General features: G+C 42.4%; 1 protein-coding gene across 1 annotated transcript; it reads right to left on the bottom strand.

Moving 5' to 3' along the window:
• Positions 1-2,494: 2,494 nt before the first annotated feature.
• On the bottom strand, positions 2,495-57,390 carry rfwd3 (ring finger and WD repeat domain 3). Its single transcript, XM_072279380.1, has 13 exons — positions 57,304-57,390; positions 55,957-56,308; positions 49,861-50,063; positions 33,680-33,765; positions 31,888-32,100; positions 31,507-31,598; positions 29,429-29,543; positions 19,777-19,999; positions 18,546-18,696; positions 15,738-15,914; positions 14,928-15,142; positions 12,377-12,594; positions 2,495-3,600 (listed from the first exon to the last, which is right to left on the bottom strand). Exons 2-13 carry the CDS (start codon positions 56,304-56,306, stop codon positions 3,457-3,459), a joined length of 2,187 nt encoding a protein of 728 aa, XP_072135481.1. The 5' UTR covers positions 56,307-56,308; positions 57,304-57,390; the 3' UTR covers positions 2,495-3,456.
• Positions 57,391-60,948: the final 3,558 nt, after the last annotated feature.

The following is a 60,948-nucleotide window of genomic DNA, read 5'->3' as shown; positions in this document are numbered from 1 at the left end:
ATTATTATGAAACTTAGGAAAGCTCCATTTGATAAGATTAGGGTAGATTGGGAACAGGAATTGGGGTTTATCATTTCCGTGGATGACTGGGGGCAGATTTTACAATTAGTCAATACTTCCTCTATTTGTGTTAAACATTCCCTAATTCAATTTAAAGTTGTTCATAGAGCACATATGTCCAAAGATAAATTAGCTCGCTTTTATTCTCATATTAATCCTTTTTGTGATAGATGTCCAGGGCAGATAGCCTCTTTAACTCATATGTTTTGGTCTTGTCCTACTCTGGAAACTTCTTGGAGAGACATTTTTTAATATTATCTCCAAGGTATTGAATATAGATATCTCTCCTCACCCTATTACTGCTATCTTTGGACTACCTAAAATTTCCAGTAATCTTTCTCCTTCAGCCCGTAGAATGATTGCATTTCTTACTTTAATGGCAAAAAGATGTATCTTACAACATTGGAAAGAGCTTAATGCTCCAACTACCTTTTTTTTGGTTTTCTCAGATGATATTATGCTTGAATTTGGAGAAAATTAGAAGCAATCTTTATGATTCCTCACTTAAATTTGAACAGACCTGGAGATCTTTTATTCAATATTTTCATTTAATGTAATTTTTTTCTCCTCTTTTTTTGCTCCATATTTATATACCCTTCTTGTTTTTTTACTGTTTTTAATGGAGGTCAGGATTGAGGACGTGATTTTAAGTTTTTTAACTCTGCTTGGTTCCAAGTTAGCCCATTGCTTTGCTTTGCTTTTAGTTAGTTGCACGGTGGGTTTTTTTTCCTTTTCTCTATTGATATATAAAAATTAGTATACTATTATGTTACCTTAGTATGTTTAAATTACATTGTTTGTATCATTTTTTTGGTATTAATATCTCCTGTAATTTTATTATATTCTAACAGTGTATTAGTGCCTTTATGGCTTACCTTTTTGTGTACTTATTCAATAAAAAAATTTAAAAAGAAAAGAAAGATTATTTTCATTGGTAAGGTTTACACACACAGTAAAAGTGTACAGTTCAGACATTCACTTCATCAAAAACAATAAACATGCAATGGACAAGGTACAGAAAAGACCTATAATCATGATAATAGGTTATAACAATCAGGAAAGATAGAGCAAACTGGATATTTCATTGCAAGGCTGAGGGAAGACCCAATGGAGGCCTATAACATGAAGTATGATGGAATACATTACAGAACCTGGGCCTCTGTACCTCCTTCCACAATTGGATCCTCAACTTCCTAACCGGAAGACCACAATCTGTGCGGATTGGTGATAACATCTCCTCGCTGACGATCAACACTGGTGCACCTCAGGGGTGTGTGCTTAGCCCACTGCTCTACTCTTTATATACACATGACTGTGTGGCTAGGCATAACTCAAATACCATCTATAAATTTACTGACGATTGTTGGTAGAACCTTAGATGGTGATGAGAAGGCGAATAGGAGGGAGATATGCCAACCAGTGGAGTGGTGTTGAAGCAACAACCTTGCACTCAATGTTAGTAAGACTGATTGTGGATTTCAGGAAGGGCAAGACAAAGGAACACATACCAATCCTCAGAGGGATCAGAAGTGGGGAGAGTGAGCAGCTTCAAGTTCCTGGGTGTCAAGATCTCTGAGGATCTAACCTGGTCCCAACGTATCGATGCAGTGAAAAAGGCAGCAAGACTTCATTAGGAGTTTGAAGAGATTTTATATGTCACCAAATACACTCAAAAACTTCTATAGATGTACCATGGAGAGCATTCTGACAGGCTGCCTCACTGTCAGGCTACTGCACAGGATTGAAAGAAGCTGCAGAGGGTTGTAAATTTAGTCAGTGCCATCTTGGGTACTAGCCTACGAAGTACCCAGGACATCAAGGAGCAGTGTCTCAGAAATGCAGCATCCATTATTAAGGACCTCCAGCACCCAGGGCATGCCCTTTTCTCACTGTTACCATCAGGTAGGAGGTATAGAAGCCTGAAGGTGTGTGTACATACACACACGTATACACACACACAGTGATTCTGGAACAGCTTCTTCCCCTCTTCCATCCGATTCGTAATGGATATTGAACCCCTGAACACTACCTCACTTTCTTAATGCATATTATTTGTTGTTTTACATGATTTTTAATCAATTCAGTAGCAGTAAAAATCTTAACCAAAGCGTTACATGTACCTTTGTGCAAGTGAGCAATAGTTACACAAACTTCAAACTGGACCCCCAGATTGATCAAGAAAAATCAAAATCAAATGCAATGCAGATGAGCTTACTTAAATGAAGCAAGTTCACAAAAGGAAAAAGTTAAACAAGTCTGGAATGCAGAGGTGGAGTTGACATCAAGTGGATAGTTATAATTATTTAAAAAAAACAGCCGGCAACTGCAACATTATCATGGATTTTGCTTGCAATGCAAGTTCTGATGGAACATGGGAATTATCCAGTTATCACTTAATCAGCAATTGGAGGGCTGGAGAATAAAGAACCAAAAATTTCACATGCAGATAATTTTTTTAATTTCAATGTAATAGTATTAAAATGACACATATACATACTGAAAATTTTGATTGCAAATGAGCATATTCCCAGTCAAGTGCAGATCCACTAGCATCCACTGCCTTCACCGTGGACCCCAACAGGAAATTTCCTGCATCAAATTAGACTATCAGACTCTTGTAACACATCCTGTCATGGTCCCTTTCTCTCGATCATTATGTTATCAGAGTCAACACTCTGGTCCTCTCTAGTATCTAATCAAATCAACAGATGCAAATTCTTTTTCTCGTCAAATCAGGAGATGCAGCATCACACCAAATTGTACAAGATCCCAATATTCTGAAGGTTCTCCAATGGTAGAGGGAACCATTTCCACATGTCTAAATGGGAGGGATTTTGAAAAGGTTGGATTTAAAAGGGCAATGCTGTGGATTAGCCTTCATGTTATTAATAGTCCCCCTCCCAACATGTACTCAAATTACTTTTCTGTTGGCCTACTGCATGTCAGTTAAATGTAGAAATCCTCATTGGAATTAGACAAAGGCGAAGGGATACAGAGTGGGTGGGAGGAGTTGCTGCAGGTCTCTTGGGGACTCCTGGTGATTTATATCATTTATACATTAATAAAGGCAAAGTACATTGCAAATGCCAAGAGAGGTAAAATAACGAATAGGAAAAACAGTACTAAAAAAAGCTTTTATTTTTACCCAGAGTCTTGTCGGAAATGTCACCACTCTCATTAGTTGCATTTGTCAACAATGGAAGCAATTAAACAAAGGCCATGGCTTACAGCACAGGAACACTTTGATGATTAGATGGAGAGGATACATCTGTCACACATGGCCCACATATGAGCAAAGTTTTATAAAGTGCCATGATTCATCCCATCATCAGATTTGGGCCTTTGATTTCCATCCTTGGCAAGTCAGTGAACACAAAGCTATAAATATAGATTCCATCAGGTCCACTTGTAGATCTTCACCATTTTTTCAGTCAGTGTTCCAAGGAAATTGGTTTGATTCACCTCGAATGGACAGATATCCAGTATGGGTTGGTCAGCTTGAAGCTTCTGGACGAGAGAGCCTGTCCCTGCATTCCACAACTGTGATAGAAAGAGAATGAACACAGTTACCGAGCCTCAAAACTGGAGATGAAAGTTCAAAATTAAAGCTGGTGAATAAACAGTAGCAAGTATCAAAGTAATAAAAAGAAGGAAAAAGTATGCAATTAAATATTTATTGCACAAAGCTCATCAAATATAGTAAAGAAATAAACAGAAAATCTGAAGACAGTAAGGAACTAAGGTAGGTCTCATGTACTCAACTTGGAGCAGGGCTGTAGAAAATCCTGCTTCAGTTATATGGAGCACTGGCAAGACCACACCTGAAAGACAGTGGAACGACAGACGTAACAGAGGGAGTATAGCAAAAGGTTTACTAGACCAATCCAAAACAGAGGGAGTGTCTCAAGAAGAGAGCCTTGCCAAAATGATGAGCAATCTCATTTGAAAGACAAAGCTGACATGGAACTTTTTTTTTTCTTGACTATATCCATGTTTTGGAGTCTCACAATAAAGGATCTGCCACTCAAGTCAGGGATGGTGATTTTTTTTTCTAAATATAAATATAGATTAATTGCATGATCTCCTGAGGCGGGAGGAGAGACAGCAGAGCGCCGCACGTGCACAGCCCTCTGGTGAAAAATGATATCGTATCCATTAAATAGGGGCCGTGGACAATTCTGATTTGATGGAGACAGACGTGAAAGCACAGAGGAACATCTAGAGAAATTTCTGAAGTGCCAGTTCGCTGCTGTTGTTACTGCGCAGTCAGGAATCTTCCGGAGGGAAGGCCTCAAAATCCCCGGCTTTGCCTGCTGTTGGCAACCGAGATTGAGGTTGAATCGTTCGGACAGATATGGTGCTCAGTACTCAGTGTCGGAGAGCTGATCAGAGGCTTGAAGTTTTTGGATGACTCAGAGTCGGACTGTGGTCAGGCACGGCAGAGAGTTTTTCTTCCTTCTCCCGTCTGCGTGAGATGTGGGACATTTGAGAGACTTTGAACTTTTTACTGTGCTCATGGACTTCTTCATTAAGTTATGGTATTGTTGCAAGGTTGTAACTGTATGTTATAATTATGTGGTTTTGTTAGTTTTTTCAGTCTTGGTCTGTCCTGTGTTTTGTGATATCACACCGGAGGAAATATTGTATCATTCCTTAGTGCATGCATTACTAAATGACAGAGAATCCAGGATGGTTTGTTGCCTCCCAGGTGCCAGGGTCAAGGATGTCTCTGATCGATTGCATGACATTCTGAAGTGGGAGGGTGACCAGCCAGATGTCGTGGTGCACATCGGTACCAATGACATAGCAAGGAAGAGTGAAGAGGTCCTGGACAGTGAGTATAGAGAGCTTGGTAGGAAGTTGAAAAGCAGGACCTCAAGGGTGGTAACCTCAGGATTGCTACCTGTGCTAGGTGCCAGTGAGGGTAGGAATAGGATGCTCTGGAGGAGGAACAAGTGGCTGAGGAACTGGTGTAGGGGGCAGGGTTTCAGATTTCAGGATCATTGGGACCTCTTCTGGGGCAGGTGGGACCTGTACAAGAGAGATGGGTTACACTTGAACAACAGGGGGACCAATATCCTTTCAGGGAGGTTTGTTAGTGCTACTGGGGAGGCTTTAAACTAGATTTGCAGGGGGATGGGAACCAGAGTGCCAGAGCTGACAGTGTGGCTGGGGTGAAAATAAATGATGTTAAAAGTTTAAGCAAATCCGCTGATAGAAAGGTTGTGAGTGGTGGTAAAAATCTTCTGAGGTGTATATATTTCAATGCTAGGAGTATTGCGGGGAAGGCGGATAAGTTGAGGGCGTGGATTGACACGTGGAATTATGATGTTGTAGCAATTAGTGAAACTTGGCTACAGGAGGGGCAGGACTGGCAGCTTAATATTCCAGGGTTCCGATGTTTCAGATGTGATCGAGGCAGAGGAATAAAAGGTGGGGGAGTAGCATTGCTTGTTAGGGAAAATATCACAGCAGTGCTCAGGCAGGACAGATTAGAGGGCTTGTCTACTGAGTCCTTATGGGTGGAGCTGAGAAACAGGAAAGGTATGGCCACATTAGTGGGATTGTATTACAGACCACCCAATAGTCAACGAGACTTGGAAGAGCAAATCTGCAGAGAGATAGCAGGCAACTGCAGGAAACATAAAGTTGTGGTGGTAGGGGATTTTAATTTTCCATACATTGATTGGGACTCCCATACTGTTAGGGGTCTAGATGGTTTTGAGTTTGTAAAATGTGTTCAGGAAAGTTTTCTAAATCAATATATAGAGGGACCAACTAGAGGGGATGCAATATTGGATCTCCTGTTGGGTAACAAATTAGCGCAAGTGATAGAAGTCTGTGTAGGGCAGCACTTTGGTTCCAGTGATCATAACACCATTAGTTTCAATTTGATCATGGACAAGGATAGATCTGGTCCTAGGGTTGAGGTTCTGAACTGGAAGAAGGCCAAATTTGAAGAAATGAGAAAGGATCTAAAAAGTGTGGATTGGGACAGGTTGTTCTCTGGCAAAGATGTGATTGGTAGGTGGGAAGCCTTCAAAGGGGAAATTTTGAGAGTGCAGAGTTTGTATGTTCCTGTCAGGATTAAAGGCAAATTGAATAGGAATAAGGAACCTTGGTTCTCAAGGGATATTGCAACTCTGATAAAGAAGAAGAGGGAGTTGTATGAAACGTATAGGAAACGGGGTAAATCAGGTGCTTGAGGAGTATAAGAAGTGCAAGAAAATACTTAAGAAAGAGATCAGGAGGGCTAAAAGAAGACATGAGGTTGCCTTGGCAGTCAAAGTGAAGGATAATCCAAAGAGCTTTTACAAGTATATTAAGAGCAAAAGGATTGTAAGGGATAAAATTAGTCCTCTTGAAGATCAGAGTGGTCGGCTTTGTGCGGAACCAAAGGAAATGGAGGAGATCTTAAATAGGTTTTTTGCGTCTGTATTTACTAAGGAAGCTGGCATGAAATCTATGGAATTGAGGGAATCAAGTAGTGAGACCATGGAAACTGTACAGATTGAAAAGGAGGAGGTGCTTGCTGTCTTGAGGAAAATTAAAGTGGATAAATCCTCGGGACCTGACAGAGTGTTCCCTCGGACCTTGAAGGAGACTAGTGTTGAAATTGCGGGGGCCCTGGCAGAAATATTTAAAATGTCGCTGTCTACGGGTGAAGTGCCAGAGGATTCGAGAGTGGCTCATGTTGTTCCGTTGTTTAAAAAAGGATCAAAAAGTAAGCTGGGAAATTATAGGCCGGTGAGTTTAACGTCAGTAGTAGGTAAGTTATTGGAGGGAGTACTAAGAGACAGAATCTACAAGCATTTGGATAGACAGGGGCTTATTAGGGAGAGTCAACATGGCCTTGTGCGCGGTAGGTCATGTTTGACCAATCTGTTGGAGTTTTTCGAGGAGGTTACCAGGAAAGTGGATGAAGGGAAGGCAGTGGATATTGTCTACATGGACTTCAGTAAGGCCTTTGACAAGGTCCCGCATGGGAGGTTAGTTAGGAAAATTCAGTCGCTAGGTATACATGGAGAGGTGGTAAATTGGATTAGACATTGGCTCGATGGAAGCCGCCAGAGAGTGGTGGTAGAGAATTGCTTCTCTGAGTGGAGGCCTGTGACTAGTGGTGTGCCACAGGGATCAGTGCTGGGTCCATTGTTATTTGTCATCTATATCAATGATCTGGATGATAATGTGGTAAATTGGATCAGCAAGTTTGCTGATGATACAAAGATTGGAGGTGTAGTAGACAGTGAGGAAGGTTTTCAGAGCTTGCAGAGGGACTTGGACCAGCTGGAAAAATGGGCTGAAAAATGGCAGATGGAGTTTAATACTGACAAGTGTGAGGTATTGCACGTTGGAAGGACAAGCCAACGTAGAACATACAGGGTTAATGGTAAGGCACTGAGGAGTGCAGTGGAACAGAGGGATCTGGGAATACAGATACAAAATTCCCTAAAAGTGGCATCACAGGTAGATAGGGTCGTAAAGAGAGCTTTTGGTACATTGGCCTTTATTAATCCAAGTATTGAGTATAAGAGCTGGAATGTTATGATGAGGTTGTATAAGGCATTGGTGAGGCCGAATCTGGAGTATTGTGTTCAGTTTTGGTCACCAAATTACAGGAAGGATATAAATAAGGTTGAAAGAGTGCAGAGAAGGTTTACAAGGATGTTGCCGGGACTTGAGAAACTCAGTTACAGAGAAAGGTTGAATAGGTTAGGACTTTATTCCCTGGAGCGTAGAAGAATGAGGGGAGATTTGATAGAGGTATATAAAATTATGATGGGTATAGATAGAGTGAATGCAAGCAGGCTTTTTCCACTGAGGCAAGGGGAGAAAAAAACCAGAGGACATGGGTTAAGGGTGAGGGGGGAAAAGTTTAAAGGGAACATAGGGGGGGCTTCTTCACACAGAGAGTGGTGGGAGTATGGAATGAGCTGCCAGACGAGGTGGTAAATGCGGGTTCTTTTTTAACATTTAAGAATAAATTGGACAGATACATGGATGGGAGGTGTATGGAGGGATATGGTCCGTGTGCAGGTCGTGGGACTAGGCAGAAAATGGCTCGGCACAGCCAAGAAGGGCCAAAGAGCCCAATTCTGTGCTGTAGTTTCTATGGTTCTAAAAGAGGACTGTGTCTTCATAATCTAAAAAAATATAGAACACAGAAACAAAGGGAAAAGTAAATCACACCACTACTGGAGAAACTGAGTAAAAAGTTGATGTTTGAGTCTGATAGCCTTTACCATAGGGTTTTAGAAGATGGTTAAAGCACCTTTCAAAAATTCCTCAAAATGGGAATACTTGCAACAGACTGAAAGCAAGCAAGTGTAACATTGCTATTCAAAAGATTAAGGGAAATTAGGAACTGTAAATCTTTCATACTGACATAATGAATTCTAGCAGGTAGCTGACAATTAAAAGACAGTGACAGGACACATGGAAAATCATTACATGATTAATCAGCCTCAACGAGTTAATGATAAGTAAATCATATCTGACAAATCCAATTTATTTTAAAAATATAACTGGCAGAATAGATAAGATAAATCAGGATATTTCCCAAGGGCTCAGTGTTGGTTAAATGACAAAAGGAAACAGTAAAAGTTCTTTTTCAGGAAAGCATATTATCATTGGTGGGTTGTTACCAGGATCTTTTTGGGATCTCAGCTGTTTCAATTTATCTTGCTGACATATCCAAGGTTGCTCATGAAACAATTCCAGGTGCAAAAATGAGCCACAAGGAGAATACAATGTGCATGCAAAGGGAACAGATAAGTTATGAGAGTAGGTAAAGTGGCAGCAGATGAAATATATGGAAACATTTGAGGCCATCCACTTGGGCAGGACGAAGAGGAAAATATTTTAAATCAAAACAGTAAATATGTACAGAGAAATCTTGATGTGCCAGCTCACAAGAAACCATGAACATACAAAAAGTAAACATAAAGATCGATATATAGGTCAGAATTGCAGAGTGATTAGAGTGCAAAAAATACAAATTCTTGCTTTAAATATTATACAAGGGCGAGGTAAAACCACAGCTGGTGTGTCACATGCAGTTTTTGACTCTTTTTCATACTTGTCTTGGGAGTTGGTACAGTGTAATTAACTAGAGTGATTTTTTTTTGGAAGGAGAGGTTCCTCATTGGGAAACAAAGATTTAAAAAGATTAACTATAGCTTGTGGTGGGTGGTGCGTGGGAAGAGATCTCATTGAGACAACTATGATTCCAAAACTTAAGTGAGGCTGTATTCTCTGGATGAAGAATCTAGAACTCGGAGATAAAATCTCAGAATTATAGGGTCATGCATTTAAATTGGAATGAGGACCAATTACTTTGGAATTCTCTAGCCCAGGCGCTGTAGAAGATCAGTTGCCAAGTATATTTAAAAAAATTTTTCTCAGCATTCTTGTGACAGTGTTGCCACACTGTCAGATATTCCAAATTATTGGATGTTATTCTGTTATTTAGGAATTGTAATTATTTATCTTATATTTCTTAAATTCATTACTTTTATAATATTAATTATATTATATGCATTTGTATTAATATTTACTGCATATTAAAATATTTGTGATTTGAAAAATATAAATTTTAAATCACTTTAAGATGTTGCAAAGTACAATAGTTCTCCAAACAAGTTTTAAGGGAACAGTGATCCCTGTGCAATAGAAGAACAAAGGTCAGAACAAGGAGCAAGGAATTGCGTTCTCAGTGAACCACATGCCAAACCATCGGGGTTTTGGAATAATTGGTCTTTCCCCTTCTATTTTTTTTTAAATCAAGAGAATTAAGAACATCGGTGGGTCAGATAAGAAAGTGGACAAGGATCAACAACAATCATAAGATTGGTAGAGTACGCTTGAAGGGTTATGTGGCTTGTTACTGATTTATTTCTTACATTCTCTTGAAAGGACAGAATGCAGTACTCTAAACATTAAACAACCAGCATGCTTGTTTCTGGTTGGGCCACTAACATAACATATCTTGTATTGCTGAGTTTGTCAGAGTAGAGATGAAAAAACAAAATTGATGGAATGCATACAAGTATCAGAAACTAATGTTAAAAACAGAAACTGCACTTCAGATTCAACAGAGGTGAAATAAGTTGAACAGTAAACAAATGTGTGAAATTCCTTTCCTTAAATTGACAGACTTGAACACGCCCAACATTTTTATTTAAAAGCAAAACTGCGGAACTTAGGGATACAACCTTCAGTCACTGCTACCACATTCTCAAGCTGCTTTCTGTTCACTCAGTGCTAAATTCTTCTCCCACCTTTCCCCATTTTTACAGTAATGATCACTAGAATCCACCTCTTACATTTGCCTCATAGTCAGAGGTTACCTTCAATGTGTCATTCTTACTTGTAGGAAACAGAAAATGGAAGCATGCTGCTATAAAGCAGGCATTCACAGCTCAAACTTGAGCTGATCAAAACAAAAAATATTTTTCATATTGCTTTATAGTTAAACCCAATTTAAACCAAATCCTAAATCAAAATTGAATTAGAGATAGAGGAGGAGATTAGATGTCTTGGATACGGCACACACACAAATTACTATGACGTCACAGAGTTAGAAAGCAGCTAGGAACAGAAGATGCACTGGCTCATCCATCATTTGCATTTACAGCTCTTGTGCAAGGAAGCAAAATGGATAATGATAACAGGATCCTGCAGGAAGTAAATACACAGAAATGACTGTATACCCTCAGTTGGAGGAGAGAGTGAAAATAACACAAGGACAAAATTTAAGGCTTGTTATCCAAATGCATACAACATTCATTAACAAGTTGGTTGTGGCATAGATCAAAACGAATGGGTATATCTAATAAACATTAGAGATAAGTGTTTGTAGAGTGACCAAGAAAATCGAACCATTGGTCTTTAACAAATGAGATCAAAGAAATTAGAATTAGTTTTAAAAAAACTTACTTTACAGTAATTACTGGGACTGAAAGTCACTAAATCTGCAGGAGCTGATAATCTGATTCCCAAGGTTTTGAAGTAGATGGTAGTGGAGATCGTGTATGCACTAGCTGTTGAAAAATTCCATTAAATTCTAGAACAGCCGCCACAGATTTTAAGGTAGTAAATATAACCATACTATTCATGGAAGAAGGGAAAGAGAAAATGAAATTCTCCTTGACACATCAGGAATTTCAAGTGATGACCATGCCTGCTGCCATTATGTGGGTCAACTCAGCACACAAAAATAATTTCTGTGCGATTAGAGGACCATGTTTATGGGTGGGGAGGTAGGAATGGTGCTTGTTTTGTTGCTTGGTATGTTCTGTTTTGTTTTGTGTTGTGTGGTATTCTGCCAAGCACTGTAAGCTTGCTATGTTGGGGCCAGAATGTGGGGTGCCACTTGCAGGCTACCCTCAGGTGTGGTAGTGTTAACCCAAATAACACGTAAATATGTCTCAATGTACACATGATAAATCTTAATCTTGAAAACTGTAGACTAGCTTGTCTGATCTTAGGAAACATTAGAGTTAAAGAAATGTTATTAACATGATTAAGCAGAGTTAACATGGATTTATGCAAGGGACACCACATTGTACAAATCAGTTCAAAGCATTAGAGGTTGTAACTGGCAGAACAGACATGCAAACCAGTTGACATCAGGTACTTTAGACTTCAATAAGGCTTCTGATAATGTAACACCGTACTTGGAATTAGAGAATGGTGTGAATTAAAGATTGGGTAATGTTTTGAAAACTGCAGAATAATCAGTTTACCTTTGGACTCTGATCTATGGAATACTGCAGGGTTTGATGTGGGCCTTAAGCTCTTCACAGTCGGGTATCAATAATTTGGTGAGGGGATGAAGAGCAAGTTCACCAAATCTCCCAATGATCTAAAGCTGAGATTAGTGTGGAGTGGTGGGAGAATGTATAGAGAATGCATGGGCTTTTATTGGGGATATGCACCACAAACAGAATATAAGACAAATGTGAAGTCATTGATTTTGGTATAAGAAATAAAAACAGATTAAGTTTTAAATAATGAGAAGTAATTAACTGGTTACCTTAAAAAGGTGGCATATTTCTAAGTAAGACAAGTGTTAACACTACCTTACATTGCAGTGTATTCTTTTCGACTCCAACTCCCACTTCCCTGTATTCCTTTTACAATTGCTACACACAAGACAATTTTTAAAAAATTTTTAAATCAGAGAACAAGAGAACATAATACATTTATCTCCATTATCCTAACCAGCAGTGAGATTGGAATCCTGGATTAAGAACAAGCATTAAACATTAAAGACAAGCAGATATTCAAGAGCAGTCAAAAAGACATCACTTACCATTGCACTGTTGGTTGCCTCATCTCCTGCACACACCAGGACACTGCCATCTTTCTCAGGACTTAAGAAAATTGCATTTTTTGTTAAAAGCTTACATGTGGGGCCTGCATTGAATGTTTGCACTGGGTAACAAGTGCAGATGAGGTTCTCGAGCGACTCTGGAGAGGCACTGCTTGATAACTCCATCATGACACACCGTAAAGAATTGTGAGTTTTACCTTCAAAAATAAACAACCTTTATTACTGCCTCCAGGACCAGTGAAACTTCAAGATTTTGAATAGTAAATAAAATTTCTATCATAAATGAGAATCTGTCAGCATCTATTCCATCATGCCAACAGCTACATAAGAACAGGAAAATACCCATCCAGTTATCAGAACAATGCAATACTGGCTGTTATTTTATATTTCCTTACTGTAGCCAAACATAACAGCGTAGTCCCACTCTAAATGGAATTTACTACTGCAGAACATTTCAGCAACTGCACTGAGGCTTTCTGGTTTAGATGAAGTTACACACAAGGATAAACAATGAAGTTTATTAGCTTTTGCCTTAATAAGCCAGAGTCGGTTTTATAACCACATGGATTGGTCATCGCTTTACAATGCCTTGAAAAAGTATTCAGCCCCCCACAACTATTTCCATTTTACTGCCTCATCTTTTCTAAATTTAAAATATCTTGAAGGGGATTTTTTGAGCTAATTTACAAAATATTGTGCATCATATCAAATCAAAAGAAAAATTCCACAACATGTCAACTAAAAATTAAAAACCAAAATTGTGAGACTGAAAAGCGTTCTTCCTTTTTATAATTACTATGCTAACTTACATCAGTTGCATTACTGTACATTTCCTCAACAAGTCACCCAATTTGTTGTTGTAGAAAATTGGAGGATCACCTGTTTTCAATGAATTCATGAGAATACATTGAATTGACTTTATTTCTTACATCCAAGTAAAAATCTTTGTTACGTCTCCGTCTAAATGTGCAATGTGCAACCATAGTAATTTATAATAAATAGAACAGACAATATAACATAGAAATACACTCAAATCAGCATGAGTTAATCAGTCTGATTGGCCTCGTGGAAGAAGCTGTCCCACACTCCCTCCCCCTCTAAGATCCAAAAGTATTGTAGATTTTCAACAGATCAAACCAAAATGAAGACAACAGCGTTCAAGACAAGTCAGGGAAATAATTAATAGAGAAGCACATATCTGGGGAAGGGTACATGACCATCTCAAAGGCACTGAACATACCTCGGAGTTCAGTGCAGTCAATCATGAAAAAAATATGAAACCACAGCTTACTGCCTAGATCAGGCTGCCCCTCTACACTGAAGTCATCAGAGAAGACTGACACTTGTATGAAAAGGCTGCTATGACACTGGCAGTCACTGAGTAAACTGCTGAAGTCAGTGGTTGCAACTGGAGATGAAGTTCATAGCTCCACAATCTCTAAGGCCTTGCATATAAAAGGTATTTATGGAAAAGCAACAAGAAAGAAATCCTGGCTTAAAAAAAAAGCATATCCTTGCCCGTAAAGACTTTACATAGTGTCACTTAGTAACTACTATAAAGACGTGGAAGGTGGTCTTATGGTCGGATGACACTCAAGTAAAACTTTCTGGCCTCAACACTAAGTGGTACATATGGTCTAAATCTAATACTGCACATCAGCCAGTTAACACTAACATCATCCCTACTGTAAAGTATGGTGGAGGTGGCAGCATGCTCTGGGGATGTTGTTCAGAAGCAGGTACTGGAAATCTGGTCAGGATTGATGGGAAGATGAATGCTGCTAAATACAGAAGATCCTGGATAAAAACTTGCTAGCTTCTGCCAGAAAGCTTAAACTGGGGAGGAAGTTTGTCTTTCAGCATGACAACAACCAAAGCATACTGCCAGAGTAATCGCTGATGTCCCAGTCAGCGTCTGACCTTAACCCGATCGATCATCTCTGCCACTCCCCAACTAAACCAGCACTGCTGGAGCAATTTTGCAAGGAAGAATGGGCAAATCTTGCTCCATCACATTCTGCAAAGCTAATAGAAACTTATCCAAAAAGACTACTGGCTGTAATAGCTGTGAGAGGTGGCTCAGTTAAGTACTCTACTGAGCAAAGGGGGATGAATACTTTTGAACTGCTGACTTTGCAGTTTTTGAATTTTTAGTTTTTCATGTTTTACAATTCTCCTTGTTTTTGGGCAGTGATTGACAAATAACAATTCTCAGTTAAATTGATTAAAATCCCCGGTTATAATACTCATTTATGTGAACAAAAGGTTGGGGGCTGAATACTTTTTCAAGGCACTGTACCAGCCAAGCCAGACAGTTCAGTGCCCAATTAAAAGATGAAAATGTTGAAATATTTACTGATGAAAGATAACTGAACTGCAGTGTTAACTACCCTCTTCACAGGTGCTGCATGAACTGCTCTTTTTATTTCAGATTTCTAACATCTGTAGCTTTGATTTCAGATGATTGCTCAATACCCACCCTACTCCATTCAACATCCATTGGCAACATATTCCCAGTTCTTCCACATACCTGGTCTGTAGGTAACAAGGCAGTGTCGCATTACAGGTTCAATCTGTATATCTGTGCAACTCCCAGCCTCCAGAGGTAGCAGATGTGCCTTGTATGTGTTTGTGGATTTCTGTTCCCAAAAACAACCCCCTTCCAAAGTGCCTGCCACAAGACCACCGCATGGAAATGCTGCAGATGCCATTCGAGGGAGGTAGGACAGCGAGGTCACAGGACACCTGAATATTAAGACATACAAGTGGAGTTATGTGGAAAGATTGGTTAGGCTAGGAATTTATTCCTTCGAGTGTAGGAGACTGCGTACATAAAATTATGAGGGGTATCAATGGGTGAATGCACAGGGAATCAGAAATTATTGGGAAAAGGTTTAAACTGAGAGGATAAAGATTTAAAAGGGAAATGAGAGGCAAATTCTTCACATTGAGGGTGGCATCTATATGGAATGAGCTGTCAGAAGAAGTGGTTAAGGCAAGAACAAATACTTGGATAAGTACACAGAGAAGAAAGGTTCAGAGGGATACGAGAGAAACGCAGGAAGAAATAACTTAATTGGGCAACTTAGCATGGACGAATTGAGCTGAAGGACCGGTTCCCATGCTACATTTCTCTGTGAGCTGGGAAAAAGGTTGCCGCACGATGAGAGGAACAGTCATCGAAAGTACAGACGGCTACAGGGCGAGGGACTAGGACTATATATGCACAATACTATATATCACGACAATAAGTGGGCAAGCATTTGGTGTCAGGAAGGACAAAAGGTGGCGAGTAGTGCAACAACAAAATAAAAGCTAATGTGCATTGAAAAATAACTACCTGGAACCCTGTGGGGGGAGCTCCAGAACATGGGTGGTGGTGTCCCGCATGTCATACATCAGGATAGAACCATTTATCAGTCCAGCATAGATGTAGTTTGTGTCATCTGAGCACCAACAGCAACTCCATACAGGGCGACCAGTGTTGTAGGTCTGTACCACAGTATTTGCAATCAAACTAGAGACAGAAATTTCAAAAAAAAAACTTAAGATAGTTTAAATCAAACAAAAGATGATGGCAAAGAATGGAATAGCTAACACTGAGGTACAAATAAGGCCCTTTTCTCATCAAGAAAAAAAATCAACTTAGCTAATGAGACAGTGCAGCCATTCACAATTCCTCTGTCATGAATTTAACCAACGCTAGTAAGGAAGGATGTGGCTTTGAGCACTAGGCACTTTCGAACTGGAATAAATTAGAGTGCTGCAAATTCCCTCATCTACTGCCAGCTATTAATGCTTCCTGGGTTGTCAAATGCTGACAATAGCAAGTGCAATTAATCGGATTGTGGTCTGCCTTCTAACATCTTATTTATATATCACAATATTTTGCAAGATAATTTTCAGAGTATCTAAGCAACAGTTCTACTTTACAGCAAATGATTACAAGTGTCATGGCTTTGACAAGAGCCTGGACTGTAAACAACAACATCATCCCTCAAATTTTTTTCTAATTAGCTACATATTTCAGCACTTACCTAATGAGACTGTCAGAGTGCTGCTGACACTTTCATCAGCAAATGACAGCTTGGTCTATCACACATCACACCTTTTCTTCCCCCCACCACTTTCAGCTCCTGTTCAAAAATGACTGTTCTCATTCATTTATTGACATACAAAGGAGAGTTTAGATAGATAGATATACTTTATTGATCCCGAGGGAAATTGGGTTTTCTCATATCTTCATTTCTCTCCTTCAGCCTCTGAATATTATAGGACTTACCCTTCTGAGATTTCACCTTCCAATTCAAATTGCCTTATTCTCATGCATCTCAAACTCATTGCCCTCTTCTCCCTCCCAAATTCATACTTCACATTAATTCCACAACTCATTCCTGGTCACCTTCTTGATTGTGCCATCTCACTGGGCTTCCCAACTATTGCCTCAATCACAAACTGCAGCACCTTTAATTTATCTTCAACCATATCCATCCTCACCCTCCCAATGACATATGCACTCTTTTGGAACATGATCTCTTGTCACTTCACTCGTATTTACTCATTGAAAACTTCAACTGCGCTAAATACTTCATATTTCTACAGACCTGTTCAAATTTTTACATCTATCTTTAATACCCTTGTCCCCATTTAAACGTGTTACTCTCTCCCACCCCGATACTTCTCCTAAAGTACAGCCTTAAACAAATCCTCAATCCTGAGGGACAAAGACTTAAATGGAAATGACAGACAATCCTTTCTCTGTCTGGGTAACAAAGTATTCCTGGCCCATATACATTATATGTAGATTAAGTTATATGCTGTCAACAGCTGGCTTTACCTCAACAACCCTACTCTTGAACCCTCACTTATCACAATGCTTGCTTGCCGTCTAGGAGAGGATGAACAGAAATTCCGTGTAATAATCATGGAAGGACTGACAGTCATTTCTACACTGTCTACCTCTGTCATACAAACACTGTTCAACTCCAAACACAGCTCTGCAATTCTTGAAAATAGACAATATTTTGCATCAGACCAGGCATCAAATATGAAGTTCTAAACTGATACTTGCCATCTCAAAGGCATTTCTTTTACAATTTTCCAACTAAGTAAACCTTCCCTATGCGAGTTCATTCACTTCAGAAGACTTCATGCTAACTGGTTTCCCTCATTTGAGGCCATCCAAACTTGCTGCTCATGTTCTTGCTCAGTGAAGCATTCATCCATTATCCCAGTGCCAGCTAATCTACAGGGGCTCCTTGTTAGGCATCAGTTCCATGTTAAAATCTTCATTCTTGTTTTCAGGTCCCTCTGTGGTCTCAATCCTCCTCATTTCTAACATCTTTCGATCCCAAAGCCCTGAAGATGGATGTGAAAGACCACAGATCTGAAATTAATTGCTCCATTACTAAGCTGACTGTTTAGCTGCAAAAATCTCAAGAGAGGTCTGGCACAAGCAGGTTCAGGCTTGGTTAGCTGTGTGATAGTATAGCTGGACTCAGAAAGTATACAGAAATTAAATAAGCACGGTACTGTGAAGCAGCTGTTCTCCATGAAAGCAGATACAAGTGGGGCATCAACACCTTCCAAGGCCGAAGTGGTTGGGTGGGGGTGGCAGGGGAGAAAGAGAAGAGAGGGTTTGAGGAAATTGGGGAGAAAAAAATTCCAGTGCTGGTCATCTGCAAATGCAACATGAAACATGAGATAGTGAATGCAAGTGGAAAATGAGGAAGTGTCAGAAGATGCAAGTAAGAAATTGGAGCAGTTGTTGAAAACCAGTTTAACCCAAGGGTTCACAAGCTTTTTTTTTTGCCATGGACCAATACCATTAAGGGGTCTGTGGACCCCAGGCTGGGAACCCCTGGTTTAACCAAATCACACAGCACGCAGAGGGTTCTATTTCATTAGCACCTACTGCCCAAAACTTCATCTCCAACGTAAAGAATCAGGACACCTTCAAATAAATAAATAACTGAAGACAACTTGGAGCAAACAAAAAAATATGCACAGAATCCTTACATTCCAACAAGAGTCAGTAGAGACCATCCATGACAAACATAACTCGTCTGGGTGCTGCAACAATGCTAGTAACATTTTGCCAATGTTTTACTCCCATTATAAGGGGCACTGCAGACCAATAACCATTTACCTGGTTAATTTGACAGTGGTGTCTAGTGAAGCAGATAAGAGAACACTGTCAAGTCGATCACTGAATGCCAAGCCTCTGATCTGTTTGGAATGGATTGGAATGTACTGGGTACTGCGGAAGTTCACAGCACTGATCTTCTTAACACCGCACCCTGTGAGCCAGATGAGAAAAGATGAGGCTTGGAGGAAAAACGTTTAATCACATAATGTGCTAGAGGAATACAGCAGCTCAGGCAACAGTAATGGAGGGGAATAAATGTTCAACATTTTGGGCTGAGACCCTTCATCAGGACAGTAAAAGAAGGAGAAGGGTGAGTGGGGGAAAGAAGCCAGAATAATAAGTTGAGGGGGGGGGGGGGAGGGAAAAGAGGGGAACGTGTACAAGCTAGCAAGTGATAGGTGAAACCAGGTTGGGGGCGGGGGGGGGGGGGGGAGGTGCAATGAAGTCGGAAGCTGGGAGGTGATGGAAAAGGTGAAGGGCTGAAGAAGAACTCTGGGAGGAGAATTAACTAAATTAAAGCCATCCGTTAGTCTTGCAAGACCATGGATCGGCGCCTGGAAAATCTTCACTCTCCAGGGTGCAGGCCTGGGCAAGGTTGTATGGAAGACTGGCAGTTGCCCATACTGCAAGTCTCTCCTCTCCACGACACCGATGTTGTGCAAGGGAAGGGCATTAGGATCCATACAGCTTGTCACCAGTGTCGTCGCAGAGCAATGTGTGGTTAAGTGCTTTGCTCAAGGACACAACACTCTGCCTCGGTTGGGGCTCGAACTCACGACCTTTAGATTGCTAGTCAAACGCCTTAACCACTTGGCCACGTGTCCACGTAGGACAGTGGACCATGAGAACAAGTGAAGGCGAAGGGGTACCAGAGGGAAGTGATAGGTAGATAAAAAGGAGATAAGGAGGAGGTGGGAAAAATCACCTGAAGTTAGAGAAATCAATGTTTATGTCATCAAGTTGGAAGCTACAAAGATGGAATACAAGTTGTTGCCTCTCCAACCTGAGAATAACCTCATCACGGCAGTAGAGGAAAACATAGTCATATAGAAGTGACTAACGTTAATAAAATAATTCACAGATTATGGGAAGTAAACGATGAAAAGCTAAAATGATGTCTTTGAAAGACAGTTACAGATGAAATAAGAGATTTGTTTATTTATATATTGCAAACTGCAACATGCATAACTCTTAATACTTCAATAAGTTTATAAATCCTTCAGAAACTTACCAGGAAGGAGACTGGTTTGAGGAGAAGGTTGGGACACAACGAGGCAGCTCATTGAAGCACAGTAAGCCATGACTCGACAGTTTCCGCTCTGTGAAATCATAATGCCTTTCTCAAACTGGTACTTGCACTGACTTTGGCTGGAACTGATGTTCAGTGAGTTATTTGAACTTGAGGGACCTTGTGAAGCACTTGGACCATGCTTGGCCATCAGGCATCTCAGCTCCTGTAGTGATGGTCAAAACTAAATATCATATTTGTGCCACAGCCACATATAACACCCACCAGAGTCAAAGAGAAATCAAATTCTTTCAGCACCTAGCCATGTAGATGCATACCAGGAACTCAATGCAGAGAATTTTTTTTTATAACAACACAGCTTTTTAGTAAATATTACTAAATTTAACACATTCACATGATAGTCAAAGCAAAGCTTCACAATTAGCAAATACAGAAACAAAACTCAAAAATATCCCTAGCAAAGAAAGCTAAATGCTACATAAATTCATACAGTGAGCTGCTGTCTAAACAATGTCTGCCCTGCACCTTATTTGCAATTCAAATTTCAACATTGCCGGCTGTCCCTCTGTCCATTTTAGCTACAATGATTTTAAGAAAATGAATTCAACAATCTGGTCTGAGAAATGCAAATAAATAGGATCTTGCCAGTGCATTCCACTCATGCAAGGGGGTTATGTCAGATCAGTGATGCAAAATATCCATGCTGTGAACCAAAGGTAACCATGGAGTATTTCTGTTCAACCTGCCTGTTATCTGCCATTCTCCCAACTTTGGTTCTTTGCATTAGTTTCCTCAAAGCAAACTGCAAAAGGGCAACGCCACATGGAGTCCTACCAGCCAAAAATGAAAATCCTGTCTCCACAACTACATAAGCTGATTACACCATGCCCCTAGGTTTACTGGGCTGTTTGGGGAGTGCAGAGGAGCCGTCCATAGTCACTCCTTCACAGTTCAAGCCACTTGGATTCATCCCCAATATTTGTATCGAGCAGGCATGTCCTCCCCAACATCATATGGGTACTCCAGTCTCCCACATTACAAAATACATTCATTGATACTAAATTACCCTGGTGCAGAAATGAAGGTTTGGTGTGGGAGAGTGGGGGGAGGTGAGAGAGGGAGGAGAGAAGTGAATAGGAATACAAGGAAAATAAAACGAGACTGTAGGAATGTGTAAATGGGTACGTGATGTAGAGATTTGGGGGACCGAAGGGTCTGTTTCCATGCGATATGACTATGACCAAAACAAGTGATTCATCAAGTTTTATTCCTCCTCTGTTTTAAATTTAGTGGCAGTAGTACATGTCCTGTGGCTTGCCTAGTTATTTCAGAGAGCATTTAAGAGACAATCACATGGAATTGGTCTGAAGTCATTGGTCACCCAGGTCAGTTAAAAAAGGAAATGGAACATTTCCTCCCAAGCATATTGTCAGTGAACCAAAAGGGTTCTTTTTAAAACCAATCAGGTAATGTTCCAGGTCATGTTTGCTAATATTAGTTGTAAGTTCTTCCCCCGCCCCCTCCTACATACAAACATGAGAAAATCTGCAGATGCTGGAAATGTGTGTGTTTCTATTAAATACAATTTAGTTTAAAAAAAAACTTTAATCATTCTTTGAACCTCTTTCCACCTCCTACCTCAAAATATATTCTACTCACTGATTCTAGCAACTTCGTCAAATCTGGGGTCCTTCAACACTGAAACCTAAAGAAACAGCTCCCTTTCACTTTTTAATCTATTTCAATTTGGTTAAATGGACCCTTAGCATTTCCGATTGCAAAGAAAGCAACTCCAGCTTAACTTTTCCTCCGTTACAATTCTCCAGTATTGGCAATATCTTCATATCCCTTCTTTATTCTCACGTATTTTAATCTTAAATGTTGTGCGGTAATCAGAACTGCATACATTGTATTTTCTGTGGTTGAACACAACCTTTCAGCAGGGAAAGCAGATTAACATCTGAATTTACTGCCAAGGATAGCTTGTGACATGGATCCTTAAGGTCCAGATGAAGGGTCTTGGCCCAAAACGTTGACTGTTTATTAATTTCCACGCTGCCGGGCCTGGCCTGCTAAGTTCCTCCAGCACTGTGTGTGTTGCTCCTGAAGTTATTGAATATGGTGCTACCAAGCACTAATGCAAGGCTCTTTTGGGAGTTCATTGGCCAAATATTTCTCCTGCAGTTCCTTAGTAGGTAACTGGGGAATCTGCCTACTAAACCAGTCCCAATGGAGCAGATGCAATGATTTCAAGAGATAACTCAATGATATGCCCTTTTACCGCATTTAGAATTACTGAGTCAAATGATTTTTTTAACTAGTGAGATCTAGTCTTTAATACATTTCATTTTGCAGTTTTGTAACCACATGATTAATTTTTAGTTGCTTTTAAATGTTTTTCAAAAATTTTATGTCAGAGATATTCAAGACCTTTTGACATGGGCCAAAGAGCTGAATTTCAAAGGGAAGATAACAGCAATTGGCCTTGACAGCAAGAAAGCATTTTACCAAGAGCACGAAGACACCCTTGTATATCAGAAGTCAGTAGGGAAAGGAAAGAAAATCCAGTGGTTGGGATTGCACCTTACATCACAGATAAAGGAAAATGCTTCAAATATGATACCAGAGATAAATTACCACAGTCTCAGGCTGTTACTACAGGAGTTCCTCAGCATGGCATCCTTGGCTTGACCAGTTACAACTCCTTCAATGACCTTCCTTCCACACGGTCAGAACTGAGGATGTTTGTTGAATATTGTATAGATTAGATTTCAGATTAGATTATGAGGACACTCAGTCCTCATTTATTGTCATTTAGAAATGCATGCATGTATAGTGTTGTGTATTGCATACAACAATATTGAATAGTGCAATTCCATTCGCAACTTCTTGGCAAATGAAACAGCACATACAAGCATCAGCAAAACCTCGACAACATTCAAGCAGAGGTTCAGAAGTGACAAAAAATATTTGCTCCACAAAGTGTCAGTGAGAGCAAGTCTCAACCACCTATCCTTAATATTCAGTGGTTCTATCATTGCAAGCCCATGGGGAGAAGTTAACTGAGCAGAAACTGAACAGACTAGCCACAGCAACACTATGGCTAGAAGAGCATGTCAGAGCCTACAGAAGTAACTTGCCTTCTGATACTTCAGGGCTTTTATTGATCTATGACACAAATCAGGAACAGTCGTACTCCATCCAGGAGAAATTATCATTCCATCAACTTCCTGAAACAGGCACTCTTTCACCACCCTTTCACCACCAGCATACAATATTTCAGTGGACACAGGCTGCAGTTTGTATCATCTACAAAATATACTGAAAATCACATACCCAGATTATGTTATTACCAAGAAAGACAAGGGAAGCTGGTACGTGGAAAGACCATTACATGAAAATTGTCCTCAAAGCTGCACACCATTCCGACTTGAAGCACATCACTAGTTCCAAATCCTTAAAACCCCTAAGATGATAAAGACATAGGAGCAGAATTAGGCCATTCAGACCATCCAGTATAATTCGCCATTCCATCATGACTGGTTTATATCTGTCTCAACCCCATTTTCCTGCCTTCTCCCCATAACCTTCAACACCTTGACTAATGAAGAACCTATCAAACTCTGCTTTAAATATATCCAATCACTTGGCTTTCACAGCTATTTGCAGCAATGAATTACACGGATTGACCACTCACAGACTAAAGAAATTCCTATCATTTGTTCCAAAGAGACACCCTTCTATTCTGAGGCTGTGCTCTCGGATTCTAGACTCTCCCACTATTGGAAATATCTTCTCTATGTCCACTCTATCCAGGTTTTTCAATATTCTACAGGCTTCAATGAGCTCCCCTTCTCATTCTTCTAAATTTCAGCAAGTAAAGGCCCAGAGTCATCAAATGTTCCTTATGCGTTAACCTAACCCTTTCATTCCCGGGATCATTCCTGTAAACCTCCTCTATACCCTCTCCAATGCCGTCACATCTTTCTTACACAAGGAGCTCAGAACTGCTCGCAATGATTTTCTCCCAATTTCACTTTAAGATATCAGAAGTGCTACCACAGATGAAGACAACAGCTCACCCTCAAGGGCATGGAAAATAGATGTTGTCCTTGATGGTGATGCTCAGATCACAAAAATGAATAATTTAAAGCATAGATGTGTACCAAGTGCTGTAACCTGCAAGAATACACTACAGTGTGGAATTGAGGACAGCTGTTCCTTAGCTGACAAAAACAAAAATCACAAACTCCAACATTGAAAATTACTATTATTTTTATACTACAGTTTTACATTGAAAGGGGTATGGATGCAGAAAATTATTTCTTTTCTCTTTCCTCTAATTTGACCTTTCCTTTTCATCTCGTGAGCGTACACTCTCAAGTTCAGTTTCAAAAGTGTCAGTATTTGAAAATTGCGACACCTGCTCCGATAACAAAAGGCTTCAGTGGCACCATATATAAACTCTCCTGTAACAGAACAAATTGAAAGTTTTAAGTGCTATTGGGTCAGTAGACTCAAAAGTGACACAGTCAGCACTTGGGAACTGAAGAGTCCTTCAATATTTACATCATACCAAAACATTATCCAAAAAGCAAAAAGGATGACCATTGGCAATTTAAGATAATGGCACGGCTGCAGAAAAAGAACAATTGTATGATCATAGGAACAAAGGCTTTTGCTGTGGCTTCAAAGAGCAGCTACATTGGTAGTTGTGAACTTTGGCTCCCTGACATGGTAGTAAATGTTGAATTAGGTAACACACACAAAATGCTGGAGGAACTCAGCAGGTCAGGCTGCATCAATGAAAACGAGTAAAGAGTCGACATTTCGGGCAGAGACCTTTATCAGGACGGGTATGAATGGTATGTAATTTTATGGCCATAGACACAGTGGATTCTGGTTAATTGGTCCATCAGTTAAGAGGGGTAGCCATTTATTTGGGACAACTCTGTATGAACAAAAACTAATTGAGAAAATAGCTGGGATTTCCTTTGTTCCTTTGGAATCCTATACCACTTAATTGGGACAGGGGACTGTTGCACTTGCCTTCTTGTTAGACACTACACCTTGCTTCAAGGCACAGAACAATTAAAAAAAATAGCATTAGTTGCATGTGTTTGTGTTCAAATAGCAGTGAGTTATCACTGATCATTGGTGAGAAATCAGAACTGTTTTTCCCCCAAACACTCAGGATTAGCGATGCCAGAAACAGCCAGGAGTGAGATTTCACTACTCAGTTTCACAAGAAACTATGAAGAATTAAGATATCGACAATCATTCTGTATGTTACTTTTAGTTCCCACCAGATACTCAGCTCTCACAGTGGCTCCAAGTAGCAGTTTGCATGTGATAGCGGCCACACACCGGTACACCACTTCAACAGGCAGGCTAAAGCAGGTGAGGGTAGCCGGTGAGTCTCATACCCCAGAGAAATAGGACATCTGCCCTAGCAGTGCAACACTCCATGGAGAGCGAAAGGGTATAACAAGGCATAGAAGTCATGGTCATCTACTACAACCAAAGAAGACCCCAGTTGTGACAACTACTCACACCACAGGACCTGGATTTCAGAGGTTGAGAGAGTGGAACTGCCCTAGTGCAATGGTTTTTCCACTTTAAAAACACTCTTGCACAGGTTTCCTATTACTATCGGATGATGGACAATCACTAGTATTGATATAGTATTCTAATTTGCTCTGTATTTCATTTAAATACGTAATTTGTTACTTAGTTAAACAAGTTTGCCATTTTTTTAATAAAAAATACTTTATTTCCAGAACCTTTGGTTAATTGGAACAGCTACTTAATTGGGCTGAAATGTACTGGCCCTGATATGTCCCAATTAACCACAATCCACTATTTAGAATTGTACTCATTGCTAATGCTTTTTGCTCAATTTTGTTTCGCTTGAATGGACGGACAGTAAAATTAGAGAGCATGCATTTATAGACGGTTAAGTAGCATTAGATTAAAGTGTCAGGAAGTATGTTTTTTTGGTTGCCAATGGTTAGAGAGAATAGGCTAACAAAACAGATGGGATTTAATAAGGTAATGAACTAAAATTCAACTTAGGTCCTGAATTGAGCACATTTACAATTAATGCTCAAGTCTTGATTATGAAGATTAATAGCCTAATGCAATCTGTTGCAACCACAAATGAAAGTTACCATGGGTTGAAACGTTTTGACTACATAATTGTCTGGGAAGGGTAGGTCTGTGCTGGGCAATATGGGAATGAAAATTTTCCACTTCCCTTTATACTTTTCAAATGTATGTACGTCATGAGAGCACATGGCAAAGAGATTATTCAAAATTGGAATCTACAGCCACTGAGACCATCAAACAGAAGCAGCAATCTTCAAGAAACACTTCCCATAGTTACACGATGCATAAACAGGATATACTAAGGATTTATTTTCTTAGACACTAGAGAAATTTGACTTGTGTTCCACTGATCGGTATATCTCAAGTCCAATTTCACAAATATAGCTTAATTGATAAAAGAACTGCTGGTAACACTTTGCACTGTGACGAAGCATAAGTGACGAAGCATTTCCAGAGGTTGGTTACAAAACACATCAACTTCTACCCAAGAAGCGACTTGGATCCACTCTAATTTGCCGAACAACACAACAGGTCCACAGCAGTTGTCATTTCAATGGCTCTTCACTATACCCTGAAACTTCTGTACAGCAAAGTTGCATACATCAGGATACCCTTTATCAATTACAGTTTGGCATTCAATACCATCATCTCCTCAAAACTATCAATAAGCTTCAAGGCCTTGTTCTCAATACCTCCTTGTGCAAATGGATCCTCAATTTCTTACTTGCAGACCCTAATCAGTTCGGATTGGCAACAACATCCCTTCTACGGTCTCCATTGGTACATGTGCAGTACAAGGCTGGGAGCTTAACTCCCCCAATCTATTCACTTTATACTTATAACTGTGAGTCTAAGCACAGCTCCAATTCCATATTTAAGTTTGCTGATGACATCACTGTCATTGGCTGAATCAAAGGTGGTCAAATCAGCATTTTGGAGGGAGATTGAAAATCTGGCTGAGTGATTCCAAGACAACAACCTCTCACTCAACGTCAGCAAGAACAAGGAGCTGATTATTGACATGAGGAGGAGGAAACCAGAGGTCCATGAGTCAGTCCTCATTGGAAGATCAGAGGTTCAGATGGTCAGCAACTTCTAATTCCTCAGTGTTATTATTTCAGGGACCTGTCCTGGGCCCAGCATGTATTTGCAACTAAGAAATCACCTCAGCGCTTCTACTTCCTTAGAAGTTTGTGAACATTCGGTATGACATCTCATACTTTTGACAAACTTCTATAGATATGTGGTAGAGAGTATATCTACCAGCTGTATCACAGCCTGGTATGGAAACACCAATGCCCTTGAATAGAAAACTGTACAAAAAATAGTGGATATGGCCCCATGGTAAAGCCCTCCCTCCATTGAGCACATCTGCATGGAGTGTTGTTTATAAGTAAGTAAAATCCATCATCAGGGACCCCACCACTCAGGTCATGCTCTCTTCTCGCTGCTACCATCAAAGTGGTACAGGAGAGCCTCAGCACTTTCACTACCAGGCTCAGGAATAGTTATTACCCGTCAACCATCCAGCTTTTAAACCAGTGACGATAACTTCATTCAACTTCACTTGCCCTATCACTGAACTGTTCCCACAACCTCACAAGGACTCAAGCCTTGGTTAGACCACTTGCAAAATTCAATACTGAGACTACACAAGATTGTTTTTTCTGAAAAGTCTTTTTTACTTTATTTACACCTTTACACAGGAGGATCAGTTGTAGGCTAAATGCAGCAGCATTTTCCTTGAAGATCTGGCATTTCACGCAAGTTCAATCATTTGATATTTTTTGTTGTATTCCGAATAACTGAGCCATTAGTTATTTGGGACAACTCAAAGAAATCTAATTGAGAAAATAGCCAGGATTCCTTTCATTCATTTGGGACACCATGCCACTTAACTGGGACAGGACACTGCTGTTGAAGGTTCTAACTAGCACAGCTGTGTGCACTTGTGCAGCTATTAGACACTTAGAGCATATAGTTTTAAATAGTGTCAGTTGCATGTGCTTGTGTTATCCAACTGAGCTGTTGGACATCAATTCAAAAAAGCAATGTTTTTTTTGATAATTTTGCTTTTTACTTTGACTGTAAAAAACTTAGACCCTTGCCAAGATGTCCATGATGTTAGAGTGAGTTTTTGGGTAGATGATTCATTTACACTTAAATGACTTTGGCCACCAGTCTTCTGATCTTTGACAAAGTACTGTGGATTGAGTTCATAACAACGCATTTCCTAAAAGCTGTGAATACCAGATTACTAACCCAGACGCTTCTGGTGCTTCTGGGATGAAAGTGTGAAGTTTACAGGTAGTTTCAAAGACAGCCTTATCTACACTTTGTAAATATGGATTGTCCTTCATGTTAAGCACGTAAAATACTAAATAAATGTATTGTGGATTCAGTTTGGAACAGTGGATTCCTGAATACCAGCCCGAATGCTGCTGGCGCTGGTGGAACAGATTTAATCAAAAGGTGTGAAAGCTTCATTGTCTATACTTGTTAATATGGATTGTCCTTTGTGTTTAGCAAAGAAATATCGAGCCCCATCACAGGGCCGGCAGACCTTTCCACCAAAAGCATCTCAGTCCATATGACCCTGACGAAGGGTCTCGGCCTGAAACGTTGACTGTACCTCTTCCTAGAGATGCTGCTTGGCCTGCTGCGTTCACCAGCAACTTTGAAGTGTGTTGCTTGAATTTCCAGCATCTGCAGAATTCCTGTTGTTTCAGTCCATATGATGCCTGCTGAACCTTGTTTTGTCAAATAAAGAAGCTGGTTTGTATCTACCACTATCTATCTATCTAATCTCTCTCTCTCATGATTTCATTCACGCCACAACACGAGAAGATTTGACATTAGCTGAAAATATCGCCCCACTGAACCATTTACAGTCACTCAAAAGAACATGGCAGCATACACTGGATGATTTCCTGTCAATCACTTAGGAATTATTACAGTTTTATAGATGACAGTTCTTCAGTTTAAATATTTATGCACAGAATGTCACTGTGTACAGTAATTTTTTTAAGCAATTCTCACACTTCCAGCATCCCCAAACACCTCATGGATGCTGGACTGCTGTAAGTATTGCACATGCCAGTACTACACAGCTGAGTGTCTAATGATCAGTACTCGACAAAGCCGGCAGAGATCAGGGGCTCAAAGTAGCCTCTTACCGGTTGGACATCAGCCTCGCCTTTCTACACACAAGCAGATTTACTGTATGCATCATCTCACTGTGTGTAAATATTTACACAGAAAAGAGCAACTGGTATGCACAGATACAAACAATGTACCTCCCAAGAAACATACTAAAAACTACAATCTCACTGATACCAGCTCCTTTCTTATCAGTAAAACACAATCACTCTACACGCACCTCCAACCAACCACCTCCATAATACTCTGGAACTCCACAGTATTAAGTAGAGTAGTTATTTTGTGGAAATAAGAGATTTTGTAAATCAATTTACCAATAACCTTTCTTTTGTTTTAAGTGATTAGAGAAGATTTACAGCTGTCTGACCTGCAACTGTTTACGTAACTTGGAGCACTCGTCTGTCAGGAACTGGAGCTGGAGGCGACATTGTGCAGATTCCAGCTCTGCCTTCTGGCGTAACATTTGCTCCTTTTCCAGATCACTGTCCAAGAGAACAGAATGGAAAAAGATCCACACAAAGAAAACACATTAAGGAGATCCAAAAGGAAAAATGAAATTTTAACTTTATGAAATAGATTTTAAGGGAGCACAAGTTCATAAATATTCTATTCAAATTCAATACTTTGAACTAGGAATGAGAATTTTTTTATACTTTCAGGATTTCAGAATTATACATAAGGCACTAAAGTAGAAAATACAGTAACCAATTTGCATACAGTAAACAACAGGAATTCTGCAGATGCTGTAAATTCAAGCAACACACATCAAAGTTGCTGGTGAACGCAGCAGGCCAGGCAGCATCTGTAGGAAGAGGTGCAGTCGATGTTTCAGGCCGAGACCCTTCGTCAAACGTTGACTGCACCTCTTCCTACAGATGCTGCCTGGCCTGCTGCGTTCACCAGCAACTTTGATGTGTGTTGCATACAGTAAATCACAAGTAAGGCAAAAATTACCAAATTATCTGTTTTTGGCAATGTTACTGAAATTATAAAGATTGGTCAGGATATGATCAACAGTGGGAATATTGGAGATCTTGTGCTCAGCCATTTCGAAGAGTAATTTAAAGATTAATTGCACAGGTGTGGGACTACAGCAAAATGCCAGATTTCTTAAAGGCTGCTCCTTTTAAAGTTTTCATTATTACTCAAATTCACATACCATTAGGGTACACAGTATGCTACAATTAGACTGAATTTGAATACAGTAGATTCTGGTTAATCAGGTCAGCCTCCTATTTGTGAAAACTCTTAAAGAACAAAATCTAATCACGAAAATAGCTGGAATTCTCTTCATTTAATTGGGACACACAGCTGTTTAATTAGGACAGGAGAATGTTGCCAAAGTTTCTAACTAGCATCAGTCATATGCACTCGTTTGGCCATTAAGCTCTACACTGTGCTTGGAGCAAATAGTTTTTAAGTAGAGTAGTTGCATGTATTTGTGTTCAAAAAGCAGTGATTTCTATCACTGATAGTTGGTGAGAAATAAGCAGTAAGACAATTCTGAACAATTTTGCTCACTGTGGTTTCAAGCAATCAGGCTTGGAGATGCCAGAAATGGCCGGGAATGAAAATGAAATGACTTCACTACTTTAACAAGTTTGGAACTACAAAGAATTTGAAGGTATTGACAATCATCTTGAATGTTCCAAAGAAACGAAAATTTGGAAAACATAACTGTATGAAGGCAGTCCATTATCTGGACTGATTTTATTCATTTACAGCCAAAAGAATATGGCAGCGTACACCAGATTAATTCTTCCATCAATACCTATTTTTTAGGCATCTGTTAGTCTCATGAGACCATGGATTTGCGCCTTGAAAGGTTTCCAGGGCGCAGGCCTGGGAAAGGTTGTATGGAAGACCAGCAGTTGCCCATGCTGCAAGTCTCCCCTCTCCACGTCACCAATGTTGTCCAAGGGAAGGGCATTAGGACCCATAAAGCGTGGCACCAGTGTCGTTGCAGAGCAATGTGGTTAAGTGCCTTGCTCAAGAACACACACACGCTGCCTTAGCCAAGGCTCGAACTAGCGACCTTCAAATCACTAGACGAACACCTGAACCACTTGGCTATGTGCCAACACTAATAACTATTAGGAACTACAGTTTTATAGTACTGTAGTATTATTAGTGATTTAATTTGTTCTGTATTTCGCTTAAATACATAACTGAATGCCCAGTTAAACAGCAGTTTGTCTCTCTTTTAAATATACATTTTTGACTATTTTGATTAAATTTTGGCTAATTGGGACAGCTGCTTAATTGGGCCAAAATGTACTGGACCACTTAAGCAAAATCCAGGTCACTTTGCTCATGGCTTTTATCGAGTTTCTCCACAACCTCCAATACTGATCATTCCCCACTCCTGCCCCGTAGTCCTGCTGCTGAAGTACGGCAGCTTTCGTAACTTCAAGTGGAAAAAAGTTTTCACATATTGGTATATACCTCTTTAATCGCTCCTGTTCACTGGTATCCACAGCTTTAAGTACTCGAGCATATAGAAGTACCACATCTGATCGCTTAGCTTTCTTATTACACTGCAAAATCCAAACAAAATCTTTTAGTATAGTTCTATTCTGCCACTGGCTTCAGATAGACGTTAAAACCTCAAGAGGTGCAGGTTCTTATTTCCTTATTGTCTATGCTCCATGAATCTATTCCTTATACTCAGGTAAAACAGCCGCCAAGAATTTTATTCGTATCAGTGGAATCCACCCATTTTGGGCTTTAAAAACAAGAGAACACTGTACTAGCCCATTATACTTCTCTAAAACTTGTGAAGATGCAAATTTTGCTCATTACCCCAATGCCATGTTGCAGACATACCTGTGGACATTTTCCTCCTTGTCCCCTCAGCCACCGATCAATGCAAGTAAACCCAAAAAGATGGCCACATCGCAGAGCAGCAAGACGATGCTCTCCTGCATTAGTCCACGGCTCAAAACATATTGAGCAAGTATCACCTTCATCATCAGAGACCGAACTTGGTTCATCCTTTTTCACATTTAGAGTGTCTTCTGAATGTGAAGCCATGCACTCCTAGGTAAAATATTCAGTGAGAGATGAATGTTTGCCCATTACAGACCCATTTTGTTCTCCTAGTGCAAGTCATCAAAAAAATGCACTAAAATTTCAATGTTTGCAGCAGTCACTTTTTTTATTATACGACTCAAAAATGAGAATATCCTTAAACCTCCTACTCTTGCTCTGTTTCTCTGCTTTGCCTAACTTTGCAAGGACCTCTATGGAGTCATAAGTCTATATGTATTGAAAGTAGGTTGACCAGCCAACTCTGAAGACTATTTTTTGTGCATTCAAGTAAATTGAAAGCAGGCATATGGACAGATGAGGGAATGCTGCAGTCAAAAATGAAATACAGTTGTATTTCATGAACCTAAAGCTGGTAGTATTGTGGATCAATTCATCCTGCGGACAACTTGAGCACAAGATGTAGTTACAACAGTTATTAATTGCTTGTCTGCTATCCAGTTTAATCTATTAAATTGTATAATACATGCTTGCATTTTAAAATATTTTAAATACAAATGGTTTCTAACATTGTACAGAAAAATCATTGGTGGAAAATGTATGGCTTACTCTAATAAAACTCAACATTGATAAGGAACAAATCTCAGGAGCTCACACCATATTAGTAATAAAGTAAATCATTATCAACGTGGTACAATCTTGAACTATCATTCAGTTTTATTAACATGACAGCTCATGAATACACCAAAAAAACCAAAAAATATCAAATATCAGGATCAAGCAGTCCAACCAAAGAACTCAATCGAGAGCCAGGAGGCCATTCAGCTCCATTTTCTCCATCCAGTGTCATTTAATTAGATCCTAATCAATTGACATTTTAGTTGCATTTAACCACCTCATTTTTATATCGCAAATGTATAAAATTCCTGTTTGGCATTCGTAGAGATATGGCACAGAAACAGCCATTTCGGCCCATTGATCCCATGCAAACCATCACTATCCATTACACTAATCCTACATCAATCTCAATTTCTTCATTCTACCTTCATTTTCATCAGCTACCCTGGATTCCACTGCTCACCTTCAGACTAGGGACAATGTAGTGTGGGTAATTTACCTACCAATCTGCATGTATTTAGGACCAGAAGAGGAAGCTGGAGCAAATGAAACCCACACTGAGAACATGCAAACTTCATCCAGACAGCACCTAAGGTTAAGATTGAACCTAGGTCTTTGATGCTGCAAGCTAAAATACTGTGCTGCTTTAACTAACTGCCACAGAATTATCCACAATCCAGGTAAAGCAAATCACAGAACAAAGTTCTGACCAAAGATACTGTACTGTTTGAGCAGCATAGTAGTGTAGCAGTTAACGTAATGCTGTACTACACCAGGTTCAATCCCACTGTTGTTTGTATGTTCCCCCGTGATCGTGTGGGTTTCTTCTTGGTGCTCCAGTTTCCTCCCACATTCCAAAGACATATGGGCTAGTTGGTTAATTGGTCAAACGGGTGTAATGGGCTGGATGGGCCTATTTCATGCTGAATCTCTAAATAGAAATAAAGAAACACAAGTTAGAAATCCCAGCATTAAGTCTGTAAGCAAAAAAAAAGTTATCAGGATATCTGACCTGCTCTTGATGTGTAGACTGTGATCCCTCATTCTCAGCACTCTGTGCTGGTCCGGGGTTTGCTGCTGCCAAGGTGCTGGCTGAAGCTGTAAAAGCAGAAAATACCACATTTAAAGTAATTATTTGCATTAAAAGAAAATGATACCTTAAATGACATGGGTTATGAATGGACACAAATAAAGCTATATGCAGGTATGAATCACCATCATCAGGTGCTGTGCCCAGTTTGAACTTTGACTGCCATGGCCCACACACTCCTGTTTCGGGTCAAGTGGATCAATTCATTGGTATTCATTTCCAGTTCTCTGGCTGCCGTCTCCATCATCATTTGTCTTTGTCTTCCTCTTGTTTTCTTCCCTTCAATCTTTCCCATAATCACCATGCATTTTAACTCCTCTTTCCTAATCACATGTCCAATGAAGTTACGTTGCCTTTTCATGATCTCATACATTATTTCTCATTTTGTGTTTGCTCTGTTCATGACATCCTCGTTACATATTCGTTTCGTCCAGGATATTCTTTGCAACCTCCTCAAAAACCACATCTCTGCTGCTTCAATTCATTCCCTCATGTTACTAGATATTGTCCAACATTCTGATCCATAACATAACTGGATAAACATAACATTTCAGTTCTCTGAGGCGGGTTGTCATGCCTAGTTTAGTGTTGGTCAGTATACTCTTCATTCTCGTAAAGGTGTCTTTTGTCTATTCTTCTTTTGATGTCCATGTTGCACCTGCCATCTGATGTCACCCAGCTTCCTAAGTAGCAAAAGTTCTGTACTTGTTTTATATCTTCCCTGTTTATTCACAGCCTGCAGATAGGATTCTCCTTCTTTTTGGATATCACCGTTGTGACGGGGTCCTGAATTACTACTATACACTGTGCTTGATTACCCCTATGAACTGTGCTTTTGGGGGGGGGGCAGGGGGGAAGAAAGAGGGGAACACCTTGTTTAGAGAGAGAGAGAGAGAGAGAGAGAGAGAGAGAGAGAGAGAGAGAGAGACACACACACACACACACACACACACACACACACACACACAAAGGCTGCTCACAGGTTGTTTATACTTTCTCCAAGGACATTGCCTGCTTGTACATTCTTACACAGAGAAGGGAGGAGCTATTTGAGAGACAGTTGGTACTCAGTACAGTGAGATAAATAGAAGGTCAGATGATAGACCTGTGACACATGATTTTGGACACTGAATGACTTTTGTTGTGCCCAAAGAAAAAGTGTGTTTTGGAGGGTCAAACAGGCGGATCGATCAGTGGCTCTTGCAGTGTGAACAGGGCGAGACCAGTGGGCCTGGGTTGATAGTTCCACCACAGAAGAACGGTCCCCTTTGTTGTGGTCACAGTCGGTGACTTTTAAAGGACTGAGGACAACAGGAAGATCGACAGTGTCAGCTCACCTGAAGACTCAAATCTCTCCCTCTCTCTCTCTCCATCACTACTCAACTCAATACCACGAACTGAACTTTACTCATTATTGTAAGACTATCTATTTATCCCTAGACTTGAAGCTTGGTCTTCATATATATTCCACACTTACTTATATATAATCATTGCTAATCTGTTTGATTTATCTGGATTTATATTACTGTACTGCATAGTTACTAATAATTATTATTAGTTAATAGCAATACCAGACTCAAAAGTGTTTTCCATCTCTGCTGGTTCTTTAACCCGTCACGGGGTACGTGACACCATACATTGTCTTTTTGCAATTGATAGATAGACCCATTTTTGCACTTTCTTCAACAATTATATCAATTAAGTTTTGTAGTTCTTCCTCCGTACTTGCAATTAACAGTGTCATCTGCATATCTGAAATTATTGATGTGTTCACCGCCAACTTTGATTCCCAAGATGTCTCTTATTTTTTGTAAAATTATTTCACTGTACACAGTAAATAAATCAAGGGAGAAAACACACCCTTCTCTAACATCTCTCTCGATTTTCGTAAACTAACTCACTTCTCCATCTATTCTTACAGCAGCAGTTTGTTCCCAGTACAGATTTCTGATTAGGCGGAGGTCTTTCAAATCTAGATCTGAAATAACTTATTGTGCTTCACTTTATCAAATGCTTTTGTGTAGTCAATAAAACAAACAAATCTTTTTGCACTTGAATAGCTCGTTCTGATAGTCTCCTTACCATCAATATTGTGTTTCTTGTACCTTCGTCTTTCACAAAACCACATTGTTCTTTACCTATTTCAGCTTGTATCTTACTTTTAGCTCTTGTCATCACAGTTCTTAGAAGTATCTTGATGATATGACTCATTAAACTTATGGTCCTATGTAATTCACATTCTATTGCTCTTCTATTCTAAGTCCAGGGTATGACTCTAAACTGCAACCGGTGATGAGGCTCTGACTGGGGACTTTCAGAGCTTTGGGGCAAGTCATTCATTGCTCCCAGGGTCACTCTGACCCAGAACGGTAGCATCTGCAAGGATTCCTGCTCAGGATACAAGCGAAGGCCAACAGCAGATGCGGCAGATTCAGTAACTGAACTTATGACGGAGAAGGCAGATGAGCTAGGACCTCAAATGTCAACAGCCATAGTACAGGCAGATGAACATTTGGGAAGAGAAGTGACGATTTCTTTAGTTCGCCCAACAGTAGACAATAGTAAACCACTGTTGCTAGATACTAGGTTTCCTAGACTATATTTGCTAAGAAAACCATGGTCAAACTCACAAAATGTATCACACAACAACAGCGTCAAGAGAATCTTCAAGACAATTCTGAAGATGCTTTGCTCGGTAGGGTTGATTCTGGTCAGCAGGGGATCCCCGACCGTCATCAAGCTAGTGCTCATAAAATTCAAGTAACACAAAAGAAAATTATTGCCACTTGGATGTAAGAACCCTATATCAAGCAGGAAGATTGGACAATGTGATAAACAAAATGGAAAGACTAAAGATTAACATCATGGAAATTAGCGAAGTTCATTGGATAGGTGCTGGAGCATGTCAGAATAGAAATAAAACACTAATTTATTCTTGTGGAACATCCCATATTAATGGAGTAGGAATTCTTATGGATGAAAACATGGCAAAAAGTGTTTTAGGACATTGGGCAATATCAGAAAGAGTGCTCTTTGTTAGATTCAGAGGACAACCATTTGATTTAGCAATTATACAGGTATATGCACCAACAACAGATAGAACAAATGAGGATATAGATAAATTCTATGAAGAGCTCGAGCAAGCAAAGAATGGATGCAAATCTCAAGATATTGTTATTGTCATGGGAGATCTAAATGCTAAAGTAGGACAAATTGCTGATGGAAATACCATAGGACAGTGGTCCCCAATCACCGGGCCGTGGACCGGTACCAGGCTGCAAAGCATGTGCTACTGGGCCGCGAAGAAACGATATTATTTGGCGATATGAAATGATATGAGTCAGCTGCACCTTTCCTCATTCCCTATCACGCACTGTTGAACTTGAACATAGGGTTGCCAACTGTCCCGGATTAGCCGGGACATCCCGTATATTGGGCTAAATTGGTTTGTCCCATACGGGACCGCCCTTGTCCCCTATTTCCCCCACTAAGGTAGAGCGTTCCTATGAAACCTTTCATAAGCCGAAATGGCGTAAAGCACAGAAGCAACTGCCATTAATTTATATGGGAAAAATTTTTGCACCTTCCCAGACCCAAAAAATAACCTATCAAATAATACATAAAACCTAAAATACAGTAAAAGCAGGAATGATATGATAAATACACAGCCCATATAAAGTAGAAATAATGCATGTACAGTGTAGTTTCACTTAACAGAATCGGGAAGATTAAGCCAAAACTGACTTGTAGAAAAAAAAATTGCATACAGGTGCCCGTGCAAGGCTTCATGGTCATGGTTGTCTTTCTCGGGGTAAACACAAGTGCCCCGTATTTGACTGCTACTTTTGTCCCTTATTTGGGAGTGAAAAAATTGACAACCCTACTTGAACGACCCTCTCCCCCCGCCATAGATCGGCCAGTCCGCAAGAATATTGTCAATATTAAACTGGTCCACGGTGCAAAAAAGGTTGGGGACCCCTACCTTAGGAAAATTTGGACGGGGGGGGGGGTGGGGAAAGAAATGACAGATGAGAAATAGGTAGAATGGTGCAAGATGAATAATCAGGTCATTATGAATACATAGAAACATAGAAAATAGGTGCAGGAGTAGGCTATTCAGCCCTTCGAGCCTGCACCGCCATTTATTATGATCATGGCTGATCATCCAACTCAGAACCCCGCCCCAGCCTTCCCTCCATACCCCCTGACCCCCATAGCCACAAGGACCATATATAACTCCCTCTTAAATATAGCCAATGAACTGGCCTCAACTGTTTCCTGTGGCAGAGAATTCCACAGATTCACCACTCTCTGTGTGAAGAAGTTTTTCCTAATCTCGGTCCTAAAAGGCTTCCCCTCTATCCTCAAACTGTGGCCCCTCGTTCTGGACTTCCCCAACATCGGGAACAATCTTCCTGCATCTAGCCTGCCCAATCCCTTTAGGATCTTATACGTTTCAATCAGATCCCCCCTCAATCTTCTAAATTCCAACGAGTACAAGCCCAGTTCATTCAGTCTTTCTTCATATGAAAGTCCTGCCATCCCAGGAATCAATCTGGTGAACCTTCTTTGTACTCCCTCTATGGCAAGGATGTCTTTCCTCAGATTAGGGGACCAAAACTGCACACAATACTCCAGGTGTGGTCTCACCAAGGCCTTGTACAACTGCAGTGGTACCTCCCTGCTCCTGTATTCGAATCCTCTCGCTATAAATGCCAGCATACCATTCGCCTTTTTCACCGCCTGCTGTACCTGCATGCCCACTTTCAGTGACTGGTGTATAATGACACCCAGGTCTCGTTGCACCTCCCCTTTTCCTAATCGGCCACCATTCAGATAATAATCTGTTTTCCTATTTTTGCCACCAAAGTGGATAACTTCACATTTATCCACATTAAATTGCATCTGCCATGAATTTGCCCACTCACCCAACCTATCCAAGTCACCCTGCATCCTCTTAGCATCCTCCTCACAGCTAACACTGCCACCCAGCTTCGTGTCATCTGCAAACTTGGAGATGCTGCATTTAATTCCCTCATCCAAGTCATTAATATATATTGTAAACAACTGGGGTCTCAGCACTGAGCCTTGCGGTACCCCACTAGTCACCACCTGCCATTCTGAAAAGGTCCCGTTTATTCCCACTCTTTGCTTCCTGTCTGCTAACCAATTCTCCCCCCACACCAATACCTTACCCCCAATACCGTGTGCTTTAAGTTTGCACACTAATACCTACTTTAAAAACCATCCAAGATGCTTGTGGACCTGGAAAAGTCCAGCTGATATCACTAGAAATCAAATTGATTTTATTACTGTAAACCAAAGATTTAGAAACTCAGTGACTCAATGCAAAACATATCCAGATGCAGACTGTAATAGTGACCGTAACCCAGTCGTATGTCATGTAAAAGCAGGTATGAATACCCAACAGTTAAAACATACTGTTCTTTTCACTCTGAGCATTTCAGAATGCTAATATTAAAAAGCCACACAAGCTACAATTACTTTATAGAAAACAGAAGCGTGAGGTCTTAAAAAATAATCTCCATTGCAAAATATTGTGAAGCTCATTTTCAGGATATGAGCATTGCAGAGAAACCTGGCATTGATTGCCCACCCTGGTTTGCCCAGATACAACTGAGCTACTTGCTCAGTCACTACCCAAAACACATTAATTCTAAATGACAGTAATCCTCCAAATAAACAAGGGAAATAGAATTAATCAAATGAAAACCATTTCTAGTCTATTTTAATAAACATAACCAGAGGACACTTTGCTCATTATTTTCAGCCTGTAGAAGTAGATCAGCACAGCTGTATAGGGCAATGGCACCATTCGCTCTTGGATCTTAGAGTCATAGAGCACTATAAGCACAGAAAGAGACTCCTCGGACTGTCTAGTCCACACTAAACTGTTTATGGTCCCATCTACCTGCTATTGGACCATAGCCCTCTCCATGCCCCTCCCATCTATATATTTATCCAAACTTCTTAAATTTTGCAACGGAACGGGCATCTACCACTTCTACTGAGAACTCATTCCACACTCACACCACTGCTAAAATTTCCCTTGAGGTTCTATCTTTCACCCTAAACATAACTCCTAGGTCTAGTCTCACTCAGCTTCAGGAGAAAAAGCCTGCATGTGTTTATCCTATCTATACCCCTCATAATTTTTGTACACCTCTATAAGATCTCCCTTCATTCACCTACACTGCAGAGAACAGGGAATAAAGTGCTAATCTGTTCAACCTTTCACCATTACTCCGCTCAAGTCTTGGCAACATCATTGTAAATCTTCTCCGCACTCTTTCAAGCTTATTGATAGCTTTTCTGTCGGTAGGTGACCAGAACTGCACACAATATATTTAATTTCTAAAAGGAACACGGTTGGAACAAGATGAATTTCCAAAGAGAAGCAGGTAGTGTGATGGTCAACTGACAGTTCTGCTAAATGAAAAGCTGTTGGTGCTACAAGGGTAATCTATATTTACAGACAAATTGAGGTGTAAAGAAACAGAGCACCATTAGATGCTTGAATTTACACCAGTTAAAACTTGATAGTTAGCAAATAAAATTTAACTGAGAGAAGCAAATGTATTGGGTTTTAGGAAACAAACCACTATAGCACATCTCAGCCTGACTGAAAAAAATGTAACTAGATTTAATAGAAGAGCATTGGAAAACAGTCTGAACTCTGCACAGTTCTTGTGCAGTTGACGTCTTTGCTTCAGTGCTCCGTTTTAGGCTACACTATCACCATATTGAACTTGGCCAGTTGCAGAAAAGATCCCAGAATATCGAAACTGAGCCATGATGAGTCATTATGGGCTTTCAAGAACAGTAGAATTATATCCCACCGCACACTGTAATCTAGTCATTAAATCCCTGCACCATCACTGCCATCAAGCCAAGGTGGAAATCTAGAATCAATCCACCACCTCAAGAATCTCCTCACATTAAGCCTGGGTTCCACCAGCACTGCATTTCCACACCTCTATAGACCAGGTACAAATGCAAGAGGTGAGGGCAGACATCAAGATAACTAAGTGAATGAAAAGGCATCAACTAGATATAGTAAAATTTATTTGGGTGGAAATTAAAGGAGAAAACTTACAGGCTGGAATAATTGCTATCTCAAATAAAGATGCCCATAGTTATTCAAATTGCATCTCTACCTCAAACCATTGCTGCAGGAATTCCTCAAGCAGTCAAAGACCAACCATTTTTAATTACATCCCCATACTTTTAGAATTAATAACTCCTGATACATGCAAATACTTGCACCGTATTTCCCCACTGATGACTTCTGGGGGGGGGGGGGGGGAAAGAGAGCAGAACCATCTGCAGTTATACTTGGGAAGGGGTTGGGGGGGAGAGAAGAACCATCTCCAGTTATACTTGGGAAGGGGTTGGGGGGGGGGGGGGGAGAGCAGAACCATCTCCAGTTATAATTTTGGGGAGGGGTGGGAGAGCAGAACCATCTCCAGTTATACTTGCGGAGGGGTCGGGGGGGGGGGGGGAGAATAGAACCATCTCCATTTACACTTGGGGAGGTGTGGGGGGGGGGGGAAGAGCAGAACCATCTCTAGTTGTACTTGGGGAGGGGTGGGGGGGGAGAGCTGAACCATCTCCAGTTATACTTGGGGAGGGGTGGGAGAGCAGAACCATCTCCAGTTATAATTGGGGAGGGGTGGGAGAGCAGAACCATCTCCAGTTATACTTGCGGAGGGGTCAGGGGGGAGAATAGAACCATCTCCATTTACACTGGGGAGGTGTGGGGGGGGGGGAAGAGCAGAACCATCTCTAGTTGTACTTGGGGAGGGGTCAGGGGGGAGAGAGCAGAACCATCTGCAGTTATAATTGGGAGAGGGAAAGCTACAAAGTAGATCATGGCCCGATAATAGCCCAGGGAAAGATAGCGTTATGAGATTACTTGGAACCACGTGAAGTAATATATTGCGCAAATAAAAATGAACTCAAACACATTAATTCAGCTTAAATGAGGTCAGATCAAAAGCTTAAATACTGAAAAACAAACCAGAGACCTAAAATTTAACTTAAAGGAGGATTTTTTACTGTAGAAATCTACCAAACAAGGTGCTAAAAGGAAAACTTTGGGGTTGGGGGCAATAAAATTTAAGGTCAATGCTAGGGTATGCATATCCTCTTTTAATGAGCCAAATAACTTTGATATCTTTTTTTTCTGTTGTTCTTTTGATTCTATTGCTTCCACAGGAATGATCCTGCTCAAATCATAAAACAGAAAAGATAGTGCTGGAGGAACTCAGTATGTGAGGCAGCATCAGAACTGAATAAACAGTCAACGTTTTGGTCTGAGACCCTTTTTCAGACTGGGGAGCAAGGGGGAAGATGCCAGAGTGGGAAGTAGAAGAAGGGGGAAGAAGGGAGGGGAAAAGTTACTTCTCTCTCAACTCCATTCAGGGCCCCCAGACAGTTTTTCCAGGTGACACGACACTTTACCTGTGAAAATGTTGAAAATGCTCATCTACTGTATTCGGTGCTCCTGATGCAGCCTCCTCTACATTAGTGAGATCTGATGTAAATTGGGGGACTGCTTTGTTGAGCACCTCTGCTCCACTTGCCAAAAGCAGAATTTCCTGGCAGTCAACCATTTTAATTTCTATTCCATTCCCATTCTGAAGTATTGGTCCATGGCCTCCTTTCACCATGATGAGCCCACCCTCAGGATGGAGCAACAGCACCTCGTATTCCATCTAGGTAGCCTCCAACCTGATTGGATAAAGATCAATTTTCCCCCTCTCCCTTCCCTCTTCTTCTGTTCCCCACTGTGGCCTCTTACCTTTTCTCCTCACCTGGTGCCCCTCCTTTTTCCCTTTCTCCCATGCTTCACTCTCCTCACAGATCATGTCTTGTCCAGTCCTTTACCTTTCCCAACCACCTGGCTTCACCCATCACCTTCTAGCTAGTCCTCCTTCCCCTACCTCCACCTTTTTATTCTGGTATCTACCCCCTTCCTTTCCAGTCCTGAAGGTCTCAGCCCAAACCATCGACTGTTTATTTATTTCCATGGACGCTTCCTGACCTGCTGAGTTTCTCCAGCATTCTGTGTGTGCTGCTCAAATCACCATGCATGTTAAATAAATTAATTATCAAAGAAGTGTTAATAGTGATAACACTTAATAGTTAAAAGTGTTAATATGATGAAATGTTGAGCAGGATAAACAAACATTTGCCACCCTTCCTCAGGCTACGTCCACACTAGACCGGATAATTTCAAAAACGCCGGTTTCGAGTAAAAACGACAGGTGTCTACACTAGGCGTTTTTCAAAATATGTCTGTCCACATTAAAATGGATATTCGGGCAAATCTACTCCTACTGGGCATGCACAGACGCTTCTACAGAAAACAAGCCAAAAGGGAACGGTATAATATTTACATTTCCGCGGTGGCGTTGTGAAAAACTAGAGTTCAAACAACAACAGCGAAAGAAAGTTTTCAACAATGTCTTTGAGGAACACAAAGAAAACCTCTGCTGGAAAAAGCAGACCAGACTTCTTCGTTTAGACAGACAATGAAGTTGAGCTGTTTCTGCGAGTTACAAATGACCACAAAGTCAGCAAAGCAGTGGAGAACGTGGAGATATTTAACTCCAAACAAGCTATTAACGTAGGCAATAAAGTAAACAACACACGCATGAAGCCGTCCTCTACCCAAGATCAACAAGAGAGTGGAATCTTCTGCCGCCAGACCTGCGCAGTTCCGACATTAGTATTTTTAAAGATAGACTCCATCAAATCAATTTAGGGGATCTAGTGAAAAAAGCTCACTTTACAATTTAACTCTCACGCCATTCACACTGACTGCGCGTTATAACAGCCATCCAGCAGTGCTTGCAAAGTACCAAGCAGAAGCAGAAAAAGCATGGTTGTTGTGGTGTTGTCATGACAGCGTTTTTAAATATCTCCAATTACCCCGTCCACACTACAACGTGCAACAATCGTTTTCAAATTTACACACTCTGGAGTGTTTTATCAAAGCTCCGTTTTCGGGGGATGAAATCACCGTTTCAATGTGGACGGAGGGTCAAAACGAAGAGAAAAAGCTTCGTTTTCAAAATTATATGGCGTAGTGTGGACGTAGCCTCAGTTTAGGGAAACAGCAACTAGGAATGACCTTGTTCTACTCAAGCAAGGTTAACATATTTTGACCACCTGCTAGTTTCTCATTCTCCCTTCTCCAATTCAGACAGGAATCCTTGAAGAACAGGCTGATTGGAGAGTGAAAGAGACAAAGACAAATATTCTATGAACGTTAGTGCTGCACAATTCTTCACAGGCACCAAGCAGTGAATAGCTGGAACTAAATGCAAACATGGAATAAAGTTCAATGGATATAAGTCTTAGCCCCACTAAAAATAAATGCAGGACTCATTTCCCTTGCAATAAGAAGTAAAATTAATTGATGTTAATGTATGGGGTCTTTCTTTTGTTACATTTAAAATAGCGACTTTGTTATGTTAATCTGGGGAATGTGGCTTTGTTGTGCTTTAACGCTGAAGAGAGTTTGCGCTAGCAGTTTGTTTTACTTTAAATTGAGATAGCAGCCTTCTATTAGCCAATGGGTGGTTATGTATCGTTTTGTTTTGGGATACCATGCTGTATGATATGACTGTGGACGGGGTTTTGGCGGGGAGATGGGAGAGGGACGGGGGGAGTCGGGGGAGGGACGGGGAGTCGGGAGGAGAGACGGAGAGGACGGCAGACGTGCGGAGAGGCTCCGGTCGATCACTCAGGGTGGTCCCGAGCCGTGAGGCGACAGAATTCGGATGGTCGTCTGAAGTCGAATTGAGCTCCAACGGTAGCGCGCGAAGAACTTGGACTTTGATAAGTGTTGGCGCCTTTTTTTTTCATTACTTTCCTCTCTGTATCAAATGTATATTAATGTCATAGAATTAGTAATATCTATGAAGTGTATTTGTTAAAATTTACTGGGTGTGCTGGCTGATGATTGATGTTGTGATTGATTCGGGCGGCGACCGACCCTGTGGGGAGTGTTGAGGCGGGTGCTGGGTGAGATTTCCCCTAGACGTACACGAGCCAATATAACGGAATGTTACAAGTGGGGGCTAACGTCCTGGACTTGGACTTTTCGGGAAAGTTGTACTTGTCGTTGCAGTAAGTGGTGTGAAGATGGATCGAGATAAGATTGTAAGTTGGTGTGAATTGGAGGTGGTACCGGTGACTCATGCGTGTGTGGTAAGCGGGGTCGATTATCGCATTTCGGGAGAGGTACTGATGCAAGGGTTGAGTTTGCTTAAAGGTATCGGGCAGGTAGAACTTGTAGCTGGGGGGGCGGGAGAGAGAACTTTCTGAAGACCCTCTCGGTACACCCCGTGTTCCGAGCGGTGTACGAAGGAGTGGGTGACCCCCAGGGGCTGGATCCTGAGTGCAAACGAGGGACGGTGTGGTGCACACAGGCGAGGCCTAAGGTGATACGGCCAGGGGAGGCGGCATTAGTGACGGGGACCCCCAGATTCCCCGGAGCACCGGCTGGCGAGGCCCTGCTAGTAGACGCTCCCGATGACCTGGAAGGGGAGTCCCGGTTCCTGGCTGGGGCGCTGGTGAGACCTGAATTGCAGAGGCCCTCAGCTGTACAGGCACGGCGGATGGGGGTGATGGTAAGGCACATAACGGAGAGGGAGATCACCTTTAAGTGCGGGATGCCCCTCGTGCACTTGTTCCCGGTGACGGTGATGTCCAGCGCCCCCGCGAAGCCCACTGGAGGAGAACTATTGGGAAACGTGGGGCGGCTGACCGAGGAGGCCTTTCATTTTGAAAACTCCCCTGTACCGCCTGCGTATAAGAGCAGGCTGGTGGAGAAGATGCTGAAGTTAAGGGGTGTCTTTTCTCAGGACGAGTTTGATGTAGGTTGTTCCAAGAGCACTCGGCACACTATTCGGGTAACAAATGACACCCCGTTTAGGGAGAGGTCGTGGCGGTTGGCCCCAGCAGATGTGGAAGATGTGCGGCAGTTGAAAGACGCAGGGATTATTGCGGAGTCCCGAAGCCCCTATGCGTCCCCCATAGTGGTGGCAAGGAAGAAAAATGGGAAGGTACGCATGTGCGTGGACTATAGGACCCTGAACCGCCGCACTGTTCCCGACCAATATACAGTCTCGAGGGTGGAAGATGCTTTGGTCTGTCTGAGTGGTGCACAGTGGTTCAGTGTATTGGATTTGCGGAGTGGGTATTACCAGATTCCGATGAGCGAGACTGATAAGGAGAAGACAGCCTTTATCTGCCCCCTGGGGTTTTTCCAGTTCGAACGAATGCCCCAAGGCATCTCGGGGGCCCCAGCCACCTTCCAGCGGCTCATGGAGTGGACAGTGGGGGACATGAACCTGCTGGAGGTATTGGTATACCTGGACGACCTGACAGTGTTTGGATCTACGTTGGAGGAACATGAGGAGCGGCTGCTGAAGGTGCTGAGTTGGCTGAAGGAGGAAGGATTAAAACTTTCCCTGGATAAATGTCAGTTCTGCAAGACGTCAGTCAGTTATGTCGGACACATAATCTCGTGAGATGGAGTGGCCACCGATCCGGGTAAGATAGCCACAGTCACCACCTGGCTGAGACCTCAGAAGGTGAGCGCCTTATGCTCGTTTTTGGGGTTTTGCAGATATTACCGGCAGTTCCTGAAAGGATATGCGAAAATGAGTCATCCATTGAACTAGCTGCTGTGTGGCTATCCACCTGTGGGGAGGAGGAAGAAGGGAGACCGAGGGTCGGAGGTAGGAGGATACTTGAACCCGGGAGAGCCTTTTGGATTGAGGCGGAATGCTCAATGTGAGGAGGCGTTCCAATCTCTAAAAAGGGCGCTGATGCAGGCCCCAGTGTTGGCATTTGCTGATCCCCGGAAGCCGTATGTTCTACACACTGATGCCAGTCACGACGGTCTGGGGGCTGTTCTGTACCAGGAACAGGGAAACGGATTGAGGCCGGTGGCGTTTGTCAGTCGGAGTTTATCGCCATCTGAGAGAAACTATCCCACTCACAAGCTGGAGTTCTTGGCGTTGAAATGGGCGGTGGTGGACAAGTTGAGTGACTACCCATATGGGGCCCAGTTTGAGGTGAGAACTGATAACAACCCCCTCACTTATATCCTGACCTCGGCGAAGCTGGATGCTACTGGGCACCGGTGGTTAGCAGCCTTGTCTGCCTATGAGTTCAGCCTGAAGTACCGCCCGGGGAGTCGGAACATCAATGCAGATGCCCTGTCTCGTCGGGCGTATGACGAGTCGGGCATGGCCGAGGAGTGGAAGAGTGTCCCTGCCCAGGGAGTAAAGGCCATGTGTCAAGTTGGGAGTGACGGGGAAGTAGGAGCACAGATGGGAACAGATCGGGCAGTAGATCAACTGGGGGCTGACGATGACACGCTGCCCACTGTTTACTGTAATGTGACTGCTCTGAGGAACAGGCAGCTGCCGGAGCTGAGCCCCCAGGAAGTGGAGGCGGCTCAGCGTGATGACCCAAGCACTGGCACTATCTGGTACGCGGTTAGCCAAGGTGATATGGGGCAGGTGGAGAAGGCGAAACATGCCTCCGTTCCCCTACTACTGAAGGAGTGGCCCCAGTTGAAGCTGAAGAACCATGTCCTGTACCGGGTCACGTCGCCTCCAGACCACCCCCAGCGCTGGCAGCTGGTCATGCCTGAGAAGTATCAGAAGACTGTGCTCCAGGCTCTACATGATGATTCCGGGCACTTAGGGGTAGAGAAGACCTATGGATTAGTCAAGGACCGGTTTTACTGGCCCCGGATGAGGGGGGAGGTGGAAGAATACTGTAAGACCTGTAGCCGTTGCGTCAGGAGGAAGACCTTGCCTGCACAGGCGGCCCCGTTATCCCACTTGCAGAGTGCGGGACCCATGGACCTGGTGTGTATGGATTTCCTGACTATTGAGCCAAACACCAGCAATACCGCGAATGTCTTGGTCCTCACGGATCACTACACTAGATATGCGCAGGCTTTTCCTACTAAGGATCAGAAAGCAACTACAGTGGCAAAGGTGTTATGGGAGAAGTACTTTGTTCATTATGGCCTTCCCCGGCGGATCCACAGTGATCAGGGACGGGACTTCGAGAGCAGGCTTATACATGAATTGCTGGATATGCTTGGGGTTGAAAAGTCCAGAACCACCCCCTATCACCCGCAGGGTGATCCTCAACCTGAGAGGTTTAACCGGACCCTGCTGGACATGCTCGGCACGTTGGAGATTGGACAGAAGAGTAAGTGGAGTCGGCACATTGCCCATTTGGTTCATTGTTACAATTGTACTCACAATGATGCTACGGGGTACTCGCCCTACTATCTGATGTTCGGACGGGAAGCGAGGTTGCCCATTGATCTGTGTTTTGGGACTGAAGCGGGGGGAAATACCTTCGAAGCCATGTCTGAAGTACATGTCCGATATGAGGAGAGAGTTGAAAAGGGCGTACGAGTTGGCTGAGGCGGCAGACACCAAGCAGAACCAGCGGAATAAAAGGAGGTATGATCAGAAGGTAAAGTTCGTCCAGCTATTGCCAGGAGACCGAGTCCTTATCCGGAATTTAGGACTAAAGGGTAAGCACAAGTTGGCGGACCGTTGGGCAGCCACCCCCTATGTGGTGGAGAGTCAGATGCCGAATCTCCCGGTTTACCGGGTGAGACCTGAGGGCGGGCAGGGCCCTGTCAAGGTACTACATCAGAACCACCTGTTGCCTCTGGGTCGAGAGGTGAAGATGGACCCAGAGCCCGAATGGGAGTTTACTCCTATTAAGAGGACTCTGCGAGGGCACGGGGCGAGGGAAGAGCCCGCTGTGAAGAAAACGGGGCCAGTCCCCACCTCGAGAAGGGATACGTCATCGGAAGATGATGATTCGGACGCGTGGTACCTGCTTCCGTTCGCTGATTCCCCGGTGCCGGAAGAAGAGACTCCTGGCCCTTCCATCACTGAGTCAGGGGAACTGAGGGAGGGTGCTGCAGAGCCGCCTGTATTACAGCCGGGATTGGGGGAGGAGAGGGTGGAGGCAGAACCCGAGCCAGAGGGCTCACAGGGGCAGAGGGATCCTGAAGGGGAAGGTCCGACAGAAAGGCCCGGGGGGGTCAACTGGGGTGTCTGAACAGAGAGAGTCAGCAGAGGAAGTACAGAGGCCTCAGAGGAGTAGGCATCCCCTGGAAAGACTAACTTATACAGCGCCGGGAGAGCAGGGTGTGATCTCTACTGCCCTGGAAAATTATGTCACTGCTTTATGCACCTGGGTTGGGTTTTGTGTTTTACAAGGAGCACTGGTGAACTCTGTTAATGTCATGAGGGCATGACTTTTTGTGGTGGGGGGAGAGTGTACGGGGTCTTTCTTTCGTTACATTTAAAATGGCGACTTTATGTTAATCTGGGGAATATGACTTTGTTGTGCTTTAACGCTGAAGAGAGTTTGCGCTAGCAGTTTGTTTTACTTTAAATTCAGATAGCAGCCTTCTATTAGCCAATGGGTGGTTACGTATCGTTTTGTTTTGGGATACCATGCTGTATGATATGACTGTGGATGGGGTTTTGGCGGGGAGTCGGAGGACAGACGGTGGGGGGGGGGGGGGTCGGAGGAGAGACCGGGGGGGGGGGGGCGGAGGAGAGACCGGGGGGGGGGGGGGAGAGACAAGGGGGTCGGAGAAGAGACGAGGAGGACCGCGGACGTGCGGAGAGGCTCCGGTTGATCACTCAGGGTGGTCCTGAGCCGTGAGTCGACGGAATTCAGGTGGTCGTCTGAAGTCGAATTGAGCTCCAACTGTAGCGCGCGCAGAACTTGGACTTTGGACTTTGATAAGTGTTGGCGCCTTTTTTTTCATTACTTCCCTCTCTGTATCAAATGTATATTAATGTCATACAATTAGTAATATCTATAAAGTGTACTTGTTAAAATTTACCGGGTGTGCTGGCTGATGATTGACGTTGTGATTGATTCGGGCGGCGACCAACCCTGTGGGGCGTGTTGAGGCGGGTGCTGGGCTGGATTTCCCCTAGACGTACACGAGCCAATATAATCGAACGTTACATTAACAATGACATCAAAACCTCTCAACTCACCAGAGGTTGCCACAGATTCATTTCCTCCAAAGTCATCCTCGATCTCTGTGCTGCTACCACTCTCCTCTGATTCACTGAGATCAGTGCTCTGATCAGTGCTTGAATCTTCACTGCTCACATCATCTGCTCCATATTGTGCAAGCCCGTCTGTTGTTGTGCGCTGTTGGGTATTAACCCGAAAGTAGTTATCCAGAGCCCCAGACCTGGAGGGGGAGATGGGGTGGGGGGGGGGAAAAGAGAGAGAGAGAAAAAAAATCGCACATGTAAATTTTATTCCTAGTCATCAAATGTCAGAATATTGGAGTCAAATGTCAAAGACAAATAAAAAGGATTTCAAATCCAAATCTCTCTCCTTCAAATCAGAGCATTTTTCTTAAGCTCTCCTGCTGAGAGCAAAATCTTGGTCACCATGGAGCAGCTGAGGCAGTGACATCAGCAGTCAGTCGTACTGATCTTCTTCAACAAGGTTATGCCTTAGGAAAATTTAATGTCAAATGAAATTACAGAGATAGGTTAGAGAAGTGTGCTTCCTCAGAAGCAGTTTATCAATAAAATTTGTTTGCAGAATAAAACAAAATGGATTAATCCATTATTGCTGGACAGACAAGCAGTGCATTACATGTTGGGATAGCCCACCACGGGAGCAATTAATTATCAGGTAGCCAAAAACTGAATTCAAGCAGGCAATCAAAATAATTAGATTGCAGCCTACATAAACTACCAGCACTCATATTCTATCTTGCACCACATACCCATATCTTGTTCTGACACTGGAGGGTCAGCATCGTTTCATCCAGGACTCCTCCTGCTAACTTCAACATTTATCAGAATAAACAGCATGGAAATCGTGTTTTGCTCCATCTCACCATGCCAACCACACATTTAAGCTAGTCATAGAAAAGTACAGAACAGAAACACGTCCTTCGTCCCACCTAGCCCATGCCACAACCATTTAAACTGCCTATGCACATCGACCGGCACTGGAACCATAGCCCTCCATACCATTACCATCCATGAACCTCTTCAAACTTCGCTTACCCAACGTTAAAAGCAAGCTTGTGTGCACCACTTGTGCTGGCACCTTGTTCCATAATCTCACGACCCGTTGAGTGAAGTTTCCCCCTCATATTCTCCATAAATTTTTTACATTTCACCCTTAACCCATGACCTCCAGATGTAGCCCCACACAAACTCAGTGGAAAAAAACCTGCTTGTATTTACCCTATGTATACCCCTCAATTTTGTTTACCTCTATCAAATCTCCACTTAATCTTCTACATTGAGGAATAAACTCAATCTTTCCGTACAACTCAGGTCCTCCAGACCCAGCAACATCCTTGTAGATTTTTCCTCTGCACTCTTTCAATCTTATTTACATCTTTCCTGTAGGTAGGTGATCAAAACTGCACACAATACTCCAAATTAGGCCTCACCAACATCTTATACAGCTTCAAAATAACATCGATCTCCTGTATTCCATACTTTGATTTATGAGGCCAATATGCCAAAAGCTTTCTTTATGACCCCGTCTACCTGTGACGCCACTTCAACTAATTATGGACCTTTATTCCTAGATCCCTTGTTCTACCACATTCCTCAGTGCCCTACTGTTCAGTGTATACCCTAACTTGGTTGGTCCTACCAAAGTGCAACACTTCGCACTTGTTCGCATTAAATTCCATCTGCCATTTTCTAGCCCATTTTTCCAACTGATGCAGATCCCTCTATAAGTCATGACAGCCTTCCACACTGCCACTACACCACCCCCGCCCCCCCAATCTTGGTGTCATCTGCAAATTTGCTGATCCTGTTAATCACATCATCCAGATCACTGATATAGATGACAAACATCAACAGACCAAGCACCGATCCCTGCGGCACATCATTAATCACAGACCTCCGTTCAGAGAGGTAACCATCTACTATCACTCTCTGGCTTCTCCCACAAAGCCAATGGTAAATTCAATTTATCACTTCATCTTGAAGTGTAGTTCAAGACTACAATTGCCAGATCCTTTCTGATACCATCAAAATTGGCCTTTGTCCAGTTTGGAATCTCAACCCACAGAGCAGACTAGTGGATCACTAGATGCAGATACATGAGTGTACTCACTGTACACCCATGATTGTGTAGCCAAGTTTCCATCAAACTCAATATATAAGTTTGCTGATGACGCAACAATTGTAGGCCGTATCTCGGGTAATGATGAGTTTGAGTAGAGAGGAAATTAAGAACCTGGTGGCATGGTGCGAAGACAATAACCTATCCCTCAATGTCAGCAAGAAGGAATTGGTTGTTGACTTCAGAAGGAGTAGCGGACCGCACAACCTAATTTACATCAGTGGTGCGCAAGTGGAACAAGTCAAAAGCTTTAAGTTCCTCGGGGTCAATATCACAAATGACCTGACTTGGTCCCACCAAGCAGAGTTCACTGCCAAGAAGGCCCACCAGCGCCTTTACTTCCTGAGAAAGCTAAAGAAATTTGGCCTGTCCCCTAAAACCCTCACTAATTTTTATAGATACACCGTAGAAAGCATTCTTCTAGGGTGCATCACAACCTGGTATGGAAGTTGTCCCATCCAAGACCGGAAGAAGCTGCAGAAGATTGTGAACACAGCACAGCACATCACACAAACCAATCTTCCATCTGTGGAATCACTGTACACCGCACGCTGTCGGAGCGCTGCTGCCAGGATAATCAAGGACACGACCCACCCAGCAAACACACTTTTCGTCCCTCTTCCCTCCAGGAGAAGGCTCAGGAGCTTGAAGACTCATACGGCCAGATTTGGGAACAGCTTCTTTCCAACTGTGATAAGACTGCTGAACGGATCCTAACCCGGATCTGGGCCGTACCCTCCAAATATCCAGACCTGCCTCTCGGTTTTTTTTGCACTACCGTACTTCCCCTTTTCTATTTATGATTTATAATTTAAATTTGTAATATTTACTATCAATTTGTAATCCAGGGAGCGCGAAGCACAGAATCAAATATCGCTGTGATGATCGTACGCTCTAGTATCAGTTGTTTGGCGACAATAAAGTAAAGATTTCTCATACATAAGCTTCTGTCGCCAGTTCTGTCTCATTCCCTAATAGCAGATCAAGTATCTCATTGGGTCTTCTCCATACTGATAAAGGAAACTTTTCTGAACACATTTGATTAATCCTATTCCATCTACAAACTCCATTTCCAGAAAAGTTGGGATATTTTCCAAAATGCAATAAAAACAAAATTCTGTGATATGTTAATTCACATGAACCTTTATTTAACTGAGAAAAGTACAAAGAAAAGATTTTCAATAGATTTACTGACCAACTTAATTGTATTTTGTAAACATACACAAATTTAGAATTTGATGGCTGCAACATACTCAACGAAAGTTGGGACAGAGGCATGTTTACCATTGCGTTACATCACTTTTCCTTTTAATAACACTTTTTAATCATTTTGGAACTGAGGATACTAATTCTAGTAGATTTGCAATTGGAAATCTTGTCCATTCTTGCTTGATATGAGACTTCAGCTGCTCAACAGTCCGTGGTCTCCGTTGTCTGATTCTCCTCTTCATGATGCGCCATACATTTTCAATAGGGGATAGATCTGGACTGGCAGCAGGCCAGTCAAGCACACGCACTCTGTGTCTACAAAGCCACGCTGTTGTAGCCCGTGCAGAATGTGGTCTGGCATGGTCCTGCTGAAATAAGCATGGACGTCCCGGAAAGAGACGTCGCCTTGATGGCAACATATGTCACTCTAAAATCCTAATATACGCCTCAGAGTCAATGGTACCTTCACGTACATGCAACTCACCCATGCCATGGGCACTGATGCACCCCCATACCATCACAGATGCTGGCTTTTGCACCTTTCGCTGATAACAATCTGGATGGTCGTTTTCATCTTTGGCACGGAGAACTCGACGCCCTTTTTTTCGAGGACTCATCTGACCACAGCACACGGTTCCACAGTCTTTCGGTCCATCTGAGATGAGCTCAGGCCCAGAGAACTCGCTGGCGTTTCTGCACAGAGTTGATGTATGGTTTCCTCCTTGCGTAATACAGTTTCAATTTGCATTTCTGGATGCAGCGTCGGACTGTGTTGAGTGACAATGGTTTTCCAAAGTACTCCCGAGCCCAGGTGGCTATAATTGTCACAGTAGCGTGACAGTTTCTTAGGCAGTGCTGCCCGAGTGCTCGAAGATCACGCGCATTCAGCAGTGGTTTCCGACCTTGCCCTTTACGCACTGAGATGTCTCTGAATCTTTTCACAATATTATGTACTGTAGATATTGAAAGACCTAAATTCTCTGCAATCTTGCGTTGAGAAATGTTCCTTTTGAACGGACTAACAATTCTCTCACGAATTTTGGCACAAAGGGGTGAGCCACCACCCATCCTTGCTTGCAAAGACTGAGCCTTTGATGGACGCTACTTTTATACCCAGTCACGATACCTCACCTGCTACCAATTAGCCTGCTTAATGTGGAGTCTTCCAAACCGGTGTTACTTGAATATTCTGTGCACTTTTCAATCTTATTTTAACTCTGTCCCAACTTTTGTTGAGTGTGTTGCAGCCATCAAATTCTAAATTTGTGTATGTTTACAAAATATAATAAGTTGGTCAGTAAAACTATTGAAAATCTTTTCTTTGTACTTTTGTCAGTTAAATAAAGGCTCACGTGAATTAACATATCACAGATTTTTGTTTTTATTGCATTTTGGAAAATATCCCAACTTTTCTGGAAATGGGGTTTGTAGTTCTTTCACAGTATAGGAGGCCCAATCAATATGAGGAAAGTTAAAAATCACCTAATGTTTCTTGCAAGTTTGCAATCTCTCTACAAATTTGTTCTTCTAAATCCCTCCAACTATTGGGTGGTCTCTAATATACTCCATTAACGTGGTCATACCTTTTTTATTTCTCAGTTCCACACATAATCTCTCACCAGACGAATACTCCAGTGCCATTTTCCCTGACCTGTAACGTTACCCCTCCCCTTTAATCCCTCCCACTCTGTTGCATCTAAAACAACGGAACTCCGGCAAGCTAAGATGCCAGTCCTGCCCCTCCTGCACCAAGTCACACTAATGGTTACAATATCACAATTCCATGCTCTGAGCTCATCTGCCTTTCCTACGATACTTCTTACATTGAAATATACGCAGCTCAGGACACCAGTCACACAATGGTCAACCCTTCGATTCCCGACTTTGTCTGAGGTCTTACCGACATCTATCTCCACAGCCTCTCCACTCTCTGTTCTGGCACTCTGGTTTCCATTCCCATTGCAACTCTAGTGTAAACCCCACTGTGCAGCACGAGCAAACCTACCGCTAGGATATTAGTCAGGTATAGGTCGTCTCTCTGTACAGGTCCCACCTTCCCCGGAAGGGAGCCCAATGATCCAAAACTCTGACCCTCTCACTCCTACACCAACTCCTTAGCCAGGTGTTAAACGGTATAAGCTTCCTATTTCTGGCCTCAAGCACATGCCACAGGTGGCAATCCTGAGATCACAATGCTGGAGGTCCTGCCCTTTAACTTAACACCTAACTCTTTTGCAGAATGTCGTCAATCTTCCTACCCATATCATTGGTACCTACTTGTCTGCATTTGGACGCACCCAACCACGATCTGAGCCCTACCTTTTGGCCACTATCTCAAACTCCCATTAGACCAGCATCGACAAAATTCCAAAGGTGGAAGGTTATCAGACATGTTACTGTATTATTTGATGATGGTAGAGTTCAGCAGTGTGACAAAGCAGCACAATAGAGGAGCAAAACTGAAAAAAAATGTGGAATTCAGGTGTTGTTCACCATCCATAAATGGACAGCTGTAAATTTGCAGAGTTCCAAATTTACAGAAGAAAACACTTTTACAACACCAACAGTCCTTTAAATCAAACCACAGTTGTGTCAGAACAGATCTGAGTAAGAAAATAACATTAGGAGTACAATTAAAAACATTGGTATAGATTCCTGCAGAAAGCCAAAATAAACATGATTAATTCTAAGCCCAAGCTTCTTAATGCTTGAAAAGTTAAGCCACAGCCATTAGATTCTCAATGCTTTGTGGCTACAGGAGTTACCTGGATGAAGCTGACCTCTGAGAAGTACTCGCACTTGACTGGCGACGACTATGCCTCCTGAACTGTCTACGTTGCTGACTAGGTCTCTGCCCAAGTGAAAAATGCTGGGCTACTGTTCTCAGTGCACCTTGCAGCCTTTGAAGTTCCTCAGTTAGTAATGCTGCTTCCAGCCCACCACGATGAGAACTTGGAGGGACTGCTGGTAAGGGCAGCTCTCTCAGCTGCTCACCGCCAGGATTATAGTCAGTGCTTGGTCCTGTTGAGCTTGAAGCTGGGTCACGAAGTATTAACTGCGAGGAAACAGCTTCTTCCTCTGCCTGCATGACGACATCAATTAATTCTTGAGCCATTCCTAGGAAAGAGAGGAACAACTGCTGTCAAAAAGAAATGAATACATTATATATTTAAAATAATGAACTCCCAGTGTAGATAATCAGAAATGTGGAAATAAGTACAAAAATGATTTAATAAGAATGCAAGAGCTAAGGCTTCTGAGGGACAGAAGAGGGCAACAAGAATGTGAGAGATATAAAGGGCTAAAGTGCGGTGAAAGTAAAGGGAGAACCACCATGAAAGGAGATACAAGAGACTGCAGATTCACAAACTGCTGAAGGAACTCAACCGGTCAAGCAGCATCTCTGAAGGGAAATTCACAGTCAGCGTTTGGGGATCAGACCTTTCATTTGAACTGGAAAGATAAGATAGCCTGCATAAAAAGGTTGGGAGGAATGACTCCACTTTCCTAAAAAGGTGGAGGGGAGGTAAAAAAAAACAGATGCAACAACACTGAAACAATTACAGAAAATGCTGGAAATAGTCAAGGCACATCTGTGGAAAGAGAAGCAGAATTAACACTTTCGTCAGAAATCGGGGATTGGAGCAAGGAATAAAGGATAATGAGTAAAAACAAAACAAAAGCGGGTGTGCAAGTGAGAGGGCAAGAGGAGCGAGGAGAACCGGGAGAGAGAAGTTGGTGCTGGTTGGTGAAGGAAAATTGAAAACGGCTAGGAAAGGGGAGAGGGAGAAGCTGGAGCAGCGCCAGGACGGACACGGAAGGGATCAGAGTGCCAGGTATAACGAGAAGCCATCGGGCTCTCGCCAGGGACTGTTAGATATTGTATCCATCTGCATTCCAGCACGGCGCCATAGTGCCATGGCGCCACACCGCCGCCATAGTGCCATGGCGCCACACCGCCGCCTGACCCACCGGCCAAGGCCTGGGCCACCGGGAAAGCCGCTCTCCCGGCTCGGACTGCTGCAAATCCAGACCGGAACCCCACCGTCAACTCTACGTATTTACGAGGATGCGAAACCCCGGTAAGGTTACTCTCCAGACCGAACACTTACCAAAAAGGGCACAGGCCCACAGCCTATAATTCGCCCCCTTCCTTCTCGGCTTCTAACTGAAAAATCCGCGCCACTCACAGGGCCGCTCGATGCTCCTCCTAATTTACAATGAGAGCCAATAAGCGGGCGAATATGCATGCCAATCATCTTCAATTGTCCAATCAATCCGGAAAGCGGCTTGTCAATCAATAGTATTTGCTGCAGGGCCACGGACGGTGACGGTTGGATTTCTACGAATTACGGGACAGTGTCAATGTATTAGGCCTGCAGACTCAGAGCCGTGGTTCCAAATTCCCAGCCACCATGGTCATCTGCTGAGAAGTTTATGACTGGTGTGAGATCAGGATGGAATCTGACAATGATCCTATCCCCCTTTTTTTCTTCACTGTTTGGACTCAAACACAAGACTGGAAAGAGTGTTTTTCTGTCTCACTAGTCCATGGTGACGTTTAAGTTCAAAGTAACTATATTATCAAAGTACATAGATGTCACCATTTACAACCCGGAGATAAATTTTCTTGCGGGCAGTCACAGTAAATACAGGAAATGCAATAGAATCAGTGAAAGACTGCATCCAACAGGACACACAATCGACCAATGTGCAAAAGGAAACCAACTGTGCAAATGCAATAATAATAATAATAATAATAATAATAATAATGAATAAATAAATAATAAATATCGAGAACACGAGATGAAGAGTCCTTGAAAGTGAGACATCAGAACAGGGCGAGTGAATTATCCCTGCTGGTTCATGAGCCTGATGGTTGAGGGATAATAACTGTTCCTGAATCTGGTGGGGCTGATCCTGAGACTCCTGTACCTTCTTCCCGATGGCGGCAGCAAGAAGAGAGCCTGGCCTGTGAGGTGGGGGAGGTGTGGTTCCTTGATGATGGATGCTGCTTTCCTGCCATAGGGCGCCGTGTAGGTGTGCTCAACGGTGGGGAGGCTTTACCCAAACTTCCTTCTAATTTTTTTGTAGCTGCACTGACCAACCATTGCTCTGAGCAGGAAATGTTTACACTGCCTGTAAACTGCACCGAACTGCACTAAAATGTTTTCAGTTTAATTATTTCTTTGTAAAATGCATACTACGAATATTTAAAACGAAAATTGAAAAATCATGTGATTTTATTTATTAACTGAAGGGTATAATGAAACAGTACAACAAAGAAAAGCTTTCACATTTCGTAAACTTTCTCGTGCCGCTTTCAATTCCAGTTATGCGGCAACAAAGGCTATGTGCGTGGGAGCATTTCAGTTACTGCACGGCTGCACACCCCCACAGTTTAATGAGAACTGTGCCTTCACCCGTAATGGTCTAGGCAGCATCCACTACTTTTTGTAGTCCTTTCTGTTCAAAGGCATTGGTGTTTCCAAACCAGGCCATGATTAAACCATTCTCCAACACACATCTATAGAAGTTAGTCAAAGTTTTAGATGAGAGGTCATATTCGGATATATCCATCTTATCACTCTGATAGCAGGCGTCTTCTAAATTCAATTTGGATTTACTCAAACTATTTAGCATTCCTTAAAGATTTTCTGGATTGAAGATTCAAGTTTATCATGTGTACATTGAAACAAACCAGAAAGTAAACCCCACCCCCCATTATCCTAATTAGTATTAGCTTACTTTTAATAATGCTCACATCACAACACTTCTCCCCCTTTAAAATCCAACATCCCCAAGTGTAAAAAACTAGGAAATAAAAGCAGTGGTGTTATTAACTTGCGTACCCCTGAAAACTTATACTAGTATTTCAGCAACAGCTTACCAATACAAAACATCTGGAAAATGTGACAGATTCAACATTCAATCTAACAACAACAAAAAAGAGCTGTCCCGTCAAAGATTCAGTCTGTCAGGAGGTTTACGAGTGTGTTGTGATCTGCATACTAACCCCGATGACCCAGCAGGCACCGCTGGTGAGGGTGTTTTGGGTGGGTCTGGTGTTGGGGGCCTGAGAGGGGTCTGTGTGTCTGCGTGAGAATGTCCATCCTCTTCAGGGGACCCCGACCCCTCTGCCAGCATCTCACCCTCTGGCAAAGTCACTGGTGGACATGCTTCCACCGTCGTCTGTCTCACAAATGGAAACAAATGGAGACAGTCTGTCTCTGAGCCGGTATCATGACGCAGGCGCACATGGTCCTGATGTCTGTGGAAAACACGCCCATCAGTCAACTTATCAACATAGGAGATGGGACCACTCTGCTTAAGAATAACCCCAGGCAGCCATTGCTGATTGTTTCTCACATAGACATTGTCATCTCGATTTATCTGCCTCCTCGAGCATGTTGATCATGTTCCTCCTTCTGCTTTTCCTGCTTTCTCTTCACTTTCACCTTCATGTCTGGGCACAGCAGGTCCAATCTTGACTTGGGCCTACGCCCCATCAGCATCTCTGCGGGAGTGCGGGCAGTCGTAGTCTGTGGCATGAGGCGGTATTTAAACAGGAAACATGAAAGCCGAATGCTAAGAGAGTCCCCTGTCATCTGCTTCAGTCCTTCCTTCACTGTCTGAACAGCCCGCTCAGCCAAATCATTTGAGGCTGGGTGGAAAGGAGCCGTCCGAATGTGATGAATGCCATTCTGCTGCATGAACTCACTGAACAGTTCACTGGTGAATGTCGGGCCATTATCAGTGACCAGAGTGTCAGGCAACCCGCGGACTGCAAACACTTGCCTGAGTTTGTCTATGGTTGAGGGGGCTGTGATGTTGCTCATGACCTGAGCTTCAATCCATTTCGAATGCGCTTCTACCATTACAAGAAACATCTACTCCGTAAAAGGGCCAGCAAAGTCCAAATGTAGCCTAGATCAGGGATGGTCTGGCCACTCCCATGGGTGCAAAGGAGCTGGTGGTGGCATATTCTGATTAGTCTGACATTGCGTGCGTGATTTTACCTTGTTCTCCAGATCCTGATCCATTCTTGGCCACCAAACATAGACTCTTGCAAGGTTTTTCATTCGAGACACCCCTAGATGAACCTCATGAATTTCCTCCACAACCTGTGAACGGCCGGGGGGAGGCACAATGACCCTCGCCCCCCAGAAAATGCAGCCATCCTGCAGACTGAGTTCTGTCTTGCGTTTGGCATAAGGCCTCAGTTCCTCTCCTTCCACGACTCTGGGCCAACCATGTAAGAGTCTTGACTTGGGACAGGACTGGGTCCCTCTCTGTCCACTGCTTGATCTAGGTCGTCTTCGCTGGTCTCTCTGACAGCCTCTCCAATGAAAACACAGTCTCTGGAGGTGTCTCAGGTAAAGGTAGTCGACTCAGTGCATTGGCGTTTGCATTATCCCCACCCGCTCTATACATTATAATGTACTGGTAGGCTGACAATGTAAGAGCCCAATGCTGTTTCCTAGCTGAGGCTAGCGGTGGGATGCATCTAGTCTCACTGAACAGGCTCATCAGTGGTTTATGGTCTGTATAAATTGTAAGTACGCATCCATAAAGTACTGATGAAAGTGCTTGACCGCAAAAACAATGGCCAGACCTTCTTTGTCCAGCTGTGAATATCTCTTCTCAGCAGCTGTCCGGGTACGTGAAGCAAAACCAATAGGCTTCTCTGAATGGTCCTCCATTACATGTGAGAGAACTGCCCCAACTCCATAGGGCAGGGGTGGCGCTAAGGTGGT

The sequence above is a fragment of the Mobula birostris genome, chromosome 15 (assembly GCF_030028105.1).
Source record: "Mobula birostris isolate sMobBir1 chromosome 15, sMobBir1.hap1, whole genome shotgun sequence".
Lineage (NCBI taxonomy): Eukaryota > Metazoa > Chordata > Chondrichthyes > Myliobatiformes > Myliobatidae > Mobula > Mobula birostris.
Note: the sequence above shows the minus strand (reverse complement) of the source record. Positions and strands in the feature narration are given on the sequence as shown.

Excerpts from the sequence above, each read along its gene's own strand:
- rfwd3 (XM_072279380.1), bottom strand. The coding sequence starts at position 56,306 with ATGGCTCAAGAATTAATTGATGTCGTCATGCAGGCAGAGGAAGAAGCT. Across the intron at positions 15,143-15,737 it reads CTCCCCCCACAGGGTTCCAG|GTGTCCTGTGACCTCGCTGT; the intron begins GTAGTTATTTTT and ends CTTAATATTCAG. Across the intron at positions 12,595-14,927 it reads CCTTGTTACCTACAGACCAG|GTAAAACTCACAATTCTTTA; the intron begins GTATGTGGAAGA and ends TTATTTTTGAAG.